Source organism: Chanodichthys erythropterus, chromosome 9 (assembly GCF_024489055.1).
Source record: "Chanodichthys erythropterus isolate Z2021 chromosome 9, ASM2448905v1, whole genome shotgun sequence".
In the NCBI taxonomy this organism is placed as follows: Eukaryota; Metazoa; Chordata; class Actinopteri; order Cypriniformes; family Xenocyprididae; genus Chanodichthys; species Chanodichthys erythropterus.
Window position 1 is genome coordinate 31503567 of NC_090229.1, and position 60948 is coordinate 31564514.

A 60948-nucleotide genomic window follows, 5' to 3' on the forward strand; every position below is an offset into this window, starting at 1 on the left:
ATTGAGATCACCCTCTTATTTTTACCTGATTTGCTTCAAAATTCATCAGAATAATGTTAAAACTTGGCACATGTAATCCTTTGAAAATGGGCAGGGAGGAGGGGCTCTATAGCGGCACCTTGTAGTGCAGTAAATGTGGAGTGAATTTGACATAGTCCTTTGATGTTTAACCGTTTTAAGTGCCTATTGCCCGCTGTGCACAGTTGCCCTGAAGCCACCGGGGTGGCGGTGCCACCGGGCTTGGGCCCGCCATCGCTGCTCGCAGCTATATTTATTTATTTATTTTTTATTTTTTTTATTTTTTTTCCGTCTTCCGGGGCTTTTTGGGGGCCTTAACATGCTCAAAAACTCTTGAAAATTGGCACACACATTGGAATCCGCGGCCATTAGGACGCCGGAGAGGCTGGTACCCGGGCGTGGCAGGGGGGCTCGACAGCGCCCCCTTGAAAAAAGTCTGAAAATTTGGTCCATATATTAAACATGCTTGCACGTATTAGTATGAAACTCGGTACACATATAGACCTCATCGGGCCGAACAACTTTCGCGCTCTAAGTTAATCGCCACGCCAACAGGAAGTCAGCTATTAAGGGTTGTTTGAAAAACGCATGCTCTGGAATTTGATATACTCCTCCTAGACGATTAATCCGATCGCCACCAAACTCGGTCAGCATGAAGTCAAGACACTGATGATTAAAAATTGCCAGGGGATTTTTGATATCTCGAACGGTTTGGCCGTGGCGAGGCAACGAATTTATGGCGAGAAAAAGGAAACAGGAAATGTGTTATAACGTCTTAATACATATATTGATCTTTATGAAACTTCACGAGTGTGTTCGTTATAGGAGTCTGATCACATGGATGTGACTATTGTGAGTCAAAGTTATAGCGCCACCAACTGGCAGCAGGAAGTGTATCACTTTTTGAAATGTTTTGAGATCACCCTCTTATTTTTACCTGATTTGCTTCAAACTTCATCAGTGTAATGTCAATACACAGCAGATGTAGACCTATGACAGGATTTTTGATATTTGAAATATTGTTGCCATGGCAACAGGTCAAACTGTAATAATATTCTTGAGTGTTTTTGAGGCTCTTAACATGCTTCAAATTGCATGAAACTCGACACACACATCAATATTGTCAACCAGTAGACATGGACAAAGCCATAGAAATGGGCGTGGTGGAGGGGCTCAGTAGCGCCACCTTTTGACAAAAGTGGGGGGGTTAGTTTTTCCTACAGTCACCAAACTCGGTACACATATTATTCTCATCAAGCCGGACAATTTTCTAATTTACATTCATTAGCTCCGACCAACAGGAAGTCAGCTATTTTGGTTTGAATGTTAATTTTTTGAAAAAACAGGCTATGAATTTTATACTACTACTCCTACAGGGTTTATCCAATTTACACCAAGCTTTTTTTAACTTGTTGCGAACACATTGAAGTTGTTTAATTGCAAACGGATTTTGGATATCTCAAACGGTTTGGCCGTGGCGAGGCAACGAATTTATGGCGAGAAAAGGGAAACAGGAAATGTGTTATAACTTCTGCATACATTGATTGATGTTTATGAAACTTCAGGAGTGTGTTGGTTGTAGTAGTCTGATCACATGGATGTAACTATTGTGAGTCAAAGTTATAGCGCCACCAAATGGCAGCAAGAAGTGTATCACTTTTAAAATGCTTTGAGATCACCCTCTTATTTTTACCTGATTTGCTTCAAACTTCATCAGTGTAATGTCAATACACAGCAGATGTAGACCTATGACAGGATTTTTGATATTTGAAATATTGTTGCCATGGCAACAGGTCAAACTGTAATAATATTCTTGAGTGTTTTTGAGGCTCTTAACATGCTTCAAATTGCATGAAACTCGACACACACATCAATATTGTCAACCAGTAGACATGGACAATGCCATAGAAATGGGCGTGGTGGAGGGGCTCAGTAGCGCCACCTTTTGACAAAAGTGGGGGGTTAGTTTTTCCTACAGTCACCAAACTCAGTACACATATTATTCTCATCAAGCCGGACAATTTTCTAATTTACATTCATTAGCTCCGACCAACAGGAAGTCAGCTATTTTGGTTTGAATGTTAATTTTTTGAAAAAACAGGCTATGAATTTTATACTACTCCTCCTACAGGGTTTATCCAATTTACACCAAGCTTTTTTTAACTTGTTGCTAACACATTGAAGTTGTTTAATTGCAAACGGATTTTGGATATCTCAAACGGTTTGGCCGTGGCGAGGCAACGAATTTATGGCAAGAAAAGGGAAACAAAGTGTTATAACTTCTGCATACATTAATTGATTTTGATGAAACTTTGGCTTAGTCTTCGTTGTACAAGGCTGATCACATGGATTTGACTATTGTGATTCAAAGTCATAGCGCCACCAACTGGAAGCAGAAAATGTGTCACTTTCAGCATACATTGAGATCACCCTCTTATTTTTACCTGATTTGCTTCAAAATTCATCAGAATAATGTTAAAACTTGGCACATGTAATCCTTTGAAAATGGGCAGGGAGGAGGGGCTCTATAACGGCACCTTGTAGTGCAGTAAATGTGGAGTGAATTTGACATAGTCCTTTGATGTTTAACCGTTTTAAGTGCCTATTGCCCGCTGTGCACAGTTGCCCTGAAGCCACCGGGGTGGCGGTGCCACCGGGCTTGGGCCCGCCATCGCTGCTCGCAGCTATATTTATTATTATTATTATTTTTTTTTTTTTTTTTTTTTTTTCGTCTTCCGGGGCTTTTTGGGGGCCTTAACATGCTCAAAAACTCTTGAAAATTGGCACACACATTGGAATCCGCGGCCATTAGGACGCCGGAGAGGCTGGTACCCGGGCGTGGCAGGGGCTCGACAGCGCCCCCTTGAAAAAAGTCTGAAAATTTGGTCCATATATTAAACATGCTTGCACGTATTAGTATGAAACTCGGTACACATATAGACCTCATCGGGCCGAACAACTTTCGCGCTCTAAGTTAATCGCCACGCCAACAGGAAGTCAGCTATTAAGGGTTGTTTGAAAAACGCATGCTCTGGAATTTGATATACTCCTCCTAGACGATTAATCCGATCGCCACCAAACTCGGTCAGCATGAAGTCAAGACACTGATGATTAAAAATTGCCAGGGGATTTTTGATATCTCGAACGGTTTGGCCGTGGCGAGGCAACGAATTTATGGCGAGAAAAAGGAAACAGGAAATGTGTTATAACGTCTTAATACATATATTGATCTTTATGAAACTTCACGAGTGTGTTCGTTATAGGAGTCTGATCACATGGATGTGACTATTGTGAGTCAAAGTTATAGCGCCACCAACTGGCAGCAGGAAGTGTATCACTTTTTGAAATGTTTTGAGATCACCCTCTTATTTTTACCTGATTTGCTTCAAACTTCATCAGTGTAATGTCAATACACAGCAGATGTAGACCTATGACAGGATTTTTGATATTTGAAATATTGTTGCCATGGCAACAGGTCAAACTGTAATAATATTCTTGAGTGTTTTTGAGGCTCTTAACATGCTTCAAATTGCATGAAACTCGACACACACATCAATATTGTCAACCAGTAGACATGGACAAAGCCATAGAAATGGGCGTGGTGGAGGGGCTCAGTAGCGCCACCTTTTGACAAAAGTGGGGGTTAGTTTTTCCTACAGTCACCAAACTCGGTACACATATTATTCTCATCAAGCCGGACAATTTTCTAATTTACATTCATTAGCTCCGACCAACAGGAAGTCAGCTATTTTGGTTTGAATGTTAATTTTTTGAAAAAACAGGCTATGAATTTTATACTACTACTCCTACAGGGTTTATCCAATTTACACCAAGCTTTTTTAACTTGTTGCGAACACATTGAAGTTGTTTAATTGCAAACGGATTTTGGATATCTCAAACGGTTTGGCCGTGGCGAGGCAACGAATTTATGGCGAGAAAAGGGAAACAGGAAATGTGTTATAACTTCTGCATACATTGATTGATGTTTATGAAACTTCAGGAGTGTGTTGGTTGTAGTAGTCTGATCACATGGATGTAACTATTGTGAGTCAAAGTTATAGCGCCACCAAATGGCAGCAAGAAGTGTATCACTTTTAAAATGCTTTGAGATCACCCTCTTATTTTTACCTGATTTGCTTCAAACTTCATCAGTGTAATGTCAATACACAGCAGATGTAGACCTATGACAGGATTTTTGATATTTGAAATATTGTTGCCATGGCAACAGGTCAAACTGTAATAATATTCTTGAGTGTTTTTGAGGCTCTTAACATGCTTCAAATTGCATGAAACTCGACACACACATCAATATTGTCAACCAGTAGACATGGACAAAGCCATAGAAATGGGCGTGGTGGAGGGGCTCAGTAGCGCCACCTTTTGACAAAAGTGGGGGTTAGTTTTTCCTACAGTCACCAAACTCGGTACACATATTATTCTCATCAAGCCGGACAATTTTCTAATTTACATTCATTAGCTCCGACCAACAGGAAGTCAGCTATTTTGGTTTGAATGTTAATTTTTTGAAAAAACAGGCTATGAATTTTATACTACTACTCCTACAGGGTTTATCCAATTTACACCAAGCTTTTTTAAACTTGTTGGTAACACATTGAAGTTGTTTAATTGCAAACGGATTTTGGATATCTCAAACGGTTTGGCCGTGGCGAGGCAACGAATTTATGGCAAGAAAAGGGAAACAAAGTGTTATAACTTCTGCATACATTAATTGATTTTGATGAAACTTTGGCTTAGTCTTCGTTGTACAAGGTTGATCACATGGATTTGACTATTGTGATTCAAAGTCATAGCGCCACCAACTGGAAGCAGAAAATGTGTCACTTTCAGCATACATTGAGATCACCCTCTTATTTTTACCTGATTTGCTTCAAAATTCATCAGAATAATGTTAAAACTTGGCACATGTAATCCTTTGAAAATGGGCAGGGAGGAGGGGCTCTATAACGGCACCTTGTAGTGCAGTAAATGTGGAGTGAATTTGACATAGTCCTTTGATGTTTAACCGTTTTAAGTGCCTATTGCCCGCTGTGCACAGTTGCCCTGAAGCCACCGGGGTGGCGGTGCCACCGGGCTTGGGCCCGCCATCGCTGCTCGCAGCTATATTTATTATTATTATTTTTTTTTCCGTCTTCCGGGGCTTTTTGGGGGCCTTAACATGCTCAAAAACTCTTGAAAATTGGCACACACATTGGAATCCGCGGCCATTAGGACGCCGGAGAGGCTGGTACCCGGGCGTGGCAGGGGGGCTCGACAGCGCCCCCTTGAAAAAAGTCTGAAAATTTGGTCCATATATTAAACATGCTTGCACGTATTAGTATGAAACTCGTTACACATATAGACCCCATCGGGCCGAACAACTTTCGCGCTCTAAGTTAATCGCCACGCCAACAGGAAGTCAGCTATTAAGGGTTGTTTGAAAAACGCATGCTCTGGAATTTGATATACTCCTCCTAGACGATTAATCCGATCGCCACCAAACTCGGTCAGCATGAAGTCAAGACACTGATGATTAAAAATTGCCAGGGGATTTTTGATATCTCGAACGGTTTGGCCGTGGCGAGGCAACGAATTTATGGCGAGAAAAAGGAAACAGGAAATGTGTTATAACGTCTTAATACATATATTGATCTTTATGAAACTTCACGAGTGTGTTCGTTATAGGAGTCTGATCACATGGATGTGACTATTGTGAGTCAAAGTTATAGCGCCACCAACTGGCAGCAGGAAGTGTATCACTTTTTGAAATGTTTTGAGATCACCCTCTTATTTTTACCTGATTTGCTTCAAACTTCATCAGTGTAATGTCAATACACAGCAGATGTAGACCTATGACAGGATTTTTGATATTTGAAATATTGTTGCCATGGCAACAGGTCAAACTGTAATAATATTCTTGAGTGTTTTTGAGGCTCTTAACATGCTTCAAATTGCATGAAACTCGACACACACATCAATATTGTCAACCAGTAGACATGGACAAAGCCATAGAAATGGGCGTGGTGGAGGGGCTCAGTAGCGCCACCTTTTGACAAAAGTGGGGGTTAGTTTGTCCTACAGTCACCAAACTCGGTACACATATTATTCTCATCAAGCCGGACAATTTTCTAATTTACATTCATTAGCTCCGACCAACAGGAAGTCAGCTATTTTGGTTTGAATGTTAATTTTTTGAAAAAACAGGCTATGAATTTTATACTACTACTCCTACAGGGTTTATCCAATTTACACCAAGCTTTTTTAACTTGTTGCTAACACATTGAAGTTGTTTAATTGCAAACGGATTTTGGATATCTCAAACGGTTTGGCCGTGGCGAGGCAACGAATTTATGGCAAGAAAAGGGAAACAAAGTGTTATAACTTCTGCATACATTAATTGATTTTGATGAAACTTTGGCTTAGTCTTCGTTGTACAAGGCTGATCACATGGATTTGACTATTGTGATTCAAAGTCATAGCGCCACCAACTGGAAGCAGAAAATGTGTCACTTTCAGCATACATTGAGATCACCCTCTTATTTTTACCTGATTTGCTTCAAAATTCATCAGAATAATGTTAAAACTTGGCACATGTAATCCTTTGAAAATGGGCAGGGAGGAGGGGCTCTATAACGGCACCTTGTAGTGCAGTAAATGTGGAGTGAATTTGACATAGTCCTTTGATGTTTAACCGTTTTAAGTGCCTATTGCCCGCTGTGCACAGTTGCCCTGAAGCCACCGGGGTGGCGGTGCCACCGGGCTTGGGCCCGCCATCGCTGCTCGCAGCTATATATATATATATATTTTTTATTTTTTTTTTCGTCTTCCGGGGCTTTTTGGGGGCCTTAACATGCTCAAAAACTCTTGAAAATTGGCACACACATTGGAATCCGCGGCCATTAGGACGCCGGAGAGGCTGGTACCCGGGCGTGGCAGGGGGGCTCGACAGCGCCCCCTTGAAAAAAGTCTGAAAATTTGGTCCATATATTAAACATGCTTGCACGTATTAGTATGAAACTCGGTACACATATAGACCTCATCGGGCCGAACAACTTTCGCGCTCTAAGTTAATCGCCACGCCAACAGGAAGTCAGCTATTAAGGGTTGTTTGAAAAACGCATGCTCTGGAATTTGATATACTCCTCCTAGACGATTAATCCGATCGCCACCAAACTCGGTCAGCATGAAGTCAAGACACTGATGATTAAAAATTGCCAGGGGATTTTTGATATCTCGAACGGTTTGGCCGTGGCGAGGCAACGAATTTATGGCGAGAAAAAGGAAACAGGAAATGTGTTATAACGTCTTAATACATATATTGATCTTTATGAAACTTCACGAGTGTGTTCGTTATAGGAGTCTGATCACATGGATGTGACTATTGTGAGTCAAAGTTATAGTGCCACCAACTGGCAGCAGGAAGTGTATCACTTTTTGAAATGTTTTGAGATCCCCCTCTTATTTTTACCTGATTTGCTTCAAACTTCATCAGTGTAATGTCAATACACAGCAGATGTAGACCTATGACAGGATTTTTGATATTTGAAATATTGTTGCCATGGCAACAGGTCAAACTGTAATAATATTCTTGAGTGTTTTTGAGGCTCTTAACATGCTTCAAATTGCATGAAACTCGACACACACATCAATATTGTCAACCAGTAGACATGGACAAAGCCATAGAAATGGGCGTGGTGGAGGGGCTCAGTAGCGCCACCTTTTGACAAAAGTGGGGGGGTTAGTTTTTCCTACAGTCACCAAACTCGGTACACATATTATTCTCATCAAGCCGGACAATTTTCTAATTTACATTCATTAGCTCCGACCAACAGGAAGTCAGCTATTTTGGTTTGAATGTTAATTTTTTGAAAAAACAGGCTATGAATTTTATACTACTACTCCTACAGGGTTTATCCAATTTACACCAAGCTTTTTTTAACTTGTTGCGAACACATTGAAGTTGTTTAATTGCAAACGGATTTTGGATATCTCAAACGGTTTGGCCGTGGCGAGGCAACGAATTTATGGCGAGAAAAAGGAAAAAGGAAATGTGTTATAACGTCTGCATACATATATTGATCTTTATGAAACTTCACGAGTGTGTTGGTTGTAGTAGTCTGATCACATGGATGTGACTATTGTGAGTCAAAGTTATAGCGCCACCAACTGGCAGCAGGAAGTGTATCACTTTTTGAAATGCTTTGAGATCACCCTCTTATTTTTACCTGATTTGCTTCAAACTTCATCAGTGTAATGTCAATACACAGCAGATGTAGACCTATGACAGGATTTTTGATATTTGAAATATTGTTGCCATGGCAACAGGTCAAACTGTAATAATATTCGTGAGTGTTTTTGAGGCTCTTAACATGCTTCAAATTGCATGAAACTCGACACACACATCAATATTGTCAACCAGTAGACATGGACAAAGTCATAGAAATGGGCGTGGTGGAGGGGCTCAGTAGCGCCACCTTTTGACAAAAGTGGGGGGGTTAGTTTTTCCTACAGTCACCAAACTCGGTACACATATTGTTCTCATCAAGCCGGACAATTTTCTAATTTACATTCATTAGCTCCGACCAACAGGAAGTCGGCTATTTTTGTTTGAATGTTAATTTTTTGAAAAAACAGGCTATGAATTTTATACTACTACTCCTACAGGGTTTATCCAATTTACACCAAGCTTTTTTAACTTGTTGCAAACACATTGAAGTTGTTTAATTGCAAACGGATTTTGGATATCTCAAAAGGTTTGGCCGTGGCGAGGCAACGAATTTATGGCAAGAAAAGGGAAACAAAGTGTTATAACTTCTGCATACATTAATTGATTTTGATGAAACTTTGGCTTAGTCTTCGTAGTACAAGGCTGATCACATGGATTTGACTATTGTGATTCAAAGTCATAGCGCCACCAACTGGAAGCAGAAAATGTGTCACTTTCAGCATACATTGAGATCACCCTCTTATTTTTACCTGATTTGCTTCAAAATTCATCAGAATAATGTTAAAACTTGGCATATGTAATCCTTTGAAAATGGGCAGGGAGGAGGGGCTCTATAGCGGCACCTTGTAGTGCAGTAAATGTGGAGTGAATTTGACATAGTCCTTTGATGTTTAACCGTTTTAAGTGCCTATTGCCCGCTGTGCACAGTTGCCCTGAAGCCACCGGGGTGGCGGTGCCACCGGGCTTGGGCCCGCCATCGCTGCTCGCAGCTATATTTATTCTTCTTCTCCAAAGTAAATCGCTTTTTAGAGGGCCTAAACGTGCTCGAAAACTCATGAAACTTTGAACACGCGTCAGAAGTGGTGAAAATTTACGTCTGTTATGGGTTTCGGAATTGGGCGTGGCAAAATTGCTCGATAGCGCCATCTAACGTACAGCCCCGCTCGCTACATTTCACTAGGGTTTTGAAATTCGGTACACAAATTTATCAGCCCAGTACCTACAAAAAATTCTCTTGGAGCGAAATCCGAAAGCGAACAGGAAGTCAGATATTTTGAATTAAATCACCGTTTTTTGCATTTTCCAGACTTTGTACTTTAACGAACTCCTCCTAGAGCTTTAATCAAATCAATGTCATATTTGGTCAGTCTAATCTAAAGGCCTTTGTGACGTTAAATTGCGAAGATCTAGAGTTTTCACTGAAGGGCGTGTCCGTGGCAGCCTGACAAAGTTTGATGTTTTCGCCATGAAACAGGAAGTTGTTGTAACTCAGACAAACAATGTCGGATCTGCCCCAAACTTCACATGCTTTATTAGAGTCCTAACCTGAAGACATCTTCATAACAATATTCAGTTACAGTCATAGCGCCACCTGCAGGCAACAGGAAATGACATGTTTTACACTGTGATTAACTCCTCATGGTGATTTAACCAGATCAACATCATATGTTGTCAGTCTAATCTTAAGACCTTAGCGATGATAAATATCAAAGATCTTGAGTTTTCGGTGAAGGGCGTGTCCGTGACGTCCTGACAAAGTCTGATGTTTCGCCATGAAAGAGGAAACTGTTGTAACTCAGGCATACTATGTCCAATCTGCTCCAAACTTCACATGTGTGATAAGAGTCCTAGCCTAAAGACGTCTATATGATAATATTCAGTTAGTCATAGCGCCACCTGCTGGCAACAGGAAGTGTCATGCTTTATACTGTAATTCACCACCAGATTCACATTTCATCATGCCACGAAGTACCAGACATGCTAGAAACACTTTAAATCATGCAACACTTGGCTGAGTGCTAATGTATGCGATTAACGCCACGAAAGAAACAGGAAGTTGTTGTAACTCAGGCATACAATGTCCGATCTGCTTCAAACTTCACATGTTCGATAATAGTCCTGGCCGGAAGACATCAACATGGCAATATTCAGTTACGGTCAAAGCGCCACCTGTTGGCCACAGGAAGTGTGGCATTTCGAAATGACTTTGGCATAATTCTCCTGTATTCACTCGCTTACATGCATGTCGCCCACTGTTCACTGTTTTCCTAAGGCCAACGGGTGGCGGTGAGCCCGGGTGCGAGGGCCCTTTCATCGCTGCTTGCAGCTTTAATTAATTTTGTGATTTTAATTTCTGCTCTTCTAATAACCATAAAGGTACTACAGCTGCCAAACAAAACCAGAGAGAAATGTATTAATATATTTTAAAACAATCTCATTAAATATTAGGCACAAAACATTTAGCCAGTAAGAAAAGAAAACCTGTAGGTTACACACACACACACACACACACACACACACACACTCACACACGCTCGTTTGTTGAATTCTGACTGCACGCAGATAGATGAGAGAGAGCGAGGAGTGTGGTGCTTAAAACATTAGCTTCCCCACCCTCCTCTTCCCCAGCCAGCTGTTTTTTTCGTTGTTTTTGTTTTAATGCACTTTTTGAGTAGCATATGTGTCTATTAGCATGTTCATAGCTTTAAATATTTTGACTGTCAATGCTATTTCAATATAGGGCTCTATATGTTCGTTCAGTGGCTTGATATTACCGGTATGAATTTTCATGGTCCAAAATGTTGTGAAAATAAAACAGCTCGCCCTCGTTCATTTCAGGGGTTCTGTTTAATTACCATTTGTGCATTTCATTCATTGCGCCTTGACACCAGTTCAAAACGGAGTCCCAAATGTCCGCTTAAGAAGCATAACACGTACAGACTCCATGTAGGCCTATGATTCGCTCTTTTGTTGTTCTGTTTTCTTTCAGGATCAAAAATACAACAAATGAAAGCGTTTATCTCTATTTCCGACTGATGAGAACTATGCATACACATTCATAAATCAGTCAATTTTGTATTTTATTATGAGATATTTTATTCTAATGTGATCAGACAGTGACTCAAGCACTGATGGACCAAAGAGCGCGCATTTCGACATTTGCAGTAAAAACTTGAAATATAAATTCTCAGAAAATTCATTTAATACCAATATATTGAAACGTCTGTTTATATACTCCATTAATAATGGAGTCCAGACATTGGAAAAATATCAGTCCACATGCGTTTTATATGAGGGAAATAGACATGCATGCATGCGTGACACAAAAAATCTTTAACTTTTAGGTAGCAAAATATTTTTTAGTAATTCTGTCAATTACAGAATTGTCTTATTACATTGTATGCTATATATTTGCTTCTTATTTATTACATACGGGCAATTGATTGAAAAAATATTGATCAAAATTAAGATACAATTTATACAAAACGAATATCTTTTAAAAAGAGTTTTCTACAAAACAAAACTTAATGAAGTCGTCAAAATCATGTTTTCCCAAAAACAGCGCCGTTGCTAGGAGGGCGCCAGCGCCTCTGCCTTTCAGCGCCTATGCCTCGCGAGTGGATGATAGCCCTGAAGACGCCTAGCAATGATATACCTTTAGTGGTAGTATACCTTTAGTTAAGTTATACCTTAAGAGTCTTCGTAGCGCGCTAAGAGACAATGTTATCGGGAAACGCAGCCCAGGGCAGTGTTTCCCAAAAGCATCGTAAGCCTAAGTTGATCGTAGCTCCATTGGTTTCAATGGAGCTACGATCAACTTAAGCTTACGATGCTTTTGGGAAACGCTGCCCAGGTATGATGCGTTTAATGCGTAATGGAGATTCCAAAGCGCTCTTCTTTGGTCAGAACCATGGAGAGCGATCGCGGATAGGTCTGTCCTATGCACCGAAACTTTTAACAATGCAACAAAATATTTAAAGAGTATCAAGCTATTAAAATCTATATTATGTATACGCACAGATAATATAACAGTAGGCTATATTAGTCAATATTTTTTATTAGGTTAAGCAGTGATTGGATAACGTTTTTTTGCTTTTTTTTATTTAACATTTTTAATTTAAGGCCCACCCACAATTGGTCTGGCCCATCCAAAACTAGCGCCGTGCCTGGGCCACACTGAGCTGTGCGTAACGCCCACAGACGCGAAGTGAACGAGACAGAGGCTGTCCTGTACTGTCTGAAATGGTTAACTCTGTGGCGATGCATGTGCAAAACAGATTTAACCATGGGCGTCTGAAAAAAATGTGGGTGGGTCCTCCCTCCAATTTATATATATATATATATATATATATATATACACATATAGATAGATAGATAGATAGATAGATAAAATGGCAATCAATCAGTAGTTATTGATTTTTTTTAATAGAACGAGACACAAACCTTTACATTCAATCGCGTTTTTGCTCCCATTTTTCACACATTGATCACACAGTGCATACAAAGTTTAGTCCCAAAGTGCGCACAACTGGAGAGATACATGATTACCTTTGATTTCGTTAGATAGAAAAGAAGCAGGGCCGTACGCAGAGTTTTATATTTACCGAGGTCACAAAATGTATTATGCTAGGGGGGTTTTTGAAATTTTGATTTCCTTGGTGTACATTTATGCATTTTTAAGACGTTTTAAGGCCAACAAATTGGATAACAATAGCTTTAAAACCATGTCAACAAATGAAGAGTTAATTTGCAAAAACCGATAAAGGCCATTTTAAAAAAAAAAATGAACTAAGTGTTGTGCATTATTCTCCATATATAGCACGTTCTGTACCCTAAATCCATTTTGTCAGAAGAGCCGGTTTTGCCCACTTTCAGGCATCGCAAGTTCACGTTTTACAGCAGAAGCCGACAAGCGCCCATGTTGTTTGTGTACAGAAACCGATAAGTCCGTTTTAGCGAATCAGCGCGCAGTATTCAGGTCAGGTGACAAGGCTTCTAGTCACTTCAAAAAGACGCGCTAGCTGAGGGAAGTTTTATCAAAGCTCACTAAAAGTGATCGAGGATTTATGATTTCGACTCCTGTAAGTCCTTGTACACCATACACGACTTACATGCTGAAAAATTGGTTGTCCTTTTGCTTGTGTGTGTGTGTGTGTGTGTGTGTGTGTGTGTGTGTGTGTGTGTGCGCGCGCGCGCACGTGCGTGTGTGGATGAGTGCGTGTGTGTGTACTTGTGTGCCGATCTGTGTGTGTGTGTGTGTGTGTGTGTGTTTGAGAGAGAGAGAGCGTGCGTGTGTGTGTGTGTGTGTGCCGATCTGTTTGTGTGTGTGTGTGTGTGTGTGTGTGTGTGTGTGCGCGCGTGGGTGGGTGTGTGTACTTGTTTTTGTGAAATATCAGGACACAAATGTGTATAATGACATGGGTATGACATGGGTATTACAAAAAGAGGTGAAATATGAGGACATTCAGAATGTCCCCACTTTTCAAAAGGCTTATAAATCACACAGAATGAGTTTTTGTGACAAAGTAAAAGTGTGCACAGTTTCCTGTGAGGGTTAGGTTTAGGGGTAGGGGTAGTGTAGGGGGATAGAAAATACGGTTTGTACAGTATAAAAACCATTACGCCTATGGAATGTCCCCACATTTCACAAAAACAAGTATGTGTGTGTGTGTGTGCGTTTGTGTGCACATGTGTGTTTGAGAGTGTTTTAAATGCAATTACTTGGGTTTTGTTTAACTATGAAACATGAAATGTGGAGTTATCTGCTTTTGCCAAAAAACGACTGTTGGAGTTATCTGCTTTTGCTAAAAAACAAACTTTTAATATATATATAAAACATACTTTCACTGAATTTTAATTTTTTAATTTACCTGTATTTTTTAGAGTTATCTTTACTTAATCAAAACAGCCCAACTGCAGTTTGGTTGTTATTACTTGGAATGCACAATAAAAAAAAAAAAACATGATTTGTGAGAATTCATAAAAATTGAGTTATCTGTTTTTGCAAATAAACTCTTCAAATACATACATGCATGCACAGTTTTGAGGCAGATTTAATCGCATGTTTGGTAATTCCATGACTTAATTTACCTCAGAATAATGATGGTGCATGTCCGTAGTTTCTTTAGCGCTGTAGTTAAGCTATAATTAAAGTAATATGCAGCGCGCGCCGGCGCATTTGCACGAGCAATTCTTGAGTTCACGCTTCGAGCCATTTGCGCGAGCAATTCTTGAGTTCATCTGACTACAGTTCATTGTTGTTCAGCTGAAGCTACCTTTTCCGCGCTCGTTTGACTTGCGCCTGGCGCTGAGGCGAAGGTGAAATGCGCGTCTGAAAAGTGTCCCGTTTGTTGTGGTCGTAAAGAGACATTTCTTTATAAACGCAGCTTTTTACTTGGCGATGTTTTAAAAAATATTTTTATTTTTGGTATTTTTTATGATCTGTTGGTGGTTTGTGGAGTAGCATCACTGGGGGGGATTAGACAAATGCTGAATTAGAGACGGTAAAAGAGTGGGTCCAATATCATTGGTCTTAAAAAGTGGGTGGGTCTTGTCCCAATCACATACAATGGTTCCGACGCCCATGGATTTAACTAATCATAAAGTCAATCAGGATACATAACACAGCCTACTATAGGCCTACACTGCATTTGCATTTATCATTTTGTGTCAAATTGTTGGATTTTGAGGTAAAATCATTCCATATATATTGTATTGTTATATATTATGTTGACAAATCACCAATTAAATATTTTCCATCTTATATTCTGCATAATTGTGTGTTTTAAAATAAACACTGACAAAAACTATAGCTACTATAAAACTATATGTTTTAGGGCTGGACAATATGACGATATATTGATATAAGTGATTACGCGGATTTAAACCTACCTATATTGTAGTTAGCCTATATAAAATATTTACAGGCAGATTTGCTTTATGTATTTCCCCACCGTCGAAATCAGGCACATAAAAATGTCAGGAAACACAACTCCTGGCTGCATGTCAATATCCATGGATTAGGTTTATTTGACAAGTTGTAAGAAACACTTTCGAGTCCAACCTTTAGTGTAATTCGTTTGTTTTACTCGCGTTTTCTCAGTTTCCCCTATTAAATCCAGTCATGCAGCAGGTTCTTTTGCCACTCAATTCAGCTGAGGGAGCGCACTTTCGGCGGGAAAGTGACGTCGATACATGCCCTCGCGCGGCGCTGAAACGTGTGTCGCAAGCTATGACGCAAATCTTCGTTGACAGAAATGTTGAAATTTAATATTTATTATACACATTTTTACAGCACTGGAAAACGTTAAGAATGTTTGTGTCATGTTTGTCCTCCTACAGAAACCATATGAAACAAAAAAATATTTTTCCATTTTCATACATTTTTGAAAAAGCTCCAGGGAGCCACTAGGGGAGCGCTAAAAAGCCGCACGCGGCTCTAGAGCCGGGGGTTGCCGACCTCCGGGCTAGGCTATCACACATTTTAAAAAAGGTAAAATAAATAAATAAAGGGAAAAATGTTAAAACAGTGTTAAAAAATAACCATTATAGTGCTCTCTATATCAATTATACTTTATCAATATTAGGCTATATATATCAAAACCCTGAAATAACACTAACAATATTGAGATAAAGAGTATTTTTATAGCCTATTTATTGTCATCTGTCTGTGTCAGAAATTAACTGTAATTGATTTAATTGATTAATTGATTTTAGGATTTTTTCCTAATCTTATTAAATATGTATGCTTTCTTTATGTCACGGGAAATAAAGAGGGATGCAAGTGCAAGTCAAAATATCTCATTTATTTGAGCTTCACGCCAGAAAGTCAGATGACAAACACACAGACAGCAGGAGAGCGGCGACACAGGGACTTTGGTGGGCCGCGGTGAGATGATCGTGGTGAAGTCCGTGGGAGTGAAATCAGAAGTGAAGAATCCAACGATGAAACAGTAATCCAGAGTGAAGACACGACAAAACAACTCCAAACGGAAGCACACACGAGGAATCCAGGACACAGAACAGGGAACACCAACAACGATCTGACAAACACGAGACGAAAGACAAGGGAATAAATAGGCAGTCCAGATTGAACACAGCTGCCGCTGATCAGCAATCAGCGGCGACGCCCACATGAAACAATTAACATGACAGCACAACAAAAACACAGACCACAGAATGAGACTGCGGATCTTCAACCATGACAGTACCCCCCCTCCTAGGCGATTAGTCTTAGCCTTGGTGCGTGCCCCCACTTGGAGAAGAGTCTCACGGGCTCTCGTCCAAGTGCGGTGACACCTCTGGACGAAGGCGTGAGCGGAGGGGACCGCGACTTCGGATTCCAGACTGGGAAAGATAGGTGGCTGGTAACCTAAACTACATTCAAACGGTGAGAGGCCTGTGGAAGACACTGGTAACGAATTATGTGCGTACTCAATCATAGAGAGTTGCTGGCTCCAGGAGGAAGGATTCTTGGAAACCAAGCATCGCAACATTCTTTCCAAATCTTGGTTAGCTCTCTCGGTTTGACCATTGGACTGGGGATGGAACCCAGAAGAAAGACTAACAGTCGCCCCCAGCAACTTACAAAACTCTTGCCAAAATTTGGACACAAATTGGGGCCCCCTGTCGGAAACCACATCCATCGGGAGGCCATGTAACCGAAAGACGTGATCAACGACAGTTACCGCTGTCTCCTTAGCAGAGGCTAATTTAGGCAAAGGGATGAAATGTGCCGCTTTCGAGAACCGGTCCACCACGGTCAAAACAACCGTGTTCCCCTGGGAGGGTGGGAGGGCGGTGACAAAATCTAGCACAATGTGGGACCAGGGTCTCGAAGGGACAGACAGCGGTTGGAGCAACCCATCTGGGGGACGATTGGAAGTCTTACCAGTGGCACAAATCGCGCAAGCCAAAACAAAACTGCGAATGTCATGAGCCATGGCAGGCCACCAGAATCGTTGCTTGACCAAAAAACTGGTGCGATTAACCCCTGGATGACAGGCTACGTTGGAACAATGCCCCCACTTGATAACACTGGACCTTAACCTCTCCGGCACAAATAAACGGTTCGGTGGGCATCCGGGCGGAGGCGTTACCCCTTCTAAGGCCGACTTGACCTTCGATTCGACCTCCCATGTCAGAGTGGAGACCACTAATGTCTCAGGAAGAATACACTCGGGAGTAGACGGGCGTTCGGAAGGATCAAAAATACGAGAATGAGAATCGGGTTTGATGTTTTTAGAACCCGGGCGGTACGAGAGAGAGAAATCAAAACGTCCGAAAAAAAAGTGCCCACCGAGCTTGCCTGGAGTTCAGTCTTTTAGCCGTTCTGATGTACTCTAAGTTCTTATGGTCAGTCCAAACAATGAAAGGTACCCCCGAACCCTCCAACCAATGACGCCATTCTTCCAACGCTAACTTGACTGCCAGCAACTCTCTGTTACCAATGTCATAATTGCGTTCGGCTGGAGATAAACGATGAGAAAAAAACGTGCAGGGATGGATCTTATCGTCTGAGGGAGATCGCTGGGATAGAACTGCACCTACCCCCACCTCTGACGCATCGACCTCCACCACGAACTGACGTGAAGGATCAGGGGCAATGAGGATGGGAGCCGAAACAAAGCGACTTTTCAGTTTGGCGAATGCAGCCTCAGCTGCATCGGACCACCTGAACGTCGTTCTGGGGGAGGTCAAGGCGGTCAGAGGCGCGGCTAGTTGGCTGAAATTGCGAATAAAACGCCGGTAAAAAATGCTCAAACCCCAGAAACCTCTGTAGGGCCTTACGGGAATCCGGGCTTGGCCAATCCACCACAGCCTTAACCTTGTCAGGATCCATGCGAATTCCTTCAGACGAGACGATGTACCCTAGGAAAGAAACAGACTGTGCATGAAAATCGCATTTCTCCGCCTTGACAAAAAGCCCATTCTCTAGCAGCCGCTGAAGCACTCGTCGGACGTGTTGAACATGTTCCTGGAGAGACGAGGAGAAAATCAATATGTTGTCCAGGTAGACATATATGAACTGGTCAACCATGTCTCTCAACACATCATTGACGAGTGCCTGGAAGACCGCCGGGGAGTTGGAAAGCCCGAAGGGCATGACCAAGTATTCAAAGTGCCCCCTGGGGGTGTTAAAAGCGGTCTTCCATTCATCCCCCTCCCTGATGCGGACCAAATGATAAGCGTTCCTTAAATCCAATTTCGTGAAGACGGACGCTCCTTGCAACCTCTCGAAGGCTGAAGACATCAACGGCAAAGGATAAGTATTCTTTACCGTGATGTTATTCAACCCCTGGTAATCAATGCAAGGTCGCAAGGAACCATCCTTCTTTCCAACAAAAAAGAACCCCACCCCCGCCGGAGAAGAGGAAGGGCGAATGAACTTAGCTGCTAGAGAATCAGAAATATATTTCTCCATGGCCTCCCTCTCGGGAACGGACGGAGAGTACAACTTGCCTTTAGGCGGAGACTTACCGGGAACTAAATCTATAGCACAGTCATAGGGACGATGAGGAGGAAGAGAAGCAGCTCGGGACTTACTGAACACTTCCTTCAGGTCTAGATACTCCGCGAGCATGTTTGACAGATCTGCAGCCTTTTCCTGTAACACAGAAGCAGACACAGAAGAACAAGCAGACACAAGACAAGACTTATGACACTGAGTGCTCCATTCCAGGACGGTGTGCTGACGCCAGTCCACCTTGGGGTTGTGTTGTGTGAGCCAGGGGTGTCCGAGAACAATAGGGGCCAGGGGTGAATCCATGAGAAGGAATGGAATAGACTCAGTATGATTGCCAGAAGTGATGAGGGTAATGGATGTGGTGGTGAGTGTTATGTTGGGTAGATCCTGACCATTGAGAGCGTTGACAGAAATCTGCTTCGTGAGAGGAATGATGGGTAACTGAAAGCGATGTGCAAACTGTGTGTCCATGAAATTACCTTCAGCCCCCGAATCCAGTAGAGCGTGACAGGTGAGCGTGTGTGTGGCCCACCTCAGTCTAACCGGGAGAAGAGTGGATGGTGAGGACTTTTCAGCGGAGATCCCACCCGATAGTAGCCTCAACGTTACTACCGGGCTCGATCTTTTTACCGGGCAGGTGTTCAAGAAATGCCCAGCCCTCCACAGTAAATGCACAGTCCTTGGGACCTCCGCCGCTCTCTCTCCTCCCGGGAAAGCTGAGCTCTCCCCACCTGTATGGGTTCCGGATCGAAAGAGGGGCCGACCGTGTCTCTGTTATTGACTCCGCGAGCCTCCGCACCCCGAGATGCGAAGTCGGAACGAGGAAGATTCTCCAGCCGGTTGATACGGGCATCCACCCGTAGTGCAAGATCAATCAGTCCATTAAGACTCTGAGGTAAATCCAAAACGTAGATCTCCCTTTGTACACGGTCGGCCAACCCATGCAGGAAGACGTCCCACTGTGCCTCCTCGTTCCAGTTGCACTCCGCCGCCAGTGTTCGGAACTCGATAGAATAATCCGCCACCGTGCGATCTCCTTGCTTGAGTCCCGCCAAACGTCGGGCTGCATCCTTTCCTGAGACCGCACGGTCAAACACTCTCTTCATTTCGGCGGCGAGTGTCTGGAACGAGGAACAGCACAGATCTTGATTCTCCCACACCGCCGTTCCCCACAGAGCTGCCTGCCCGGTGAGCAAGGTTAACACAAACGCCACCTTGGACTCCTCCCTTTCGAAGGTGCGTGGCTGTAGAGAAAAATACAGAGAACACTGGTTCAGAAAGGCTCTGCAAAAACTCGGCTCACGGGCATAGGTCTGAGGTGTAGGTAAGCGTGGTTCGGGTTGATCTCCTTGCGTGGGTTGTGGAGGGGGAACGGGCGGTGTGGGCGGCGCAGCGGGACCTCAAAGTTCTTGTAGCTGTTGGGAGAGCTCGGACACCTGTGTCACCAATGCCTGTACGGCGCGTCCGGTAGAGGAAATGCTCTCCTGCTGCTGATCCATCCGTGCAATGCTGTGGTTGATAAACTCTGTTAATGCTGCTGAACTTGCTGCATCCATGTTGTTGGTCAGATCGTTCTGTCACGGGAAATAAAGAGGGATGCAAGTGCAAGTCAAAATATCTCATTTATTTGAGCTTCACGCCAGAAAGTCAGATGACAAACACACAGACAGCAGGAGAGCGGCGACACAGGGACTTTGGTGGGCCGCGGTGAGATGATCGTGGTGAAGTCCGTGGGAGTGAAATCAGAAGTGAAGAATCCAACGATGAAACAGTAATCCAGAGTGAAGACACGACGAAACAACTCCAAACGGAAGCACACACGAGGAATCCAGGACACAGAACAGGGAACACCAACAACGATCTGACAAACACGAGACGAAAGACAAGGGAATAAATAGGCAGTCCAGATTGAACACAGCTGCCGCTGATCAGCAATCAGCGGCGACGCCCACATGAAACAATTAACATGACAGCACAACAAAAACACAGACCACAGAATGAGACTGCGGATCTTCAACCGTGACACTTTAATGTTAAGTTCTTAAATTTAGTCAATTAATAATATGACGCTATAGGTTGTTACCAATTAAATCAGTATCAACCAGAGGCTTGTAGAGGTGGCAATGAAGCACCACCTGAAGTTGCTTTTAGATTTATGAGTTGTTAGATTGCTCAGTGAGGGCAGTATATGCGTACGAATTACAATTGCATAATGCGATTAATGTTTTACACATCATTTTGAATACAGAAAATTTTAAATGACAAAATGAAACGATAATTGGATTATGAAATTAATGTTGCCAGTAGGTGTCAGCAAGTCATTAGGCGTTTCTCAAAACCAAGTTCGCAAACTTCGGACTCGCGTCCTTGGTAGTTAGGACTTGGCAAGTTCGACTCAGGAGAACGAACTCCCGTGGACGTTAGAACACAAGTCCGGTGATTCTGCAAATGGAACAGCAGCGTACTTGATAACGTCACTCAGCTCGCTCTGGCTTCTCCGGTTATCTCTTTATGTATGTTTTAGCCAACAATAAAACGAAATTTGTTATAAAACACCACTCTGCCTCTTTTCGTTTTATTTAAAAAACAAACAAAAACATATTAATAGCCTCAAGCAACGAGTGATTGATTATCTGCAATGTCTGCATATATTTATAACAAAACAAAATATTAAACGACCCTGCCTCTTTCGTATATATTTCAAAAATATTAAATGTAATACTATTTGTGCATACTCTGATTATCTTCACTGTAATGAAATGAAATAGGCTATAACATAAAACACAACCCTGTCTCTATTTGTTAAATGTCAGTTTTAATGATCAATAGTAGCCATTATAAAAGGTAAGAATATACAATAAGAAATAAAGCAAACAATTCAGTCAAGCGTACAAAATCAGCGCTTTAATAGGATACAAAAGTTAAATAGCCATATATAAAGTTATGAAACGTCACGTTGCCCTCAGCCAAAACGGAGTCAGCGGCAAATGTCAGAAGGACTAGCCGAGGTAAGCATGAGCGTCCGGTGATCGCCTGGATCTCATAACTCCGACAACGTCAGATCAAATTGTCAGAAAGGCGCAATCTTTATCAATAAACCACAGATTTGAGCTTTAAACCAACACATTCTCGCCTGAAAAACTCGTAAAACTACAAATCATGACATAATAACAGTAATATGTTTAAATTATGCGGGGTTTCTCCTTTACTATTGACGCTTGCTGGTTAGTGCGAGATGCATTCTGGGATACCTGGCTGTCTCAAGTCTGCACAAGTCACCTCTCAATGCATCCTCGATAAAATGGGCGGATCAAGAACACATCCGGGGATTTGAAGTGAACTTTGCTAGATGCGAACTTTGAATTGGAACAGTATACTTGGACAGCGACTGATGACGTTTCACAAGTCCACAAGAACACAAGTACAGACAAGTACGCATATTGAGAAGCTATGGTATTAATGATTGAGTCATTTATTTAAGCGATTCGTTCAAAATGCTGATTCATTCAAGAATAATATCAATTGGATCTCTATAATCTTTTGGGCCATTGAATCTCTCAGTCAGCTGATTTGTTCAAAGACTCTGATTCATTCAGGAATGAAACAGTGCTCTGTACGCTAGGAGTCAGTCACACAACGGTTCTGATATGCATTGGAAGTTTAGTCGGAAGAGAAATTAAAACACCGGTTTGTGTGACATTCATTAATACTCAATATTAATGAAATAAACTCAGAATATTGCCTTAAACAAAAGTTATAACTTTAAGAAAAGGAAAAAAATTGTATGTTGCCTATTATATACATATATGATACAGAAGGATAACTGAATATTTGACATTTGACATGTTCTACACTTCTCTCTCTCTCTCTCTCTCTCTATATATATATATATATATATATATATATAAAAAACTCAAAATAGAACAGACCTAATAGATATGCTGTGACTGTAAAATACACAAATATATATTTCTTTTCATAGCCTATCTATCATTTCAAATCCATCCCATGTTGTCTAAAACAAAAGACATTTTTACACTCAATGTATCAAAGTTGTAGGCTGGGGGTAGTTGTGTGCAGCTGCAAAGTAAATTAATATTTATGAGATAAACTAATATTTCTTGTGATGAATTAATGTCTACACAGAATTAAGCCCCGACTCTGCATCAGAACGATTTGTGTCAAGCCATTTACTAGTCTGGCTATTTGATGAGAAAGAGATAAAAATGTAGAATAAACGCGTTAAGAATCCGTACAGCTGTAGAGCGAGGGACTTTTATTTTAACCGATGAACAACTGGGCTGCGTTCAGCAGAGCCGGCCCATTATATAGGCAGTATAGGCAAATGCTAAGGGCGCAATCTCGCTAGGGGGCGCCAAAGAGGCCAAGGGATAAAAAAAAAAAAAGTTACAAACATAACCAAACTGCTGATATCTTTAGCAAACTAAACTTCGAATTAGTATTAATAATTTGTATTATATAAAAATCCAAAATATAGTCCACCGAAAATCTCAGACACCGAATATTTCATAACACCGGTGTTACAATATATTCGGTTCCTGAAATATTCTGTTCCACTGGGTGGCGCTTACGCGAATATTCATGATATCCTCCTTTTGTGGGCGTGTCCTTGAGACAACGCGCAAGCGAATGAAACTGAAAATATTAGTAGACGTTTCTCAAATCGCATCGGTTTAATGGTTTATTTCGAAAAGGTAATAAAATATTCCTTTGGAACTTAGTTTTGATGACAGTCTTAATGCCAGCAGCCACTTAAAGAATGTTATTTTTGTTCAAAATATTATAATTATGATAGGAAATTATAGTTTAGTTTCATTATATTTAAAGTTTGACAAGGCAGGATATTGCAATACAAAACCCTGAAATGTGTCAAATATAACACATAGGCTACTCAAACAACCTTATGTAGGCCTACCTGATTTAAAACAATTTAAAAAGCAGTCAAATAAAATAATTCTGATAATAATAATAATATCATTTTTTCTGTGAGGTAATACAGCATAAATGCACAGAAAAAATAAACAATTGGGTAGCTCTGGCAGTGTGTGATCTAGACATAAATGAAGGCTGTTCCCGAGTGCCAAGGCCCTGTTTTAATATTTACCTCAGTACCTCACATTTAGCATTTCCTCTTTTCACACATTGTTTTGAATGTCTTTTCAATTTGAGTTACATCAATTACTACTGTACTTGTTATAACATTTAATGTAATTAGTATTTATATGATTTGTTTAAAAAAAACACCAACAAAGAAAAGTCAATTTTCAGGATAATATTTTAAAGATAATTTTGTACAATCCAAATGAGCTTTACAGATCTTTAGAAAGGGTTTTAACAATGTCTGTCATGTTTTTCAATTATTGCACATGCACCTATAGGTCAATCAAGGTCAGTTACAATAACTTAGGACACTAAAGAGACCTTTCTACTTACTCTGAAAAACACCAGAATAAAGAAGCCCAGGGTCTCTGATCACCTGTGTGAACGTGCCTTATTCCTGCTGCAGGAGACAAGAGGACTGCCGATGTGAACAGAGCAATAAACTGCAATGTCCGTAATGTAAGATGCCTGAGACAGTGGTAAAGGGAGACAGAATGACAGCTGATTGTCCTTCCAGTGCCGAACCACATGTAACCATAAGTACCCCAGACATGTTTGAGAATGTGAAATGCCTCGATGGAAGAGTGGAGTAACATCTCACAGCAAGAGCTGCAAATCTGGTGCTGAGGATGAGAGGCTCTAAAGCAGCTGGTGCCACTTCAGACTTTCAAATACTCTGTTCATCAAATGTCTGTGAAATTTGTTCAGTTTGTCTCAGTTGTTGAATCTTTTTGTTTGTACAAATACTTTAAGAAATTTGCTGGGGGGAAAAAAAAATTGCTGAAAGTGTTGCTTTGCAACAAAAATATGTGACAAATAACATCAAGTGTGCATTTACTTGTTTGACTTTGTCATGATATCCAGTAAAATAAGAGAAAACGGGAAATATTTGTAGTTTAGAGTTGATAAGGCTGTGGTGATAAACACTGAAAATATCCAAATAATCAAGAAATTAAGGATGACACAGTATATTCACACCAGGCTATAGCTTATATACTTTTTATTAGGTCACAGATACATTTGTAGAGGTTTATTTCAAGTTGTCAACACTATGCAGTAGATAGTCACAAAATGACAACGAAGGAAGCAAACTATCAAACTATTCAAACTTTTTAAAGCCTCACGAATAAAAACGCTAAACAGAAAACACATCGGTGTACAAGGTTATTCGCTCATGTTTGCTCTGCTGTATCCTTCTGTTTATCTGAATGCCTGTACTCAATCAGGCAAAATAGCTCAGACGATCATATTAAACAAACTGCATTGCTTTGAACATGTGAACTGTTGATTAACACTGAATATGTTATTACCTTTTCGAAATAATCCATTAAACCGATGCGATTTGAGAAGCGTGCTACTAATATTTTCAGTTTCAATAGGAGGCTATCATGAATATTCGCGTAAGCGCCACCCAGTGGAACAGAATATTTCAGGAACCGAATATATTGTAACACCGGCACTGGCGTTCAGCCCCGACAAAACAGCTGTGTCCCAATTCAGGGTCCGCGCACTTCGAAGTGCATGAAAGGGGTGGGGTTTTGGAGTGGAGGGTTGCCAGGTCTGCGCAACAAAACCATCCCAAAAGTAGTGTAATCACAGCACAAATGTAAAAGTATCCCAATCCCAGACATGGCAACAATGAGCCGAGCGTCGTTACATGGCTCGCGACTGTGTGACAGACAGCTGACAGTTGACCTTTATGTGTGCATTTTAAAGTTTTATGACTTTGGTTTTTTTTTGACATGCTTCACTGCCGGCAACGACGGGACACTGGACCAAAATATGTATGGTTAAACTATGTAATGTTAGTTTTATATCGTGCGCAATAGTTAACCTTGTTTGTTTTTTTATATTAAATTATGTTAAATTTATGTTAACTGTGAAAATATATACATTCATATTTCTACATTTATTCTGTATTTAAGTCTGAATTTAAAGTACAGTACTTTAGGATTTTATTCAACTGCACTCCATCTCAGAGACAAATATTACAGTTTGATTTAGATATTGGTCAACACGGGGCATTGCTTACATTTATGTGAATTCACCACACAGTAGTGATGTGTCGTTCTTGAACGATTCGTTCATTTTGAACGAATCTTTAATGTGACTCGGGAAGAACGAGTCGTCTCGGGGGGTGATTCGTTCAGTCGCGCATGTGCAATATTCTACAGGTTCTGTACTGCTAGAAGTAGTTCACCTGATGATTCAATTGATTAGTTCATTTCATGAGTCTTTCGGGTTTTGAGTCGTTCCTTAATCACGTGACAGACCCATACGCTACCAATGCATTCTGAGCCGGAAAGAGAATTGATTAGTTCTTTTTATGAGTCTTTCGGGTTTTTGAGTCGTTCCTTAATCACGTGACAGACCCATACACTAAGCCAATGCATTCTGAGCCGGAAAGAGAACTGATTAGTTCTTTTTATGAGTCTTTCGGGTTTTTGAGTCGTTCCTTAATCACGTGACATACCATACACTATGCTGTGTGACCCAAGCACATTATATTTATTAGTAAATAACGTTAACTCTCCAGTTTTGTTTTAGTTTGTGTTACAACTGTTAAAGCTGAAGTTATCATAACCTTGATGTTTTAAACTAACATTAATAGTTCAAATTCAAAATGTTATTTGCTTTTAATTTATGTCATTATGTCCTTTTTGAGCAATCTTCTTATTAGACCAATATGTCAAGTCTGCCTAGGAAAAGCAATTATTATAACAGCAAACTCAAAATTGGAGTAAAAATGAACAAACTAGGCTATAAATACTTTGTATTGTAGGCTTGGATTATTATATTATTATATAGCCTAGTGTTTATTTACAGATAGACAGTCAAAAAGATAAATTAATCAATATTTTATTTATAACAGGGCTTTATTTATAATAACACACCACAGATCCTCAAGAAACAGTAACAAAAACAGTGACAGAAATGTCAGAAATAGCGTATGGGTCTGTTACGTGATTAAGGAACGACTCAAAACCCGAAAGACTCATGAAGAGAACTAATCAATTCTCTTTCCGGCTCAGAATGCATTGGCTTAGTGTATGGGTCTGTCACGTGTTTAAGGAACGACTCAAAAACCCGAAAGACTCATAAAAAGAACTAATCAATTCTCTTACCGGCTCAGACTGCATTGGTTTAGCATCATGGGACTGTCTGTCACGTCATTAAGGAATGACTTAAACCCGAAGACTTGTCAGACAAGAGGTGAGGTGAGCTTAATCAGCTTGTCATAAACTGAAGACCCAGGTAATGAATTAATCATTTCTGAATCTTATAGCATTGTAGTTTTGTATTGTTTGTAGTGGGATCAACGTTTGCATAAGTAGTAGATGTGTTGGGGAAGTAACACGTAACATTTTCATTACATTTTGCTAAAATGAACGAAATGACTCGAAAAAAGATTTGTTCATTTTGTTGAACGAGACTCAAAAGTCAGAGTCAGTAAAATGATCCGAACTTCCCATCACTACCACACAGAACTCCTGTCGTCACTGGCGCGCAATGAATTGTGGGATAGTGTAGACCGCGAAGTGTCTTGAAATCGGCGCTTCATTCCACTGGGAAACGGAGAGGGTGCACTTGAAGTCGCTCTCGAATTACGTCATCCCTCCTCGCGCCGTGGTGAATCGCACTTCAAAGGCTGCTTTCCCCCCACTTTTCTCAAGAACAGAATACAGTGCATAAAATGTGTCGATATAAATATTATTTAAATGTCACTTTGTCAATGAAACAGCCTAATTTCTGTGATTAGCTTATTTTTGTGATGTAGGGGAGAGTGGGGTAAAGTGAGACACTTTTTACATTTGCTCCCCTCTAAGCGAGCTAAAATGATATATCAGTAAAATGTACACATTTCCCATTAATTCAGGATGTTTCCTAGCCATAGAAATTATCAGAATGTATTCAGGACGAAGGTCAGTGAAAATATGATTGTTTTTAAAAAAGTCATCTTGTGTCTCACTTTACCCCAGCTTAGGGGTAAACTGAGACAGACCAGAGAAATCAAGGGGGTAAACTGATCCACTTACTTTTTCCACTCTGAAACTACCATAACAACACATGCTGTAACAGTTCGAATCCTGACAGCTAGCTTGACAACCACACATTCCGGAACTAATGTCGGACTATTAACAGAATCATGGGGATTAGTCAATTAAGCAAATTTTTTTCCTAAACACTTGAAAGTAACTCTGAACAAAATCAAATACAACATAATATAATTCAAAACATTTTAATTAACATTCAAATTACAGATATAACCAGTTAAATTAGAACACAGTCTGGGGGTCAGAACACAGGACCCTTAGGGTGCGTTCACACTTGTCATGTTTGGTTCAATAAAAACGAACCCTGGTGCGATTGCTCAGTTAGTGCGGTTTATTTGAATATATGTGAACGCTGCCCTAAAAAGAGACCCTAAAAAGGACAGAATCCTCATGCATGTCGGTTTTTCTTGTCATAGTTGTGAGTTTGCCCATCACAGACATCAGACGCACATCTCGTTTGTGTGTGTGATGGATGGATTCTTGCCGCTGTTTTGAGAACTTTACACATGTTATAAGCTCTTCACAAGTTCCCAGCTGGCCAAAATACCATCACACGCAGGTTACCGCTGCTATGCACACACAACGAGCGCATTTACCTCAGCACACAGCATTGTTTGGGATTTTTGTTAAGTTCCGTCTCAAAATAGGCAATACGTCATAAAATCTGACCAATCACATTGTGAATGTATCCCTATGCCTCAAGGTTCGGTGTCTTTTGGTTCGGTGATAAAATTGCCAATCTGAACGCTAATCGGACCAGGACTAAATCTTCTTTGGTCTGGACCAAATGAACCAAACGAACTGAACTACAAGTGTGAACGCACCCTTAGAGCCAGCTAGTGTGTGGAGGTCAGAGCAAAGCACAATCAGAACCAGCTAGAACAGCCTGGGACTCAGAACACAGGACTAGACCCACCTGTATTAGAACATCAGCCTACTGTCATACTCTACAACTAGGCCTACTCTATATTCCAGGCCTGAAGGTTACAGGGAAAGATGAGGAGCTGCTCTCTCCATCTCTCCAGGCCTTTTAGGTTGAGGCAGCTTCTTTACCACAACATGTGCCACATCATTCTCCTCAAGGGTTTTTTTTTTTTTTTTTTGCCCCAGGTTGTCTTTCCTGGTGTTTTGCCTTGGCATGATTGCTTTTCTACAATGTTTATGACATTAAAAATAAAACAAATGTAATTTAATATTACATTAAAATATTTTTAAGACTAAATTTAACTTGTGCCTCATGTCTCACTTTACCCCAAAGCATTTGTCTCACTTTACCCCACCACTACATTTTAGAAAAAAACGATCTTTCTTAGCAATTCAGGCTAATCTTCAGCTAGCATCATCACATGGTTTTATATGTTGATAGTTCATCAACATGTATGATATAAGTTTTTCTACCTGAATCATTTTGCTTTGGCACAACAGTTGATTAAGTTGACCGCAAGAAAATTTACTTTTACATGCAAAAAAAATATTTTTGTGAAAAAAACATGCTTAGCACAGCATCATGAGGTCCTCTCCTTCATGGCCAAGGGGAAATGTGAGGGGCTTGAAAACATAATTGTCACATAACCAAAAATGTGTTCCATTGCCGAGATACAGGGGGTGTCTCACATGATGTCTCACATTACCCCACTCTCCCCTACATTAAGTTAAAAATGAAATGCGTATACATTGTATTTGTAAAGTAATTTATTTGTAAATTAGCCAGAGTAATTTGTAATTACTATAATTTCTGTTCGATAATTTATTTTTTACGCATGTTCACGTCTGTAAATAAAATAATTGTTCTGTTCATTGTTTATTTATTTTATGCAACTTATAATTTTACATGAAACATTATACATATACAACATATACAATCATTTTGTCAACATGTAAATTAAATATTTTTACATTAAAATACATTGTTCTTTACATTACATAAAGTACCTTTGTTTACAAAGGTTAACTGTTTACAACAGAACTTAGGTTGAACATCATAAACAACGACTGAGATGGAGTGCAGTTAAACATAAATTTAACATAATTTAACATAAAAAAACAAACAAGGTTAACTTGCTAACGATATAAAACTAACATTACCTATTTTAACCATACATATTTTGGTCCAGTGTCCCGTCGTCGCTGGCAGTGAAGCATGTCAAAACCCAATAGAAAGTCATAAAACTTTAAAATGCACACATAAACGTCAACTGTCAGCTGTCTGTCACACAGTCGCGAGCCATGTAACGACGCTCGGCTCATTGTTGCCATGTCTGGGATTGGGATACTTTTACATTTGTGCTGTGATTACACTACTTTTGGGATGGTTTTGTTGCGCAGACCTGGCAACCCTCCACTCCAAAACCCCACCCCTTTCATGCACTTCGAAGTGCGCGGACCCTGAATTGGGCAAGTAGATATCGCTGCAGCCCGGAGACCCGCAAGTGGGAGGAGCTTACGTCAACAACAGCAAGTGGGTGGAGCTTATGCCACAAGTAGGCTGGAGTTCATAGTATCTTAAAAAATGTATAAATAACGCATTTTCATAGTTTGAATTGAAATTCTTACATTTTTGTAATTATTGTTTGTATCCAAATACCATTCATTGTCAACACTGAATCACGTTTTTACACCGTTTGTCATCCTTTGTGATGATGCCATTTTAAATCCTTTTAGCTGTAATGTAATTCAAGCATATTTCTGGATATTGTATTTTACAATCTACAGTAGCCTAACAAAGAACATATTAAAGTGAGATGCAATTGCACTCAGGAAATAAATGTGTGATGCATAAAGAAAATGTTGAATACTGTTACTTACTATTCACCTGTACTGAACATTTTTTATTTTTCATATTTGTTTTTACTCAAATTACAGCAAATGACCAACTAACGTTCTTCAGAACATTACACAAATAAATGTATTCTCAAATCACAATTCAGACTCAGGGTGGGTAAATTATTTTATTTCTAAAACAAATTATGAACAATAATCCTGTATGCAGTGGACATTGCAAAATCCTGGATGCATGGCTTCGCTGTAAATTCCTGAAAGCTCACCTCGCTTGCCCTTCCCAGCATAACCTGGTGGGTGCACAAAAACCACAATGAACACTAGGGTTGACCTGAATTAAAACTTTCCCCATGCCATACAAGATATGCATGACTTTATATCTATTGTTTAACATGCACAAACATTTCAAGAACAATCATAATAATTATTATTATGATTTTTATCTGAAACACTTTGCTATTTCTTTCACCCAGGGTTTGCAGAATATAGTTTTACTGAGTATTATGAGTGATTCACTGTATCATTCTGTTCAGTGACTTGTTGAACAGAATTAACTGTTGACAGCATACAAGTGAACAAGAATTATTTTTTTCTTTTCTTTAAAGGTTTCTTAAAAACACCACAAAAACACTTACTCTAACGAGAAATTGTCAAGCAGGACAGCACATCACCATTTCCTTATGTTCGCCAATTACATAAATTAGTATAATGTTGAATTGTATTTAAAATATATAACTACAAAAACTAAAGCTAAAACTAAAGCTAAATCTAAAAAAAAAAAAAAAAAAAAAAAAATTACTTCAGTGAAGTCAAACTTATTCCCCAGAGTAACATACAGTGCATACTGTATTCAAAGAAACAATAATAATTAAAAAAAAATCAAATGGGTAAAAGACTGCGAGTGATTACAATTCTCTGCTCCTCATTTACATATACTTGCCATCAAGACAAATACTCCACAGTTATTTGACATCCTTTGTCTTTCATAATCCTAGTGATGAAATCAAACATACAATAAATTAACTGCTGTGATAAACACACAACATATGCATTTGGGGCTTACATATTAAAAGCAGGACTTGTGATCACAAGTATATTATGCCTACAAAAAAAATCTCACCGTAATGTCATTGAGGACAGTCTCTGACCACAGTCCTGGTTCGATTTTTTGGGGGCAAGCTCTCTATCAGTTAAAAACAAAAAAGACAGAGGTAAATTAACATTAAATAAAGATAAGCAAAATATAGTTCTGTAAAAAAATGCCAGTGCCTGCAAGGCAGTGTCATGGCTGGCAGGCTGGATTAATGACAAACAACAACAACAATAGAATTTATCAACAGTGCTGATAAGCATGGTTATGAATATTGAAGTTTGAATGCCAATTTTCAATTAGTGAAAAAAGAAAAATATGCATGGTCTGAACTACCATACATTTTATTGTCAACATGAAACCCAAATTGACACAGTTCTACTTATCTTATAACTGATTAGTGCATATATACATATTACATATTATATACACACACAGTGATGCGGTGGGTATTATGTGACATTACAGCATGTCCCTATTTTTCAAAAGGCTTATAAATCATGCAGAAGGATTTTTTTTAAATTAAAAATGTGCAGTTAACTGTAAAGGGTTAGGTTTAGGTGTAGGGGTTGGTGTAGGGCAATAGAAAATACGTTTTTTGCAGTATAAAAACCATTACGTCTATGGAATGTGCCAACAAATCACAAAAAACAATGTGTGCATGCGAGTGTGTGTGTGTGTGTGTGTGTGTGTGTGTGTGTGTGTGTGTGTGTGTGTGTAAAATTCCAATGAGTTGGAATTTTAGTTTCATGTTCACATTAAAGAAAGCAAAGAAAAAACAATAATTTTAAAATGATAAATTATCCTAAAACGCTAAGAACAGTTTATAAATCAGTACAGTCCAAATCATTAGCAAAACTGACATGCAATTAAGCTACATTAATGTTACCTGTTTATGGTCTACTGTATCCATAACCTGGAGAGCAGATTGCAGACAGCTTCTTCTTCGTCTTCTTTTTCTTATTCTTCTTCTGTTTGACGGATCGCAACCAAATTCACGCGCTACCGCCACCAGGAGCGTGAACAATATTACATGACATTAAACAAACCAATCAAAATCTTCTATTAGTTTGTACCGCCCACTTGCGGCTTAATGTCCCACCCACTTGCAGTTGCTCCACCCACTTGCAGCTGGCTCCGACCTCCGTTTATACCTATCTCGAATTGGGACACAGCTAACGTTGCAAAACGTTTATTAAACGGAAACGGTGGCTGCGTCCGAAAACTGGAAAATGCTGCCTTCCGAGGACACATTTCAAGATAGTAAGGCATCAAGGCACGTCCGAATCCAATATTAGCTTCACTTCCTCTCTCATGAGATACCTTCCTGAGGTCGATTTTTGAAGGAAGCATAGATGTATCCTTAGCTGCCTTTGATATCCCACAATCCTGTGACAGTTGAGCTAGAAAAATAAAGATGGCGTCCGAAAGTTGCGTTTGCTGCTCAGTTTGTGTATAAATGTACGATTTCGATCAACATATTTCAATTTTGATATCATTTCTATCGAGAAATTACTACTGTAGTAATTAAATATTTGTTTAGTTCTCACCAAAGCTCGCGCTATATTGCTGTAGATCATTAAACTGTTACGCTGCCTCAGAAGTCTGTCCGAAATCAATTTCGTGAGGTACCTGCACAAATGCTGCCGTACAAGTCATTCTCTTATAAGATAGCGAGGCAGCAAGACAGCTACCTAGGTTTTCGGACGCAGCCGGTGGTGCGTTGAACACCCCGTTCTGATGACGCAGGAGCCCAGCTAACAAAAAAAGGTCCCCAGAACGTCCCCTGAATGGCCTCTGCGAACGTCCCCCGAACGTCCATGTGTAGGGTCCTCTGGCTGTCCCGGGGACGTCCGCAAAGACGTCCTCCGGACGTTCACGGGGACGTTCACAGGACGTTCAGCGGCCATTCGGGACGTTTAGGGGACTTTCGATTAAGTCCTCTTATTGTTTTTTATTTTACTTCTAGGTTAACAAAAGAACACAAACACGTTGTAAGGAGAAAAATACATTTATTTATTTATAATAAATGAGCAGTTTCATAATTGTTGTGCTCTTTCCGTGTGTGTGTGTGTGTGTGTGTGTGTGTGTGTGTGTGTGTGTGTGTGTGTGTTATGCAGTTGTGCACGCGCGTCTCTCGTTGTCAGCTGTGGTAGTCCGATGGCAGTTTTTTCGATGGCTTCTAACCTAAAACGACAAAATGAACACATTCAATAATGTTTCAGGTATCGTTTGTCTATTAAGAAACATTTGTTACTGACAATTTGGATTCGTGAGACCAAGATTAGCGTATGACTTGGATAAAATGTCCCATTCTTATATTATCCCACATCTTATATTCAGTAGCCTACTATTGGGGGGCATCATGATTTTGATGTTTAAAATGATGACTGCTGAAGGCACACATGATCTGATGACATCTTTAATTAGTTAGTAGGTTGAAGTTACTCCATTATTTTTTCCCATAGGCTAACATGAAAGTTGTTCATTTTTAATATTTACTTCATTTTACGGGTCAATATATAATTGAGGGAGTTTTCATGTCCATGAGATTTATCTCGCAAACATGATTATTAAAATAAAATTTTAAAAGTCTTCAGTGTTCTTCATGATCTTGTCTTTACAAATTTCATAGTTAATTATTATGGAAATAATCATATATTTATAAAAATTTACTAGATATCCCTAAAATGTCAACTAAATAACCGTCCGAAATGAATTACAACCACAATCTCATTACCTAAAAAAAACATTTAAAAAACTTATTTAAAAACAGTTTTAATTATATTATTTACATTAAGTTGAAGTAATTGTGAACAATGTGTCTTTTTGGGCAATATGTCACATTTTCAATAGAAATTGACAAATTGAATATATGTCCGAGAAGTCGCTGTCATCTAAGTTACCCATAGCAAATACACCCCTCAAGGAAGAGTGTGTTTTCCAAATCACATGACCTGCTCCACATGATGTCATTTCCTCCTGAAAAGAATAGTAGCAAGACTCCAAGGTATGTTCTCCCTCCACATTTTCAGTTATTTCACCTAAAGTAGTGCTTAGGGCAAATGTGTACTTATCATATGTCAACAATGTTACTACAATGAATTCATAAATAACTTTGAATTTCAATTCCACTCAGTTGTACATATACTATTTAGAAGAACCTCTCCGTAAAATGCCATGTGGTGTCTGGTGCTAGGCAACCATTTTGATTTTATCCCTAAAAACAGCAAAAATGTCAACTAGGTTACCAGTCACCTATGTTACTCTGCAAAGGTAACTTAGTTGACCAAGAGTAACATAGTTGACATTCATGACATGTTCTTATAGTTTTCAGGAGTTCATTTAATATTCTAATTGTACAGTAACTATAAAATACTTTGCAATAAATATTATAAAAGTAAACTTGTTTTCAGGCAAATGCCACGATTATCTGCTGCAGAAAAGATGTGCTCAGGTTGATTCCTGCCCCACAGCACGTGACAGCACGTCATGTTGAAATAAAAAGAGATGGGAAGATATTGCCAAATCATATCTTACATTTTTTCTCCATTGGTTTGGCTCATTTCTTGAAACAGAAATTACATTCTCAAAACTACATGGACAAACCTCTAAACCACTTGGCAATTGTTCACAACAGAATTTAATTTCTCATTCATTTTGCAAATTGCAAATGTCTAAGTACATGTCTCAATGTCTCACTACATCTTTGCAAATGATTAAGTACAGGTAGCCTACATTTAGCACAATTTCCAAGTGAATAGATCTTGTTGATCTAAACTGATTGTCGATTCTCAGTCTAATGGTTGTTTGCTCCAAAACGTGTCAGCGTCATTTCATTGTATAAGTCATCACACGCACAATAGTTTGTTCAATTGTCAAAATTAGCAAGAACATAATACCATGAATACCATATATGAATCCTTGGAACATTTGATAAATTATTACAGCAATTGACAATCAGGTGAAACTAGAACTTGACTAACATGTAACATGTAAGTCAGTTACTGGTTGTCCATCATTATAACTTTTTTACAATTAAGCAGTTGTTCCCAAACTTGTTTGGCTTCAGTACCCACTTTACCTCATTTGTGTATCCAGGTAATCCAGGTATGAAAGTATTTGACTTATCTGACTTCAACATTTTGCCTAAAAACTGCAGCTTACTGTATGATGCAATTATCATTATAATCCTTATTTTGAAGAATATAACATACAATAAGAAAAAGGGTCAAAGAGCTGCAATTAGTGCCTCCCATGTAAATCTAATACTGTGGGTTTTACTGTAACATTTCAGTAAGTCTAGTCATTGATGATTTTCCCCCTCCCCTTTCTGTCAAATACCCCCTGTAGTACCTCTGCATAGGGCTACATGTACCCCAGGTTTGGAACCACTGGAGTAGTGGCCAGTAGTATAATGAAGTTGTGGAGAACATAGAACATTCCTATGTAATTGTCTGTAATGTAGTGTATGACTCTTCTGTATGACTGATTTGATGTTTTCTTTTTTTACGCTATTGTAGAGAATAATGGCATTGGAAGGAAACGAGCGACCAGTGAAGAACTGTTAGTTGTGAAACTCCAGCTTTATTTACAGCACTGTAGGCTGCATATAATTTTCATTATTTTTTGTTTGTGTGTTTATATTACAGTATATTATGCTGTATACATTTTCCTTTTACTCTGATGTATGGAAGTTACTTTATGTGTGTGAATGATAATGGTTACAATTTCCTTGGCAGTATGAGTGCAATATATGATGTCAAACCTTGGAGGCTACTCTTACCCTAAAATCCTGTCTTTTTTCAGTTTTACACACAATTGTATTCTGTTAGCTAGACAAAAACTGTACAGTAACCATTGTCAGTGAAGGACTGGACTAAGACTGAAAGGTGGACATGAGGGATATTTGCCATAGTGACAAAACATCTAAACATTTTGACTTGCAGTGCTTACACAATGCCAAAGGAACTAAGCATTTTGGGGGCACTGACTGTTTAAATGAGAAGGAAATTTAGTTTTGACACAAACAGTTTAAACTGATGTGCGTCTGTATTTCTCCTTTATGTCATGAAATATTCAACAGGTCTTAAATGCAATAAAAGATTAGTTAACATATAATAATTGATATAGTTTAGGATTGTGTTTGTTAAATACATCATCCTACTTTGTCATGTCCAGTCAACTATGTTACTTTTGTCAACTATGATACTGGGCTGTCAATTAAGTTACCATTATGTTTTTTAAAAAATATATGTATTTCAATGGTTCCCTAATCTCCAAGTAAATATTTAGAAACTGAGTAGCTGTCAAATATATACCTCAGCATAATTTAATCAAGAAAATTATCATGAATCAAGCAGTTTGGAAACAAAATATACAGACTGGTTACTTCAGTACTTGAAATTTGGGGTTTCAATTGAACAAAATGTGTATTTTCTTAATTAATTGGGTATTTTAATTGAAAAGGTAGGTAAATAGACACATATTCTTCCAAGAGTAATGATTTTTTTAAATGTCTGCCATTTACATAAAGTTAAAACTTATAGGTTTTGTCCGTAACATAGTTGACCAAATAATGAGTAAACTTCTTGTTTTTAAAACTAAATATCTGAAATCAATTATGCCTGAGCTTGGCAATTACTAAAAACAAAATATTTCAGGGATGATTTATCAGGGAAGATAATAATATTTTGTAAATAAATATATTTTTTCCCAGAATTATTCAAACTCAAAATCTCCCACAATTATATATTGACCCTTACAATGAATGGGTCATTCTACAGAAAAGTCAACTTTTCTGTCCCTTTACAGAAATATTACACTTGAAAACACTTTTTTTTATATTGAAAACAAGTTTTTTTTTATATTTTAATATGAAACAATATTTGAACAATTAAACCTTCTTGCGCATCAATGTGGCAGTATTTGTTTTTTAATTATAAAAATTCCAAACAGCACAGAAGTGCTTGTCCCCACAGTCATGTGGGAAAGTGCTTTATTTTGAGCTCAGAAACAGGGTTTAAATACAATAATGTATGCATAACTGTCAAATATATTATGTAAATGACATAAAAAAAAACAAAAACAAATGCTGAATAAATATTATAAAATATATTAAAAAAAAAACCCTGGTGTTGTGTCACTGGTGTTACCTTTAACAAAAATCTCTTATTTTGAAATAAAAATCACACTGTTGACATCAATTGACTAATTGATCTTCCTATTTCCTGAAGATCATATATAATAACTGTTTTTCAAATATTTCCATTGTTATAGCAAATACATGCATAATTAAATTAGCATAATTCAATCACTTTTAACTAACCTGATTGAAAAAAAAAACAAAAAACACATAATCTCCTTATTTTTTTCATTATCTTTTTTTCTGTAACTCTGACTGCATATGCTGAAAAAAATTGAGAAATATCATTTCATAAAAATGTTTAAAATGCCAGAGGTATGGTAACAGTGACAAAAAAATGGTACATGCTGTCTTTAAATGCACAAAATAATAATAATAATAATAATAAATCATAAAGCTGTCATTTGTATTCATAAAGTCAATGTGTAATATAATAATGTGGTCTAAGTTTAAATGTTAGAAAAAGAAATACATTTTAGTACATTTTGTCATACCAAAAGTGGACTTTTCTGTAGAATGACCCGAATTCAATTACTATTTTTACTTGAAGTAAAACCATAATATCAACCTGCACAACAAAACAATCATGGTTTCTGTAAATCCATTATCATGTTTAAAGGGATTTTTAAGGAACACAACCTCCTTTAAATCCAGTAGGTTTAGTTTCATTTGCCCTTTGTCTGAGTTTCAAGGTGTCAGGTCTGTTGATAAAAGGCAACGCTGTTTTTTTTTTTTTACAAGTGTTGTTATGGAAATACCAGATGAGGGAGGTCAGTAGGACTTTCGCAAACTGGCAAGGACTTGAATGTCCTCCGAACGTCCGTCAGCGAACGTTACAAAGCGGACCAAACGCGGACGTCCCCCGAACGTCCGGCGAACGTCCGCCAGCGAACGTTAAAAAGCGGACCAAACGCGGACGTCCTCCGAACGTCCGCCAGCGAACGTTACAAAGCGGACCAGACGCGGACCTTAACGGACGTTCACAACGTCCGGGGGACGTCCCTTGTTTGCTGGGGAGTTGCAAATATGGCAGCTGAGAAGGCCATTCTTTGTGTTCTTTTTAAAGAATTTTCGGAGCCTGATGAAGTCGGTATAAATGTTTAATACTGCAAAATGCACTCGATGTTACAGTCATTGTTATGGAAGCCCGTTTCCGCCACAGTTGAGTAAAAAAATATAATTCTGTAAGTTATAATAATGAGAAACTTTCTCGTAATTATGACTTAGCATCTCATTATATTGAGAAAGTTTCTCATAATAATGACTTAGTATGTCAGAATAATGAGAAAATTTCTCGTAATTATGACTTATTTTCTCGTAATAATGACTTAGTTTCTCATAATAACGAGAAACTTTCTCGTAATAATGACTTAACATCTCATAATAACGAGAAACTTTCTCATAATAATGACTTAGTTTCTCATAATAATGAGAAACTTTCTCGTAATGACTTAACATCTCATAATAATGAGAAACTTTCTCGTAATAATGACTTAGTTTCTCATAATAAGGAGAAACTTTCTCGTAATAATGACTTAACATCTCATAATAACGAGAAACTTTCTCGTAATAATGACTTAACATCTCATAATAATGAGAAACTTTCTCGTAATAATGAGAAACTTCTACGCATGCGCAGAGCAGCGGAGCAGAAGGGCGTGGCACGCTAGCGACATCTGCTGGTCAAAGGCTCGTAAATGCGAGAACAGCAAACATGGCACATTCTGCATTCGTGCACCTCTTTTTTTGATAAATTCAGTGTAATATACAAAGTGTAGTCTATAGTATCATTAAATAACATCAGTTATAAATTATCAGTATATCTTCAATACTTTTTCCATGCGCACGAACGCAAAGTGGTTTCCGTGGTAACGGTGGAAACTGCTGCATGAACGCGAAGGCTTTCAAAACTATCAGATTAATGAAGGAATATGACATTTATTCGTTTAGTTCAAGTGCAAAGTCTTCATAAAATGTGTGGGTTTATGTGTTAACGTTAACACGTATTTCGCGGATGAGTCTAGGCTATTTGATGTGCAGGCATAGGCGCCGATCCCGTGAAAATTACGATATATTATTCATGGATTTTAACAAGAAAAAAAATCGTTTGCAGCTATCAAGTCAAGTCACCTTTATTTATATAGCGCTTTTTACAATGCAGATTGTGATCAGAAACGATCCTTATATATAGTTTATTTAAGGCCGTTTCAATGACGTTATTTTAAAGGCAAAAGTCGAGAGCGCGTCCAGTGTTGAGCGAGCACAAATCTCAACTCGGATTTCCATCACTCTCGCGCTCGCTCAGATTCAGAATCAGAACTCAAAACTGTCCTGTCCCTAAAATGGTCTTCTTTCCTGGATTTAAAGTTGACTGACTGACTGTTTTAAGATTTCTGCAGATACTACCAACCCATATATGGTACCATTTGAAAGCTTAGAATCTAATCTTTACAAAGAATATAATGACTTCTGTGTTTATGTTACACAAATTAGTAAGATAAAGCTTGAATATACAATCATGCCAAAAACGCCCCTCCCTTTGACTACGATGAGGAAATATAAATATGAATATTAATTTTTCGCATATTTCATAAAACAGACATGTCATATATCAGAAGAAAGCTCTCATTCTCAGGAATTCGGCTATATAGTTTATTTTATTGTTTTCACAACATCATTTGAACGATCTTCAAAAGAATCGCGCAATAAATTTGATAAATGTGGAAAAAACAAACACAAACGTCACATTTCTACCCCTTTCAATGCTTCTCTAAGATAAAATCAGCCACAAACTCTATATCATCTTTTACCTTATGAAGTTTTCTTTCAAATGAGCCTACTTTTACTTTTCTGTGAGCTTATATTGGTAATTAATCCACTGTTATGTCGCGGTTGTCCGAAACACAAAATGGAGACGAATGAAGAAACACGCGATCTTCACACCATCATCCAAACTGTCTGGCTTCCTTCTGTGATGACGATGATATACATATCAGGCATGTGTATAAAGCTGAGGATCCTATTTGTCCAGGGACATGTCAATCAAGCTTCTAGTCCAATCAGATGGCGAGATATTCAACAAATCATTGAGGCAGACAGGCGGGATCACACCACAGCTTTAAACACACACGCGCTTCAGTTCCACGTGGTGGGCGTGTGATCGCTTCGCGAGTGATGAGAGGAGCTGTTTGATGGAAGATTTGCATGTGTTTTCATAGTTTGTGTATTGTTTTGACTTCTAAAATGGCATATGGAGAGGGAAAAGCACCAATGGCACCGATATAAACGTTTTTGAAGTACTTGAAAGTGATGAGGCATGGACCAGTGACGCCGTGTTATGATTCGGCGAAAATGACAGCTCGCTTTTCTCGAGGGAGACGAGAGGACCCTGCACTTGACTGGTAAGCTCATATATTCCTGCATTTACAATGCTAATGCTTATTTAATGATAAAATTATTATTTTGAAATGGGAAAGCACAGCAACTAAGCCAATAAACTGTTACATTTGACAAAACATTTGACGAAACTGCGTATAAGTATGCATACTCATACATATTAGTATACAAGCATGCAGACTTCAATAAAATCGTAATTTGAGTAAATCTACATTTTGAAATCGTAAAATGCATATTATTATATTGTAAACAACTAACTAACAACTTTTATTTTTTGTTTCAGATGCTGCATGAGATCCTGGACCACCGGAACAGATGGTCCTCAGCTTCACATCTTCAAGACAGGCCAGAGGAAGGTGATGCTCTCAACACAAGGGACAAAATATTACAGTGATGCACAGAATGATAAAAATGTGGAGGATGTAGATCATGTTTTACATTGTTAAAGACCACATACATTTTATTTTATATGTTATACTGTCTTGTGTCACCTGAAAGGAGAATAAAAAGTGTAAAACGCTAAACAAAATCTCATTCTTTTATGCTTTTTAGCATAGTACTTGTTTTGCATCTCAGAGACAAAGATGAAAATGAAGAAAATCAATAAATAATAAAGCAGGTCCCTAGAGCAAACAGAGCCTGATTTACAGATTTTCAAAAATAGGATTTTAAACAAAAAAACCAAAAATCGCCTATTTTTTAAGTGCTTATTACAGTATTTTAAATGCATACAATGTAATTTCTGAAGTATTACAGTCTGATTTTGTTATTTTGAGGGGTTTTCTTTACAATGACACCAATATTTTACATTTCTCTCACTGTATGTGTGAAGGTGAACATTTAAACTTTGGTATGTCAAATTCAGGCGGAAATCTAAAAAATGCCTCAGAGTGGAAGAGGTTAATGAGAAAAAAAAAAAACTATGTGAGGGCGGATTCGAACCGCTGATAATTAAAGCACGGGTGAATTTCTGCCTCTATTAACGAAAACTCTACCATAAGGCCAATGGGCAGCACGAACACGTTGTATCTGTATGTTGGATTTGTCTATAATAGTAGTACGATACTTATATTGTAATGTAGCTGTAAGAATGAAACTATAACATCTAACAAAAAAAAAAGAAAAAAAAAGAAAAAATAAAAGGGGGGGGGGGGGGGGGGGGTTAAGGGGCCCCCACCGGCAGAAACATAAATCGGCGCCTATGTGTGCAGGTTTGCCTAGACATAGGCACTGGAAAGCTTTTCTAATATAAACCGGGTCCAAATCACTTGGCCAGTCATAAACCTTCATTCCAGCGATATTCCTACAGAAAAAAACCTTTTAAGATGTTTATGACTCATTAGAATGTATGCAAAAGACAGCTGTCCAGGTGAAGCGTTCTTTAACAGAGTTGGATATATAGGTGTGTGCTGTCTTATCATTCCTCTATCTGTTTGAAATCCATGGATCACTACTCTGTGTTTCTGCTTGTTCATACACAAACATACAAATGAATGTTACAAATGAATAAACAACTATATCCCGTCTCACCCAGTAAACACAGAACGTTCCCCTAACGTTCCCATATGGTTCCCGTTTGGTTATTTTTTGGGGGAACCAAATAAGAACGTTCTGAGAACGTTCTCTATTGGTTCCCTTTTTTTAACCTAAAGAGAACGTTCCCAGAACGTTCCCTGCAGGTTCTTTTTTTGGGATCATTTTACAACCTAAGGAGAACGTTCCCAGAACGTTCCCTGTAGGTTATTTTTTGGGTTCATTTTATAACCTAAAGAGAACGTTCCCAGAACGTTCCCTGTTGGTTATTGTTTGGTTTTATTTTTATAACCTAAAGAGAACGTTCTGGGAACGTTCCCTGCAGGTTCTTTTTTTGGGATAATTTTACAACCTAAGGAGAACGTTCCCAGAACGTTCCCTGTAGGTTATTTTTTGAGTTCATTTTATAACCTAAAGAGAACGTTCCCAGAACGTTCCCTGTAGGTTATTTTTTGAGTTCATTTTATAACCTAAAGAGAACGTTCCCAGAACGTTCCCTACAGGTTATTTTTAGTTATGAGTGCAGCTGTGTGATTTGAGATTATAATGCATTGACAAAGTTCAAAAGTAACCATTCACAGCAGCCGAAAATGAATCAAATTTGATGTGCACACTTTCTACAGTCCTTTAAAATGTTTTAAAAACTAAGATGTAATTTGTAATAAAAAATATTCACCGAAACTGTGATCAGTTAATTCAACAAGCCAGATATTACATTACCATTATCTCACAGTAGAGGACGCTCATGCACAATATTTTTTGTGTTTTGTTGTAAACATTTTCGGACGAATATTAACTGTATAATATCCATCTGTATAATATGGTGTAAGACAGTACATTAACCAGGTCTAGTGTTCAAACAGCTGCACTACATGAATAAGTGGTCAAACATTTCTGTACTCAGCTCACTAGGAAAAAAAAGAAAAAAGAGGCAGTCAGGTAAGACAATGTAAATATTTGTGTTTTTTACCATTACACACACATTTTTGGGTTGTAATCTCTTGGGCAAGACTAAAGACGACAATACAATAGCAATTCATTTTTAAAATGTTTTATTAAAACAGGAACAAATGGAACAACAGAACAAGGTCTTGTTACAGCATTAAAAAGATATAACTGGGGAAATAGTTTTAAAGCAGGACCAAAAAAAGGGTGAGGGTGAGGAGGGGGGGCAAGAGGGTAAAGAATGGTTTCAGCTTCATGTACACAACAGTAAGCAACAAAATAATCAACATCACTCAAAATCAACATAAAGAACATCCCCATACACAATAAAACAGTGATAGGCAGCGATGTCAGGGATAGTGTGTCCATTTTAAATTGAGAGAGCCTTGGTGAGCAGCTGCAGCACTATTAAAGGGAGATAATACATTTGAAGCATATTGGAAACATTGTAATGCTGATTTCATGCTGGGGGGGGGTTAATGTTTTAAATTGTTACAACTTCTACTGTGGTCTTAAGGGCTTTGTCGACAGCTCACAACTAGGTGTTGTTCCATGAAACAAAAAGTCATACATGACTGGAGCAACATTAGGGAAAGTAAATTACAATTTAAGGTGCTATAAACACTATTGTCACATGTAGTAATGAGTAAATTATATATAGGTTTATTTTTTTTGCAGAGAGTTTCGCCAAGAATTTTTGTAGCACATGTCCATGAGCCTGCAACGCTGGAGACTGACACTTGGAGGGCTCTGGAAGCTTTATGTTAAAATGACACTACACAGTCAGGCAGGATTAACTAGAAGCCAGTCAGATTGGTTTTGCACATTTCCATGGACACTACGAAAAGTTCATGTTTAACTTAACCCTTGTACTTGTGTTGTATTTCTTCTGCCTGTTTTGTGTCATTGACCATTCAACCATCTGTGTCTTTTCTGTAATCCTTCCAAACCAGCCAAATAAGGAAACAGATGAACACCTGTAAAACAATGATCGGAGATTAAATTAATAATGATAATCATCATCGACAGGTAAACAACAGGGGTTTGTTTTTCGTATGTGAATTAATCATCAGTATTTACAGTTGATGATTAGAGATGATACAGGATTGTTAGATTCTTTGAAGTCATTAAGCTCAAACTTGCTCAGGAGCAGGCATATTTGACAGAAACAAAATTAGACTGTCTTTATAAGGTGAAAGTTTATCACAGCCACTGTTACTTTCTGAACCAGGGAAATAATTAAAAATATAAACTTACTTGTCATTACATACAGTTGTGCTCAGAATTATTCATACCCTTAGTAAATATTACCAAAGAAGGCTGTGAAAATAAATCTGCAACCGTTTATTGGAGAATAAGAATTTTAAATGGTTAATAATACTAATAATAATCTCATTATGAAATAAATGTTTTTTTCTCTAATACACACTGCTCACAATTAATCATACCCTTTTAATCTGTTTGTAACCTCTTTTTTGTCAAGATAAGAGCTATGAAAAGTACTGCTGGAATATTGTGGGCCTATTTTTCCGCCGGATATCCAGGACATCTTGTTCAGATACATGGCATCATTGATTCTATCAAACAGCAAAAGATAAAAAAAAAAAAAAAAAAAATCAACTTGACTGTCCCTGTTAGAAGTCATATAATGGCTATCTTGGCAAAAGGAGGTTAAAAAAGTTTTGAATAAAAGGGTATGATTAATTGTGAGCAATGTGTATTATAGAAAATCATTTATTTCACAATGAGATTATTATTAGTATTATTAACCATTTAAAATTCTTATTCTCCAATGAACGGTTGGATTTTTATAAAGTTTTAAAATAAAAGATCAAAAGGATGAACAATGCAGATTTATTTTCACAGCCTTCTTTGATTATATTTACAAAGGGTATGAGTAATTTTGAGCACAACTGTACATAATGTGTAGTCAATAGAGACAATTTTACTCATTGAGAGATTTATTTGTGAGTGAATAATTATCTTAATTTAATTGGAGCTTTACATTAAATACAGTTTGGATGAACCTTGCATTAATAATCTGAACGATGACAGCTATTATACTTTATGCAAAATGTAAACAATTAGGATAGTGGTTCCCAACCACATTCCTGGAGGCCCACCAGCACTGCACGTTGTCCCCTCAATCAAACACACCTGATTAAGGTTATCAGCTCATTAGTAGTGACTCCAAGATCTAAAATGGGTGTGTCAAAACAATCATTTACAAATTTTATTTATCTATTAAACATTTTATATTATTTTGCCAGCTTGGCTGTTTCCTATTTTAATTATATGATTTATTTATTTATTTTATTTTTTATTTGAATTAGGACAGTACACATTGATCAACAAATCAGCAATGAGCATCAGTGTAAATATGCTGGAATTAGCACAATTTCATCCGTTGTCCTAAGGCAGGTATCATAAAACACAAAATACAGATTATTTACAAACATAACAACATACATGTAGACATATTACACAGAACAACAAAGACTAAGTACTGTAAACAGCAGTCACATAGAAGTTAAAAGGCCAGAAGGTATGAGACCAGATTGTATAACATTAAGTTATGTAAATATCATTGCATGCATATAAGCCTTTGCTGACTCAACAGTAAGAAAAGGCCATATACGTTGGAAATTTGACAAGTTAAATTTTATAATATTTGTGATTTTTTTTTTTTACATGTTGCTTAAATGTCAGATGTGAATCAAAGACCACACCAAGATACTTAAATTGTTCTAATACATCTAGTCTATCTCCACTGACAAAGACAGATGGCTCTGGCCCCACTGCTGGCTGCCGTGAGAATACAATACTGTATCATCAGCGTATAATTGCATTTTTATATTTGAACAGACATTTGGTAAGTTATTAACATAGAGACTGAATAAAATCGGTCCCAGTATTGAGCCTTGTGGGACTCCAGCAGAACAAGTAAGATAAGATGACTGTGAATTTCCTATTTGTACAGCTTGTTTTCAGTGTGACAAATATGATTGCATATAACAATGTGCTCTTTCAGAGAAATTAAAATAAGTCAATTTAGCAAGAAGCACATTATGATTAATGGCATCAAAGGCTCGTTTCAAGTCCAGAAAAACAGCCCCTACAAAGCCCGCTTTTTAAATTCTCAAGAATTTAATTAAATATTTAATTTAATTATTTAATTAAGCTTTCTCAAGAAAATAACAAGTGGCTGTTTCTGTAGAGTGATGTTTGCGAAATCCAAACTGAATTGGATGGAAAGGGGTATCACTACTGTTTAGGTGTTCAATTAACTGTGAGGCAACCCATTTTTCAGCTATTTTGAAATTATTGGTAGAATGCTTATTGGACGAAAATTCTCTGGTTTTGACTTATCACCAGCCTTAAAGACTGGGATAACTGTCTTCCATGTCTTCCATGTTTAGGGCACTATTCCCTGTTTTATAGATAGATTTATCAAGTGTGCAATTGGGCTTGCAAGAGCCTCTTTATGGAGTTTTAAAAGATCATTAGTGAAACCAAAAGTATCTCTGGCTTTTGAACTTTTTAGAGATGAAATTATTTTTATAACGTCAGTAACAGATATATCCTGTATACTAAATATTGGTTTATTAGCATCTAGAGGCTTGTATGGGATGTTTGCGCATTTAAAATGCATTGTCAAATCCTCAACTGAGCTAATAAAGTATCTGTTAAAGCTATTGACGATAATGTCTAAATTATCAGTTAGCATACCTTTAACTTGAAGTTGCAGATCTTTGAAATTTATATCTTTATTTCGTCTTAACAGATTATTTAAATTTTCCCATATTAATTTTCCATTTCCATTTGTCCCTTTAATTATCTCAATAAAGAAATTTGCTTTAGCTTTACGGATCTGATTTACATTTTTAAAGTGATGTAAAAATCTGATGGTCACTTGTAATTAATTATATGATGCTGTTATGGTGCTTCCTTTCTGGGCATGTGACTTACCCAGAGGTGAACAACCTCATTCTATGCACCAATGACACATGATAAGACGTCATGGCCCATCCACTGTGCCATTCACCTGTCACCCATCAATGTCTTCCCAGTAACACTGCCAATTGGTCCCACCAAACCAGCAAACCTGGATTTTACAGAAGAAGCCATAAAAGACATTCAGGAACTACTTGAAAATGGTTTGGATGGAAAAGACATAAAAAAACAGATGTGTTGTGTGTGACACACCCGCAAGAGCCATGGTAAAAAAGTCTACGGACCAATGCCACATACCGTGCTGAAATGACAAGACGTCAGGAGAATGAAGACATTCCAATGTCTCCATTTTTGAACCTCCCACTGGACATGGTAGAGCAATTTTCAATCGACTCCATGCACCAAGCCTGCCTAGGTATAATGAAAAAGCTCATCACAGAGTGGGTTAGAGGAGACAGAAAGGTGAGAATGTCTGCTGGGCAAATAAATGAAGTGACCCAATGGCTGCTGTCACTCCAAGGGAAGGAGGTCATTCCAAGCTGTTTTGCCCAAAAACCAAGGAACCTGTATACAGTGGTGCTGAAGGGAATTCTGCCGGACCAGTTGTACGAACATTTCATGGCGTTCAGTGTTGCCTTGGGTCTTCTGCTCTGCCCTACTCTTGCAGTGGACCACAACAGCTACTGTAAAGAGCTGATGACATACTTTGTTGGAGAAACAAAATAAATCACTTCATGGTGTACAATATACATTCAATGGTGCATCTACCGGAACCGATTTTGGGAAACTGAAACGTCTTGTAAGGTCAGGAAAGCAGCCACTTACTCAAGTGGTCAAACGGCTGGGGGAAATGTCAAATTCCCCACTGTCTGTGGAGGCTTCCAAGTCCAAAATCAAAAGAACTCTATGGAGAAAAACAAAGTCATAATTTAGCATATGATATGCATTTTTCAGACCACTGAAAAGGTGTCAATTTAACAATTTATTCATGAAATTATACTGAGATCCCAATATCTCTAGAATTAAACAGTATAGGGCCTTCAAAATGACAATAACAAAAGAAAGTTTAAGAACCAGAATCTAAAAGGATATTAAGATATATTAAATATTTCTTTAGTTACAGGTATGGGGTATTAAAATAGCAACAAATATTGCTAAAAACAACAGATTTTCCAAATAGACCTACCAAGCCTAATGGTTAGGGAGTCGAACTTGTAACCTGAAGGTCACAGGTTCGAGTCTCAATACAGGCAGGAAATTACTGAGGTGCCCTTGAGCAAGGCACCTAAACCCCAATTGCACCAGGCACCAAAAGTGAATGGTTGCCCACTGCTCTGTGTGTGTGTGTGTGTGTGTGTGTGTGTGTGTGTGTGTGTGTGTGTGTGTGTGTGTGTGTGTGTGTGTGTGTCTTCACTACTCACTACACCTAATGTGTGTGCACTAACTTCAATGGGTTAATAGCAGAGGACAAATTCTGGGTTACCATACTTGGCCTTCACATGGCACTTTCACCCTTTTTTCAATAAACAAAATTAATAAAATGATATAAAATCAATACTTGGTCTTCACTTTCACTAATGTCACTTTTACCCCCTGTAATTTGGGTTAATTTCAGGTGACATATTAATTTTCACCCCTCTACAAAATATGTGATTAACGTTACTCAATAGCCATTATTTGTCATGTTATTCTTTGTAATAAACACCTAATAACATATAACTTCTCTGACACATTTGATTAAGTTTCAATAGTAAAGATAGATTTTAACAGTGATCCATTTTCAAAGTAATTTTATTTAGCGCGTGCATACCATAGACTGCATACACTGTGGTGCACGTCGGGGGGAAAACACACATATATCCCACAAATGACTACTACGATAAAATACAATACAATTTCAACATAACACATATCATACTATACTTACCTCCAACCACTTGCACGTCAAAAACATCAAATGGTCCCACGCAACGTCTCTCGTGCATACATGCTTCTTCTCTTCCAGCATCTTTGGCGACTCACTAGCGATATCGCCACCTATGGGTTGTTTAATATTATATACATTATATACTATATTATACATATTTCCAGGTATCACCAAAACAATTGTTAATTAATTAATTAATAATATAATACAATAAATCTAAGTTTATATATAATATACAAGGAATCAAAATTTACATTTATATATATATATATATATATATATATATATATATATATATATATATATATATATATATATATATATATATATATATATATAGCCTATAGACTTCTGTCTTCATTTAAATTCTTACTCGCGTGCCAGGCCCGCGAAACCTGCCGGCGGGCATATATAAGCTGGGGTCTTGTGACCACCGCGCGCAGAGCACGGTACCTTGTGAGAGGAAATCCCATCCTGTGAGTTTTTCTCAGGTAAAGTAGCCTACTTTTTTATTTAACCGATTTAGGTAAATTACTTTGTAATGCATAAATGACTTTAATGTAAATGTATGAACCCACTATAAATGTAAATAACATTTAAAACTTGAAGATAGAAAGCAAATAATAAAATCTAATTATAGCCTATACTCAGGGTATATGTTACCACTAAATAACGGCCACTTTTACATAACGAACCTTTTAAATTGTCATAAAACTGATTAACTGTCATTTCCAGTAAATGTACATATATTGTTCACATAAACAATGGATTTCTGTCTTTTTATCCATTTATCAGCACCGTCAAATACCTGGTAGTGTTAAATACCGTTAAATGCCGTTAGTCTGTGTGACGTCACTTGGGATAATAGAGCATATCCGATCGGATTGAGAGAAGCTCTTTCATTTCAGAGTTATGTCTTTCCTGTTAACCTTGCGTAAAAAGAAATAAATTCTACAATTATAATATGTTCACTTTGTAATTATAATATAGGCCTATTCACTTTGTATGGAAAGTAGCGCCTTCAGGGCTGCGAGCGCGCACACGCGTCACTTCTAGAGCGAGACAAAAGCCGCTGTAAGATGAAAACTGTATAATGAAATTAAATATTGAAATGTTTTAATTTAATTAAAAAATATATTATTATTGTTATTATTATTATTATTATTATTATTATTATTGATACTACTACTATTAATATTTCATATTTAAATATATTTAATTAATTAATGTTTAAAATTATTATATTTTAAATGATTATATTATACAATTATTATATTTTATTTGAATTATTATTGTTAACAGTATTAATAATAATTATTATTATTAGTAGTAGTAGTATAAACAATAATACTATTATTGTATTAATAAATTATTTAATGTTATTATTTTTATAATTCTTCCTATTAATAGGCCTATTATTACCACTATTATTGATATTATTTAATATTTAAATATTTAATCATTAATTAACTTTTGTAATTTATACTAATAATTATTCTCTTCTCTCTTTTTCAGTGTCGATTGTCGTCTGATTATTGTAAGTGATAATTCTACACATCCTGATAAGTCAGAAATCGCTGATGCAACTGAAAGCATTTTAATTTGTATACTCATGTTCTCTCCTCTTTCATTGTGTGTTAACAGCAGTTAAATACACCCAAAGGCTCTTTTAAGAGCCCAGCACAGAACGTTTTTGGCTTTGTAAGTATGTTTGATTTTTTTTTTTTTAAGACGCATCCTGCATCTCTGATTTGTCATGCTCCTCATAACCTTAGTCATAAAACACTGATGAAACTGAATGCATTTTAATTTATATCATATTCAGACATGTTTCTATCCCCTTGTGTTTCTTACTTGTTATTTGGTTACTAGTATTAGTAATACCAATAATAATAATAACAGTTATTATGTTTTGTTATTATTTTAGTTTAATTATAATTAATAGTAATAATACAAATAATACAAATAATAATAATAATAATTAGCATATTACTATTGTTATTGTTATTATTATATTCAAGAATGACCATGTATTTTACTGACTTTATATGGTTTCTTACTTGTTATTGTAAAGTTTTATCAGATGCACTGCTGCCTGCAGTCTTCTCATCTTCATGCACTTTCAGAAGCTATTAATAGTTCAAGAGCCTTAAGTAACTTTTGTAATTTATACTATAAATAATTATTCTCTTCTCTCTCTTTTTCAGTGTCAATTGTCGTCTGATTATTGTAAGTTATAATTCTACACATTCTGAGAAGTCAGAAATCGCTGATGCAACTGAAAGCATTTTAATTTGTATACTCATGTTCTCTCCTCTTTCATTGTGTGTTAACAGCAGTTAAATACACCCAAAGGCTCTTTTAAGAGCCCAGCACATAACGTTTTTGGCTTTGTAAGTATATGTATGACTAACAATCAGACATATTTGGGTTTCTTTAAATAACTGAAGATTTTTTTTTATTCTTTAAAATGCATCCTGCATCTTTGATTTGTCATGTTCATCATAACCTTAGTCAAAAACCACTGATGAAACTGAATGCATTTTAAATCATATTCAGACATTTCTACTTTCTCTCCCCTTTCCTTGTGTCAACAGCAGCTACGCAAGTCATCTTAGACTTTCAGGTAACTTCATATGTTTTAATGTTGTTTTACCTATCTAGACATGGCTGTTCAATAAAATATTTTGTTGTTTTACCCCCAACTCAAATCCATTTTTTTTCTCAACTGTCTCAACTCAAATCTCAACTGAAAAGTTTACCCCTTGCAGAATCAGCAAAAAAATGTTAATCATTTTAACAAAAAAGGATCATGAAAATTGCATGTTATCTGTTCTGAATAAAGTATTTCACATAATGGTTGTTTACATAAAGTGCACAAGAGAAAAAAAAGAGCAGAATTTATAAAAATGACCCCATTTAAAAGTTTACATAGCCTACCGTTGATTCTTAAAACTGTGTGTGGTTACCTGAATGATCCACGACTGTTTTTATGTTTTGTGATGGTTGTTCATGAGTCCCTTGTTTGTCCTGAACAGTAAAACTGACCAGCGTTCTTCAGAAAAATTCTCCAGATCCTGCACATCATCTTCTTGTTCAAACGTTTTCACCCCCGGCTCTTAATGCGTCATGTTTTCTTCTGGAGCATTGAGTCCCTCAGTTGTCCTCAGTGTGAAAAGATGGATCTCAAAATCATTCAGTCACTGCTGGAGAGGGTTCAAATATGCAAAAGGTGCTGGTAAACTGAAGAATTTGCAGGACCTGAAGGATTTTTTCTGAAGAACGGTGGTCAGTTTAACTGTTCAGGACAAACTAGAGACTCATGAACAACCATCACAAGGTAACCACACACAATATTAAGAATCAAGGGTATGCACATTTTTGAACGGGTTAATTTTATATATTCAGCTATTTTTTGACTTAGTACTGTCCTGAATATACAGTACTATCTATCCAAATTACCCAAATAAGATGGGCTGAATTCTTCTTGTTCTATTTAATGGCAGGTCACAACTTAACTGTTATTATGGACACTTTCTGTTAGCAAGAACACTAATCTCTTCCCCTCCCCTTTCCCCCAGTCTCTTGACCCATCAGTGCCAAAGCTTCAGCAAGCACTGTGTGCTCAGCTGCTCTGGTCTCCATAGTTCAGGGAAAGGTAAGAAGTATATAGAAATATTTGTGTTGCCCCAATACAGTTTTCTAAAATTTCTAAAAAAAATTAATTTTTCAGTGATTTCAAGGCAAAAATTTTGTAATCGTTTAATGATTTTCAAACATGACAATGAGTTCAAGGTGCATATTTTTATTACACACACAAAAATGTTTATCTTTAACTTAATCATGACTCTTTTAAACTTCTCTTAACAAATGTACATGTGCCACTCAAACAGCAAACGAGGAGCAAACAATCATCTAAATCAGACTTTGCTGTGATAGTGCAACATTAAAGACATTAAAGAGGTGCATATGCAGGACACATCACTTAAAACAACAACAACAAAAACAGAGAAAATATGATTGTGCTATATACCAAATATTATGCTGAAAATGGCTTTATTTACTATTTATGTTTAAATATGGTCTGAAAAATCTACAGAGAGGTTTAAAAAAGTATGGAAAGAATTTTGAAATTGAAAGTTTAATATTAAGTTTTTGAATAACTGTAATGCATCTTTATCTTTACATTTATTTATATATATATATATATATATATATATATATATATATATATAATGTGTGTGTGTGTGTGTGTGTGTGTGTTTTTAATTTAATCTCAACAGATGGACACAAAAAAATATGCAGTGGTGGAATTTACAGAGGACAGTGCAGTGGAACTAGTCCCAACCTCGTGGTTGGAAGAGACCAAAGAGGTATGTTTTTGGTTTCAATAAGCTTTCGCTATCATTTACAGTATAAATGTCTGTTCAAGAATGGTAAAGCAACCCCTTTTTTTCTTTCAGGGAACGTTCTGTTACTGGACATTTGGAAACATAAGGCAGCTTGTAAAAAACTGCACAATGCCAGACAAAGGAAAGTGGAGGCGGTGTCTAATAAAAAAAATCTGGCTAAGAACAGGTAATTTAATAGTTTTTGCATTATTTAAATTAATCTACAGTATCTTCAGTACAGTGAGGATTGTTAAAATCATATCTAATTATCAAGAAAATTGCTTTAAAAAAAAGAAAAAAACTATACTTTACACCAACAACATATTTTCCAGACTCATACACCAAAGGTGTCCAGAAATGCAGGCGTGTTGTGGAGACCTCAAATATTGAAACAGAGGAAAGCTCCACAACGGAAAAAAAGAGGGCACACAAAAAGCCAACAAGATATCTGTCTGAAACAGATTCCTCCTCAGATGGTAAGTATTCAATAATGTTTTTGAGGATGAATTTTGTCCATGTTCTAAGCAGGGTCTAATCGTAATGTAAGATTATTAAAAAAAAAAATCAGCAAAAAAAAAAGATAAACTTTGACAAAAAGTAATTTTTATTCTTATAATTGTGATTTCATAATATTTAGATATGAATCCAACTGAAAAAAAAACTTGTGAAAAGATATATTTCAGTTAGTCAAATAGCACAAATCAAAAGGTGGAGCTCTGCAGCCATTTACTGGTGAAAGATTTTTTTTTACTTTTAAAACTGCATTTTCCAAAAGATGGGCAAAAATCTTACACTAAACCATGTCAAATTATCCATGTTATCCACTTGAATGAAAGTTAGAAATGTGGGTCTTTTATAAAGTGATTTAAAGAGAGACCCTGAATGTACCCCAAACAAAGATCGCACAAGGGTTAAGAAAAAATATATATATTTATCTCAAACATTATGGAGTGCACGATGTGTCATAATTGTTTTATTAATTTCAGTTCTATTTGTGAACTCTGTTTTTAATTTTAGATGATAGCAGAGTTTTCCCAACTGAGAATAAAACCCTTTCAAAACCTCTTCCACCCAAATGTAAGTTGTTAAACATGTAACATGATTAACACATAACTTTTAACCAACCTATTAGATGCCTTTTCCTTTTTATTTTATATTCACAGATAAGCCATTCTCCAATTTTCAGCCTCTGGACAATGGTTTGTAGAATATACAAATATATTTTTAAGTATAAATACATAATTAAAAAAAAATATTTCTCTCTCTGCCTTCTCACTGGCAACAGATACATTTTGACTTGTCTCTCTTTTTTATGTATACTTATCCCTTCAACTTATGAATGCTAAGTCTGTTTGGATTTTATTTTTGCAGCAGAAGCATCACCGCCAGCATCCCGGCTATCGTGTATGGCACAACCCCTTCAAGGTATTTTACAAAATTTCATTATATTATTATATTATTGTATTAACCATTCTAGATAAGAGTGATTTACTTCTAAACTTTGAAAAGTAAATTCTAATGTAATGCCACAGCTGCCTCACAGCTCCTCTTAGAAGAGCCCCAGTGTTCTTCAGAAGCAGCAACAAAGAGTAAGTCACGTTTTTGATTTTTCACACTATACTGTATTTTCAAGTACCAATCTGCAATATTGCTTCACAGACTATCGCACAAAAGTCTTGCAAAAACTGCAAGACATTGCAGAAACCCAGCAAGACATCTTAGCGATGCAAAGAAGCATACTGGCTGCTGTTGCTGGGACGGTGACAGTGACTGAGGAAGGGGGGGACATCCTGGAAAATGGACCATGCCAGACTGTGGATGAGCTGGATACACTAAACACAGAACTGGGAAATAAGGACAAAAGGACCAAGCTGGTAATACATAAGTCACTTAAATGTACAACTATCTTTCGTAAGGTTGGTTAGGACCACTCTTAGCTGTACCTTATCACTGTTGACAGTCTATACGAATATAATTCTGAAGCTGTAATACACCCAGTGTTAGATTAGAATTATGGCAAAAAAATAAACTGCAAATATTCACTGCTAAATTCATATATATAACGGCTCCTGATTTTTTTCTCTGTGATTAGAAAAAACACGCTTCAACTGATGCCTTTGTTTGCTTCAATTATAATGTCTGCTTCTTAAGAATTATTCCCATGGTGCGGAATGTACCAAGTATTGCCTTCTTTTGGTGTGGCATCTGCATCTTTGGCATCACCAACTTTAAAGACACTGTTCATAAATCTCAAATAGTCCTCTCTGTACTTAGGACTTTTCTCCAGTTTTCTTTTCAAATGCTTCAAATGAACTGCATGCTGCTTATTGTTTAGTAATTGAGGACGCTCTCTGAAAGGTAAGGGCATTTCCACATGTCCTTCTTTGTTGTGTTGAACCCTTTCATCCAACTGTTGAAGAAATTGAAGCAATTTTTGGTTTTCTTCACAATCGTCCAAAACTTCTAGACCTACTACATGAGGCATTGAATTTTTGCAGGAGATGAGGAAATCACTAAACTCACTTAACTTCAGTGATCCCTTAGGTCTGATTTTTGGCCAATTACTCAGCTTTGCCCTAAATGCTCTTTCAACTACAAAAGGGTGTCCATAGCGTTTGATCAGGGCATCCCAAGCTTGAGTGTATGCATCCTCATCAATCCTATAAAAGGTTCCCTCTAGTACACTAAGTGCATCTCCACTTATGTACCTTTTAAGATAGAACAGCCTCTGCGCTGGGGTTGTGTAGTTCGTTTCAGTGAACTTGAGTGGATCACCTGTAAACGTGAATGGCTCTGGAGCTGGAAGTTTGGTCATCATCAGGGATTCTTTTAATGCCTTCACTAACAAGACCTCATCTACTTTTGTCCCCAGCTCCTTTTCAGACCAAGGTTGAGCTAAAGTTTCTTGGGAAACCTTGATGCATGAAGGGTTATTGTGTTGCAGAGGGTGCTGACATGGAGGCAATGTGCTTCTCTCTTTAGTATCTCCTATTTCAGCGTTCAATCTTGATTCCACTTCTGCATACACAAAGTATTCAGCTTCCATGACTTCAAGATCCCTTTGCTCCTCCAGCATTTTTAACCTCTCTTGTTGGACTAGCACCTCTTTTCTTTGAGCTGAGATTTCTTTTTCTCTCTTCAGTTCAGCACGTTTCGCAGCTAAGCGTGCCGCTGCTTCCGCTCTTTTTACTGACATATGGGTTCCCTGCTGACTATCTCGTTCAGCTCTCGAAACAGTTGATCCATAAACTGACCTGGCGTCATCTCTTTGAAGTAGCTGGAGGAGTGTTTCTTTTACAGCCTCCGCATCAAACACTTTAGTACCAACTTGTGCGCAGCCTCTTTTCAGTGCAGTTATTTCACTAGTAACCGAAGCGCAGCTATCCATTCTCCTTCTTATATCTTGAGATGGGACGTTCAATGCACGAATGCTCTCATATAACTCTGCTTCACGTTTTTCTGCAGTTACCATCATGTTGTCTAACTCGGTTTTAGAGCACTCTTCTTTCAGTTTAGATCTGATAAACTGAGCTTTACTGCTGATATCACATAAACTTCCGTTCTCTTTTAACTAACTCGTCACGTCTCAACTCAAGCATTTTTTCTGTTGGACGCCTTTCTCTTTCTGATCACCTAACTTCTTGCTCAACTCATGATGATGATTCCTGGAGTCTCTTTTTACTTCCAGATCTGCATTAACTTCAGCTAAGCATTCTTCACATTTTTGTCTGTCTGAGACATCAATTTCAGTTTCTAATTTCTCCTCTAATTGTGCCTTTTCATCTTCAAGAGCTTTAATCACTTGGTCTAATCACTTGATTCTAATCACTTGGTCACTTGGTCTTTAAACCACACTATTATTCAGCTTTAAACACTAATAGCAAGCTGTAATACCACAAGAAAATGCTCAATGACAATTATTAAACAAGTTACACACTTCTATAAACTAAGCAAATATTTGTTTCAACCATTTGCATACAATTTCAACTATAAAAAAATGTTAAGGCAGCATAAACCAAGAAATTAAATTTCAAGCTGAAAAGATACAGTCTGACCTGTGAACCCAAAGGTAGCAACTCTTATTGACAACCGAATTGTCATAAAACTTTGCAACGTTGTCGTCTTGTGGCTATCTCGTCACTCCAGCAATAACTTCTTGCGTTGCTCTTCTGCACGGCAAGGAATGCAGTCACGATAAACAATGGAGTTTCAATGCGACGAAATCTCGTTGTTCCCTGAATGGCAACATCTTCTCCATCACCAATGGCTGCAGTTTTCCAGCGGGGTCGATTGGATGCTCTTCACGTCGAAGTCTGACAACGATCTTTCTTTTTCCACGATGAAATCTGGCACTCTTCCAGGGAATGTGAATACACGTTTTTTCACTATAACGACTCCTGAATTTTTTCTCCGTGACTAAAAAAAAACACGGTTCAACTGATGCCTTTGATTGTCTTCTTCTTAGGAGTAGAGACAGTCGACATCACCCATCAAATGAACACCGTGAAAAAAACTGAAAATAAATACAAATTACAATCAAATTTGTGAAGTGAATTTTGCCATGACGTCGTTCAATTAAGCCCATATAGCTTATTAAACATAATACACACAATACCTTAAATTATGAACAAAATATAAGCAAACATACCGTGTGCCTTCCAATAAGGATCCAGGAGACATTATGAGACATCTTCTTATCAAATTCTCAATCTTTGTGTCAGATCAGATCACCTCTCAATTCGTGTCATCACCTCATGTTTTCCGTTGCTCACGCAGCAAAAAAAAGTCACATATCAAACGCTAGTCATGTACTCCACTAGATGTCACTATTGCTAGCTATCATGCAAATAAAATATACAATACCCAAACAAGTATTCAATTATTTATAACAACATTTATAACAAAAATAAACTTTCAAGTGACCAAAATATTCAGCGAGAAAATGCTCTTTATCTGCGACATCTACAGTGCTTTAGCGCTGATCCAGAGCCAGACGCGCGCTCCGCGCTTGTCATGTATCACAACTACTATTCGGTGTTTTTAAGTTATAGTTAAATGGTTGGTGAATATTTTGAATTAAAAATAAAAAACGATATAAACGCGATACCTACATGTCTGTCAGCTGCAGGACGCGTCTCAAAGGAATTAAAACTGTTCAAAAATAACAATTTCTACTTCTGAAGTGCTTCTTTTTATAAAGAACACTAATTTCTCACATAATGCAGTGAATCAGCCCCTGTATAGAGTTAATTATCGATTCTCGAGCCATCGATATCAACCAATTCAGCACCAGCGCCGTGGACAGCACCTAACGTCGCAATTAAGAAGATATACCTTAAGCAACCTCCTAAGGAACAGGGCTGGGTTTCCCGAAACCTTCTTAACTCTACGTCGCTCTTAAATTATACCTTAAGCTGTACCTTAACGTTAATATGTGTTTCCCGAAACGTTCTTAGTTAAGTATACCTTCTGTAAGTCATACTTTCGTAAGGTTGGTCTGGACCACTCTTAGCTATACCTTATCACTGTTGACAGTCAATACGAATATAATTCTGAAGCTGTAATACACCCAGTGTTTGATTAGGATTATGGCAAGAATAAAATGCAAAAAAATCACTGCTAAATTCAAATGGGCTTTAGCGCTGATCCAGAGACAGACGCGCGCTCTGCGCTTGTCATAACGTTATCACAACTATTCAGTGTTTTTAACCTCATCGCTCTTTATTTTAGGTTTCAGACATTTAAATACACATTTGAATTAAGAAGGCTACTGCATAAAAAAGACATTTATAATTTGTTAAATTCAAATTACACTGATGTCTACGGAAGCTGCAACAATAACCCTTTCAATTATAATTTGACGAAGTGTTTTATTCATATCAGATACACATTGTTTATGAAACAATAAAGTTTACTCTATTCTTCTCCCTGTTCACCGGCCACATACTAAGGCTATATGTATTTCAGGGAAGATTTCGTATATCCGACAGCTCTATCTGCCGTGCAAACTCATCACGCAACAAAACACATTCACTTCCACATATTTTACAATCGGAATATATCATAAAATTCATGATATAGTTAACAAGTTTGTAAATATAAAAAAATAAAAATAAATAAACGATATAAACGCGACACCTACATGTCTGTCAGCTGCATGACGCGTCTCCAAGGAATTAAAACTTTGTTCTAAATAATGGTCGCCTTAAACTCACGCTGATGGAGCTCCGCGCCCCCAGAATGTAGATAAATTACAATGTAGATTTAGTTTGCAATTTGGGTTAATTTTATAACATCCCATGAGTCCTGATAAATGCAATTTCTACTTCCGAAGTACTTCTTTTTATGAAGAACACTGATTTCTCACATAACGCAGTGAAGCAGACCCTGTATAGAGTGAATTATCGATTCTCGAGCCATCGATATCAACCAATTCAGCACCGCCGCCATGGACAGCACCTGGTAACGTCGCACTTAAGAAGATATACCTTAAGCAACCTCATAAGGTATAGTTCGGGGAACACGCCTGGAAACGGTACATCTTCAGTTAAGGTCTACCTTTAGAGTCTTCGTAGCGCGCTAAGAAACAACGTTATCGGGAAATCCAGCCCTGATCTCCAGCTTAACTAACATAGTAGCCTACGGATGCAAACGTTAGTTAATGATGTCACGCAGGTGGTGAAATAACTTATTTAAATTAATCTGTTTGAGATACAGATTTTTGCTGTATTTTTGCAGATTTTTGCTGCAAATAACGGACATGGCATCTGATGACTAATTCCTCAGTTATCTTATTGATTTTACATTTTTTGCTCTTAGTAAACCTGTGCATGTCTGCCTTGTTGTGACGGAAACAAGTTGCGCGAAAGCCTTAAAATGAAATGTATTGATTTGTTTAGTTACAAA

The 60948-nt window shown here is 37.7% G+C and overlaps 1 protein-coding gene and 1 long non-coding RNA gene across 3 annotated transcripts; both read right to left on the reverse strand.

Moving 5' to 3' along the window:
- Positions 1-44000: 44000 nt before the first annotated feature.
- LOC137026609 (uncharacterized) lies at positions 44001-49743 on the reverse strand. Of its 2 annotated transcripts, XR_010895894.1 has the most exons (5): positions 49652-49743; positions 48550-48628; positions 48022-48417; positions 47740-47875; positions 44001-44747 (listed from the first exon to the last, which is right to left on the reverse strand). It is a non-coding gene; the product is annotated as an uncharacterized lncRNA (long non-coding RNA). The 2 variants fall into 2 exon arrangements; XR_010895893.1 differs by having other exon boundaries at positions 48022-48628.
- Positions 49744-56188: 6445 nt separating this feature from the next.
- LOC137027415 (uncharacterized) lies at positions 56189-59087 on the reverse strand. The gene is made up of 2 exons (XM_067395599.1): positions 58691-59087; positions 56189-58555 (listed from the first exon to the last, which is right to left on the reverse strand). Exon 2 carries the CDS (start codon positions 57515-57517, stop codon positions 56189-56191), a length of 1329 nt encoding a protein of 442 aa, XP_067251700.1. The 5' UTR covers positions 57518-58555; positions 58691-59087.
- Between the last annotated feature and the right edge of the window lie 1861 nt (positions 59088-60948).

Excerpts from the sequence above, each read along its gene's own strand:
- LOC137027415 (XM_067395599.1), bottom strand. The coding sequence starts at position 57,517 with ATGATGGTAACTGCAGAAAAACGTGAAGCAGAGTTATATGAGAGCATT.